The following is a 64,484-nucleotide window of genomic DNA, read 5'->3' on the forward strand; positions in this document are numbered from 1 at the left end:
AAATCAACCCTTGAAAATGTAATTGGTAAATCTCCTCAAGTGCTTCTGAAAAATTAATCAAGACAGGTTTGGTGAACCTTTGCTGTGAGAGTCTCTTTAGGAGAAATGACTTGGTTCCCAATGTGTTGTCATAATGTAAAACTCCAGCTGCAAATCCCAAGGTGACCCATTTATCGCGCTTGGGTGGAGAATAATAACTTCTTAAGCACTGCAAATAATTCTGCTGGTTTAAAATCAATTTGGTTAATATAATTAAATGAAACTATTTGATCTTTCAGGTTCAAAAACCATCAGTTTGACTCATATATTAACAGTTTAATGTGGAAACAACCACCATAATCTTCCAATGCCTTCTAACAATGGGCATGTGTTGTAGGAAGCAGACACAACTAGTTAGTGTTTTTTAAATCTCTCCAGAATTAGTCAACAGAATTGACATTGAAATGTTTCTACCTTAAACACTTATATTTCACCTCAAAGCCAACGCCTTTATAAGGTCTTTTGCATGTACTCACCAGACAAGGTACAGGAGTTACAAAGTATGCAACAAATTCCACTGGATATCCAATCTCCCCACCTCACCACCCTTCTAAGTTATAAGACCTACTTGGAGCACACAGTCATGGTCAATATCAAAGACCTAGGTTCAGTTCCCATATTAATGAATCACTCAGTGGGATTTAACACTGGAGACCACCCCTTCTCTTCTTGAAATTCTTTTCTGTTTTTCTTAAAGGATATCACTCCTTCTTTTGACCTCTTTGACCACGTTTTCTCAATCTTTCCCTTCTCCAACAAAGCTTAAATGCTTTTATTTCTCAGTTTTTAATCCTTGGCCTTCTTTCCTTCCACTCTGTTTATTCTCCCTTCATTCTTATGGCTTCGACTACAACCCATACGGTGATAACTCCTTCTATAACTCCAAGCCTGGCCCTCTTCCAAACTCTAGACTCACATGGTCCAATAGGGTTGCTACTAGCCATGTGTGGATATTTAAATTTCATTTAAAATCCCATTCCCCAGTCACACTATCCACATTCGATACTTAATAGCCACATGTTGGGCAATTCAGATAAGGAACTTTTCTCTCATCACAGGATTAGAGGCAGTTATATTAATGAGGCAGGACTCAATCTACAGGATTAGGTTATAGCTTGAATAAACCTCTTCTGAGGTATAAAAAGACAGAATCAAGCAGAGAGGAGAGGGACCTCATACCACCAGGAAGGAAGAGCCAGGAGCAGAGCATGTCCTTTGGAGCCAGGGTCTGTATGCTGAGAAGCTCCTAGACCAGATGAAGATTGATGACAAGGACATTCCCCCAGAAATAACAGAGAGAAAAAGCCTTCCCCTAGAGCTGGCACCCTGAATTTTGGCTTCTAGCCTCCTAGACTGTGAGAGAATAAATTTCTCTTTGTTAAAGCCATTCACTTGTGGTATTTCTGTTATAGCAGCTTTAGATAACAAAGACACAAATCCTTCTTAAATACTTTCAAAATATAGAATAGGAGGGAATGCTTCCTAACTCATTTTGTGAAGCTAGCATTACCCTGATCCCCAAAACCAAAAAACCAAACCCATTGCCATCAAGTCAATTCCAACTCATAGCAACCCTATAGGCAGAGTATAACTGCCCCATAGGGTTTCCAAGGAGCTGCTGGTTAGCAGCTGACCTTTTGGAAAGCAGCTGAGCTCTTAACCACTGTACCACCAGGTCTCCCTGATACCAAAGCCACGCAACGACAGCACAGCAAAAGAAAACTACAGACCAACATCCATATGAATATAAATGCAAAAATCTCCAACAAAATATTAACAAACTGAATCCAACAGAAAATTAAGAAGGATTATATACCATAATCAAGAAGGATTTATCCCAAGAATACAATGGTAGTTCAACATTAGAAAGTCAACCAATGTAATATACCACATTAATAGAACAAACGAAAAGAACCATATGGTCATCTCAGGCAACACAGAAAAGGTATTTGGCAAAATTCAACACCTTTTCTTTAGAAAAACACTCAACAAACTAACGATAGAAGGGAAATTCATCAATCTGATAAAGGGCATTTATGAATAATAATATCATACTCCATGGGGAAAAATTGAGAGCTTTTCCCTTAAGATCAGGAACAAGACAAGGATACCCACTTTTACCGCTGCTATTCCATATTGTACTAGTACTAGAAGTCCTAGCCAGACCAATCAGCCAAGAAAAAAGAAATAAAAGATATCCAAATTGGGAAGGAAGAAGTAAAACTATCCCTTTTCACAAATGACATGTTCACATGTATAGTCTCAAAGAATTCACAAGAAAACTACTAGAGCTAATAAGTGAGTTCAACAAAGTGGCCTGGTACAAGATCAACACACAAAAATTAGCTGGATTTCTATATACCAGCAATGAGCAATTTGAAACAGAATTAGGGAAAACAATACCATTTACAATAGCATCTAAAAGAATACAATACTTAATAAATTTAACTAGGGAAGTAAAAGATTTATACACTGAAAACTATAAAACATTGCTGAAAGAAATTAAAGAACACTTAAAGAAATAGGACATTCCATGTTCATGGATTGGAAGATTTAATATTGTTAAGATGTTAATACTATCCAAAGCAATCTATAGCTTCAACACAGTCCCTATCAAAATTCTAACAGCCTTCTTTGCATAAATGGAAAATTCAATCCTCAAATGTACATGAAATTACAAGAGATTCTAAATAGCCAAAGCAATATTGAAAAAAAAGAACAAACTGGGAGGACTTACACTTTCCAATTTCAAAATGTGCTTTAAATCTACAGTAATCAAAACAGTTTGGTATTGGTATAATGATAGACATATAAACCAATGGAATAGAATTGAAAGTCCAGAAATGAACCCATACATTTACTGTAAATTGATTTTTTACAAGAGTTCTAAATTCATTCAATGTGGACTAAGTCTCTTTAATAAATGGTGGTGGGATAACTGGAACTACAGAGGGCAGACATTAATAAAATAGAAAACAAACAATAGAAAAAATTTAAGTTTGTTCTTTGAAAAGATTAATTGGTAAACTCCTAGCAAAACTGATCAAGAAAAAGAAAACACATAAATATATATCCTAAAGACACTAAAAGGATAATAACAGAATATTGCCAATACTCTTATCCTAATAAATAGAACAACTTAGATGATATAGACAAATTCCTTGAAAAACACAACTTACCAAAACTGACAGAGGATAATATAGAAAATCCCAATATCCCTAACCGAGCAAAGAATTTAAATTTGTTATAAAAATTCTCCCTGGAAAGAAATATCCAGACTCAAATGGTTTTATTGGTGAGTTCTATCAAATGTGGGAGGAAGAAATAATACCAATCTTACACACACCATTTTAGAAACAGAGAAGGAAGGAACACTTTTAAACTAATTTTATAAGGCAAGCAATGTCTCAATATCAAAAACTGACAATGGCATTATGTTGTTGTTGTTAGGTGCAAAGGAGTCAGTTCCCACTCATAGCGACCCTATGCACAACAGAACAAAATACTGCCCAGTCCTGCACCATCCTCACACTTGTTGCCATGCTTGAGCCCACTGTTGGCAGTCACTGTGTTAATACATCTCATTGAGGGTCTTCCTCTTTTTCGCTGACCCTTTACCAAGCATGGTGTCATTCTCCAGGGACTGATCCATCCTGATAACATGTCCAAAGTATGTGAGACTTACTCTCACCATCCTTGCTTTTAAGAAGCATTCTGGTTGTACTCCTTCCGAGACAGATTTGTTCATTCTTCTGACAGTACATGGTATATTCAATATTCTTCATAAGCACCACAGTTCAAAGGTGTCAATTCTTCTTCAGTCGTCCTTATTCATTGTCCAGCTTTCACATGCATATGAGGCGATTGAAAACACCATGAATTGGATCAGGCACATGTTAGTCCTCAAGGTGATACCTTTGCTTTTCAACACTTTAAAGAAGTCTTTTGCAGCCAATTTCCCTAATGCAATGCATCTTTTTGATTTCTTGGCTGCTGCTTCCATGGGTGTTGATTGTGGATCCAAGTAAAATGAAATCCACGATACCCTCAATCTTTTCTTCATTTATCATGATGTTGTTTATTGGTCCAGTTGTGAGAATTTTTGTTTTCTTTAGTTAAGGTGTAATCCATACTGAAGGCTACGGTCTTAGATCCTCATCAATAAGTTCTTCAAATCCTCTTCACTTTCAACAAGCAAGGTTGTGTCATCTGCATAACACAAATTGTTAATGAGTCTTCCTCCAATTCTGATACCCCATTCTTCTTCATACAGTCCAGCTTCTCAGATTATTTGTTCAGCATACAGATTGAATAAGTATGGTGAAAGGATACAACCCTGACAAACACCTTTCCTGACTTTAAAACATTCAGTATCCCATTGTTCTGTTTGAAAAACTGCCTCTTGATTCATGTACAGTTTCCTCATGAGCACAATTAAGTGTTCCGGAATTCCCATTCTCCACAATGTTATCCATAATTTGTTATGATCCACACAGTCAAATGCCTTAGCATAGTCAATAACATCCAGGTAAACATGTTTCTGATATTCTCTGCCTTCAGTGAGGATTCATCTGACATCAGCAATGATATCCCTGGTGCCACATCCTCTTCTAAATCCGGCTTGAATTTCTGGCAGTTCCTGTCGATATACTGCTGCCGCCATTTTTGAATGACCTTCAGCAAAATTTTACTTGCACATGATATTAATGACTTTGTTTAATAATTTCCCCATTCAGTTGGATCACCTTTCTTGGGAATAGGCATAAACATGGATCTCTTCCAGTGGGTTGGCCAGGTAGCTGTCTTCCAAATTTCTTGGCATAGATGAGTGAGCACTTCCAGCCCTCCTTCCATTTGTTGAAACATCTCAATTGGTATTCCATCAATTCCAGGAGCCTTGTATTTTGCCAATGCCTTCAGTGCAGTTTGGACTTTTTCCTTCAGTACCATCTGTTCCTGATCATACGTTACATCCTGAAATGGCTTAATGTCGACCAATTCTTTTTGGTATACTGACTCTGTGTATTCCTTCCATCTTCTTTTGATGGTTCCTGCTTCATTTAATATTTTCCCTGTAGAAGCCTTCAGTATTGCAACTCAAGGCTTGAATTTTTTCTTTAGTTCTTTTAGCTTGAGAAATGCTGAGCATATTCTTCCCTTTTGATTTTCTATCTCTGGGTCTTTGCGCATGTCATCGTAATACTTTACTTTGTCTTCTTGAACCGCACTTTGAAATCTTCTGTTCAGCTCTTTTACTTCATCATTTTTTCCTTTTGCTTTAGCTACTCGGAGTTCAACAGCAAGTTTTAGAGTCTCTTCTGACATTCATTTAGGTCTTTTCTTTCTCTCCTGTTTTTTAATGACCTCTTGCTTTCTTCATGTATCATGGCCTTCGTGTCATTTCACAACGTGTCTGGTCTTCAGTCATTAGTGTTCAACATATCAAATCTATTCTTGAGATGGCCTCTAAATTCAGGTAGGATATATTCAAGGTTGTACTTTGGCTCCTGTGGACTTGTTCTAATTTTCTTCAGTTTCAACTTGAACTTGCATATGAGCAATTGATGGTCTGATCCACAGTCGGCCCCTGGCATTGTTTTGGTTGATGATATTGTGCTTTTCCGTAGTCTCTTTCCACAGAGGTAGTTGATTTGCTTCCTGTATATTCCATCTGGTGAGGTCCATGTGTATAGTTGCCGTTTATGTTGGTGAAAAAAGGTATTTGCAATGAAGAAATTGTTGGCCTTGCAAAATTCTATCATGTGATCTCCAGCATCATTTCTATCACTAAGGCCATATTTTTCAACTACTGACTCTTCTTCATTTCCAACTTTTGCATTCCAATCCCCAGTAATTCTTAGTGCTTCCTGATTGCATGTTTGATCAATTTCAGACTGCAAAAGTTGGTCAAAATCTTCAGTTTCTTCATCTTTGGCCTTAGTGGTTAGTGCATAAATTTGAATAATAGTCATATTAGCTAATCTTCCTTGTAGGCATATGGATATTATCCTATCACTGACAGCATTGTACTTCCGGGATAGATCTTGAAATGTTCTTTTTGATGATGAATGCAATGCCATTCCTCTTCAAGTTGTCATTCCCTGCATAGGAGACCGTATGATTGTCCGATTCAAAATGACCTATATCAGTCCATTTCAGCTCACTAATGCCTAGGATATCAATCTTTATGCATTCCATTTCATTTCTGACAATTTCCAGTTTTCCTAGTTTATACTTTGTACATTCTCAGTTCTGATTATTCATGGATATTTGCAACTGTTTCTTCTTATTTTGAGTTATGCCGCATCAGCAAATGAAGGCCCGAAAAGCTTGACTCCATCCACATCATTAAGGTTGACTCTACTTTAAGGAGGAAGCTCTTCCTCAGTGGTATTTTGTGTGCTTCCAACCCAAGGGACTCATCTTCCGGCACTATATCAATGTTCTGCTGCTATTCATAAGGTTTTCACTGGCTAATTCTTTTCAAAGGTAGACCACTGGGTCCTTTTTCCTAGTCTATCTTAGTCTGGAAGCTCAGCTGAAACCTGTCCACCATGGGTGACCCTGCTGGTATCTGAATACTGGTGGTATAGCTTCCAGCATCACAGCAAGACACAAGCCCCCACAGTACGACAAACTGACAGAAACATCGGGGAAAGACATTTTAAGGAAAGTAAATTGTAGACCAATATTCCTCATGAACCTATATGCAAAAACTCTTAACAAAAAATAAGCAATCCAAATTTAGCCAATTACAAAAAGGGTAATGTGTTATGAAAAAGTACAAATTTATCCCAGAAATGCAAGGTTGGTTTAACATTTGAAAATCAATCAGCATAATTCATTGATTTTATATATATACATACATATATATATATGGTGCCATCAACATATATATATATATATATGTTGTTAGGTGCTGTCAAGTTGGTTCCAACTCATAGAGACCCTGTGTACAACAAAACAAAATACCGCCCAGTCCTGCTCCATCCTCGCAATCATTGTTATGTTTGAATCCATTGTTGCAGCCATAGTGTCGGTACATCTCCTTGAGGATCCCCTTTTTCGATGACCATCTACTTTACCAAGCATGATATCCTTCTCCAGGGACTGGGCCTTCCTGATAGCACGTCCAAAGTATGTGAGACAAACTCTCACCGTCCTTCCTTCTAAGGAGCATTCTAGCTGTACTTCTTCCAAGAAAGACGTGTTCATTCTTCTGGCAGTCCATGGTGTATTCAATATTCTTGGCCAACACCATAATCCAAAGACCTCAATTCTTCTTCCTTATTCATTGTCCAGCTTTCCCATGCATATGAGACTGAAAACACCATGGCTTGGATCAGGTGTACCTTAGTTCTTAAAGTGACATCTTTACTTTTTAACACTTTAAAGGGGTCTTTTGCAGCAGAGGAAACCCTGGTGGCGTAGTGGTTAAGTGCTATGGCTGCTAACCAAAAGGTCTGCAGTTCGAATCCACCAGGTGCTCCTTGGAAACTCTACAGGGCAGTTCTACTCTGTCCTATAGGGTCACTATGAGTCGGAATCAACTCAATGGCAGTGGGTTTGGTTTTTTTGGTTTTGCAGCAGATTTGCCCAGGGCAATGCGTCTTTTATTTCTTGACTGCTGCTTCCAGGGCTGTTGATTATGGATCAAATAAAATGAAATCCTTGACAACTTCAGTCTTTTCTCTGTTTATAATGATGTTGCTTATTGGTCCAGTTGTAAGGATTTTTGTTTTTTTCATGTTGAGGTATAATTCACACTGAAGGCTGTAATCTTTCATCTTCATCAGTAAGTGTTTCAAGTCCTCTCACTTTCAGCAAGCAAGATTGTGTCAGCTGCATATCGCAGGTTGTTAATGAGGTTTCCTCCAATCTTGATGCCCCACTTTTCTTCATACAGTCCAGCTTCTCAAATTATTTGCTCAGCATACGGATTGAATAAGTATGGTGAAAGGAAACAACCCTGAAGCACATCTTTTCTGATTCTAAACTGCACAATATCCCCTGTTCTGTTCGAATGACTGGTCTTGGTCTATGTACAGGTTCCTCATGAGCACAATTAAGTGTTCTGGAATTCCATTCTACCAATGTTATCCATAATTTTTCATAATTCATACTGTCGAATGTCTTTGCATAGTCAATAAACACAGGTAAACATCTTTCTGGTATTCTCTGTTTTCAACCAAGATCCATCTGACATCACCAACGATATCCCTTCCTCCACATCCTCTTCTGAATCCCCCTTGAATTTATGGCAGTTCCCTTTGAATGTACCGCTGCAAGCACTTTTGGATGATCTTCAGCAAAATTTTACTTATGCGTAATATTAATAATATTGCTGGACTATGTCCATATTCTGTTGGATCACCATTCCTTGAAATGGGCACAAATATGGATGTCTTCCAGTTGGTAGCCAGGTAGCTCTCTTCCAAATTTCTTGGCATAGATGAGTGAGCATCTCCAGTGCTGCATTCATTTGTTTTTTTGTTTTTTGGCCAATGCCTTCAATGCAGTTTGAACCTCTTCCTTCAATACCATGGTTTCTTGATCATATGCTACCCCCTGAAATGGTTGAACATTGACCAATTCTTTTTGGTACAGTGACTCCATGTGTTCTTACATCTTCTTTTGATGTTTCCTGAGTCATTTAATATTTTCCCCATAGAATCTTTCAATATCGCAACTCAAGGTTTGAATTTTTTCTTCTTTTCTTTCAATTTGAGAAATGCCATGTATGCTCTTCCGTTTCAGTTTTCTGTCTTCAGATCTTTGCACATTTCATCGTAATACTTTATCTTCTCAGGCCGCCCTTTGAAATCTTATGTTCAGCTTATGTTCAGCTTCATTTCTTCCATTCACTTTAGCTGTTCTATGTTCAAGAGCAACTTTCAGAGTCTCTTCTGACATCCATTTTGGTCTTTTTTTTCTTCCCTGTCTTTTTAATGACCTTGGGCTTTCTTCATGTATGATGTCCTTTATGTCATCCCACAACTCATCTGGTCTTCAGTCATTAGTGTTCAATGTGTCAAATCTATTCTTGAGAGGGTCTCTAAATTCAGGTGGGATATACTCAAGGTTGTGGACTTATTCTAATTTTCTTCAGCTTCAACTTGTACTTGCATATGAGCAATTAATTGATGGCCTGTTCCACAGTCGGTCCCTGGCCTTGTTCTGACTGATGATGTTGAGCTTTTATATATATATTATATATATAGTAATTATTATAATTATATTAATAGAATGAATACATAAATTATATAATATCTCAATAGACACAGAAAAAACATTTGACACCCATTCATGATAAAATTTCCCAGCAAATAGTAGTGAGAAAGAAGCTTCTTGACTGAGATAAAAAGCACCTATGAAAAGCATCATTCTCCATTGTGAAAGACTGAATTCTTTCCCCCTAAGATTTGTAATAAAAACAATCACTCTCTCCACTTCTATTCAATATTGTATTGGAGTTCCTAGCTAATGCAATTAAGTAAGAAAATAAATATATCTAAAGGTTGGAAAAAAGAAGTGAACTGTTTCTACTTCCAAATGCTGTAATTTTTTATACAGAAAATTCTAAGGTATCAACAACAACAAAAATATTAGAATGAGTGAATGTAACAAGGCCTGAAAATATAAGGTCAATATAAATAATCAAGTGTGTTTCTACATACTAGCAGCAAACAAAAGAGGCCTGGTGACACAACAGTTAAACGCTTGACTGCTAACTGAAAGGTTGGCAGCCCAACTGAACCAGAGGCTCTACAGGAGAAAGACCTGGTGATCTGTTCCTATAAAGCCTAGAAAACCCTATAGGGCAGTTCTACTCTGTCACGTGGGATCGCTATGAGTCAAAATTGACTAAATGGCACCTAACAACAAGAACAACACAGCAGCAAACAATTTTTAAACCAATTTCATTAAATAGCATCCAAAAATCTTGTGAATAAATTTAACCAAAAAAAGTAAGATATATACATTGAAAAATACAAAGCATTTCTGAGAAAGAAACCCTGGTGGCATAGTGGTTAAGAGCTACATCTGCTAACCAAAAGGATGGCAATTCGAACCCACCAGGTGCTCCTTGGAAACTCCATGTGGCGGTACTACTCTGTCCTATAGGGTCACTATGAGTCAGAATCAACTTGACGGCAATGGGTATGGGTATTTCTAAGAAAAATTAATGGAGACAAATGAATGGTGAGATATTCCATGTTTGTGAATTGGAAGCCTCGATATTATTAGGATAGAAATTCTCCCCAAATTGATCTATAGATTCAATGGAATTTCAATCATAACACCAGCAGGCTTTTTTATAGAAATTGATAAGATGATTCTAAAATATATATGGAAATGCAAAAGACCTAGAAGGTCATAACAACCTTGTAAAAGAACAAAGCTGAATGGCTTACACTACCTGACTTTAACACTTGTTATAAAGCTACAGTAACCATGACGATACGCTATTGGCTTAAGAATAGACAAATAGATCAATGAAACCAAATATAAAGTCTAGAAATAGGCTCACACATATATGGTCCATTGATTTTCAACAGACACCAAAGCAATTCAATGGCAGAAGGAAAATTTTTTCAAAAAATAGTACTGGAACATCTGGATAGCCACAGGAAAAAAGTGAATCTCAACTCTTACCCTATACCACACACAAAAACTAATTTGATATACACCATAAACTTAAACATAATGGCTAAGACTATGAAGATCTTGCAAGAAAATGTAAGAGGACGTTTCCACAACTAGGAGTTAGGCAGAAATTCATTAGACAGGACACAGAACAGAAAGTAATAATCATAAAATATTTTTAACTGAAAAATTAGATTTCATCGACATTAAAGACTTCTGTTCATCAAAAAAAATTAAGAAAATTAATAGGCAAGCCAGCCTTAGAGAAAATACTCACACAATATTTATCTGACAAAAACTTCTACAACTCAATAATAAAAAGACAAATAACCCAATAAAAAATGGGCAAAACACTTGAACAATTTACGAAGAAAGTATTAACTAACAAACACATAAAAAATGTTCACCATCATTAGTCTTCAAGGAAATAAAATTAAAACCACTACTTAGCCACTAGAATGGCTAAAATTAAAAAGGCCAGTTACAATATTGGTTAGGATCTAAAGCAAACAGAACTCTCATACACTACTAGTCAATATGTAAAATGGTACAACCACTTTGGAGGAAGCTTTGGCAGTTTCCTAGAAAGGTAAACATATACCAACCCTTTAACTTTGCTATTCCATTCCCAAGTATTATACTTAAGATAAATGAAAACATGTCCACAAAAATACTTGTACGAGAATGTTCATTAACAGCTTTATTTAAAATAGCTAAAAACTAGAAACAAGAAAATGTCCATCAACAGGAGAATGAATAAATAAATTGCAATATATTCATACCATGGAACACTTCTCAGCAATAAAAAAGAGTGAATTACAGATACATGCAACAAGATAAATGAAGTTCACAGACATTATACTGAGTAAAAAAAAGCCTAACACAAAGGATTGCACACCTGATGATTCCACGTACAAAAAATTCTAGAACTGGCAAAACTAATCTGTGGTGAAAAAAATCAGAACTGTAGTTGCCTGGAGGGTGGGGAGTGGAAGAAGACTTGGCTGGGAAGAAAGGGGAAGAAACTTTGTGAGGTGTTGGACATGGTCTATATCCTCAGTATGACATGGGTTACAAGGGTGTACCGATTTTCAAAACTGAACAGTTAATATTTGGGCATTTAAATATATGCAACTTTAATCTTAAAAAAAATAATAGAGTAGGAGATGAAGAGTAGGTGGAGGGATAGATTAAATAAAATGGCAGAATGTTGATTATTATCAAACCCGAGTGATGCGTGGAAGGATATTCATTACACTATTCTGTTTACTTTGTAAATGTCTGAAATTTTCCACAATAAAAAGTTTTTTTGTTTTTTTGTTGTTGTTGAGAATATACACAGCAAAACATACACTAATTCAACCGTTTCTACATGAACAATTCAGTGACATTGCTTACATTCTTTGGGTTGTGTGACCATTCTCACCCTCCTTTTCGGAGTTGTTGCTCTTCCATTAACATAACCTCACTGCTCCCTAAGGTTCCTATCTAGTTTTTCAAGTTGCTGTTGTCACGTTGATCCATATAAATTGTTCTTAAAAGAGCATAATGCTCAAGGCAGACATTTTTTACTAGTTAAGCTACACTATTTTTTTTTTTTTTATTAGTTGGTTTTAAGGAGACCTCAGGGGATATTTCTGGTTTAAATTTTAAAGATTATCTCAGGGCAATAGTTTCAGGGGCTCATCCAGCCCCCATGGCTCCAGAAAATCTATAGTATGTGAAAATTTGAAATTCTGTTCTGCATTTTCCCCCTTTTGATCAAGATTCTTCTATCGAATCTTTGATCAAAATGTTCAGTAATGGGGAGGCACAGCCAAGAATGCAGAATAGTCAGATGCTTCATGTTATCCCTCTTACAACAAAGACCTGAAAAAACAAGTGAATCAGATATATATGGCAATCTAGGAACCCTAAGCATCAAAGACAAAGCTGAAGAATCTGACTGAGCAACAGATGAAAGGAGAGACAATTCAAAAACAGCAAAAACAGAGGATTATGGATCATGGGATTGCCAGTATCCTGCTGGGTGAACTCGCACAGCACAAACATATCAAGGCAAACAGCAGCATTTCCAGCTGAAACCCATCCCATCTGGTGAAGCTAAGCAGCACTGACTCTGCACACACCTCCAGAACCAAACAGGAGTGACATCAAACCTGTGAAATTTAAGTGCAAGCTTCAAACCCACCACATGCACCATACCCCTTCCCATATCAGAGTCCATGGCCAAGGAGCATTGCCTTCTTCTCATCCATTCCCCACCTCACTCTGACAGCAATCCTGTGACATTCAATGCCACAACACCCCCTAAGCTGGGAACTCACTGCCCAGTCCAGAAGCACCCGTCCCTTTGCCCAGTCACTGGTGTAGGGGGTCCATGGCTTGCAGTGCCCCTCCCCAACTCTGATCATCTGCACCAGTGCCTTACTTGCTGACTGGCATAGTACGCCCTTCTTAGGACAAAGTGGGAAGGGCTTCCAGCTGAAGCCCATTTTTACCTGCAGCAGCCAACTGGCAGCTGCAGATATGTGGCATTCCACACTGCTAAACCTAAAAAGGGGCCTCACCTACCCACGCTGGGGGCCTGAGGGCCAGTGGTACCACCCATTCCATCTAGCCACCTACAACGGGGCCAGAGATCCAGTGGCACCACTCAATCCCTTCAACAAACGGCACCAGGCACCCAATGACCAGCTGCACTACCCTCCCCTCTACACGTGTAGTAGACAGTGGCACACCCTTCATCCAAGCACCCAGGGGCAAACTATGGCCCCCTGCTTTGCCCCCCACATCGCCCCCACTACATCCAGATGGGTGTGCCTGCTCCAAACACTCCCACACAGCCCTGCCCACCCAGAGCTATAGGTGAGTGGTAGGTAAGAGACTCCACACCACATACTCAGTGATGGACGATCAGGGCACCTGTGCCCAACCAACCAGTAAGCAGCAGAGCATACACAAACACCCAACCCAACAGCTAAGGAGAACACCCCCTGCACCGACAGCCAGGTGACCAGCAGGGCAGTTTCATCACCTCACCAAAAATGCTGTCTACATCTTCAGCAGCCCCACAAGAACAGTGAGTAGACTCCTGGGCTCACACACCTAGTAGCTTCTTCCACCATCTGGAGACAGGAGGTGAGAGCTTCAATGAGGCCAGATTAACAACCAGAGTAGCACACCCACCCAGTCTACTGGGACATCTCAAAACAAAAATTCAGGATGCAGTAAACAAAAATACAATAAATAAATGTAGTAACTTACAGATGCCTTGGAGACAACTACCAATATCAAATCACATAAAGAAGCAGGACAAGATGGCTCCAGCAAGCAACCAAAATAAAGAACCAGAAAATCTTCTGGAGGAAGACAACACAGCAACTACCTGATAAATAATTCAAAAGACTAACATACAGAGCTCTCCAAGAGATCAAGAAGGAGATCAAGCAAAACACAGATCAAACCAAGGAACACACAGACAAAGCAATAGGATAATTCAGGAAAACAATACAAAAGCAAAATGGCAGAATAAACAGGCTGCTAGAAACCATATAAAAACAGCAACCAGAAATCCAAAAGTTTAACAATAAAATTTCAGAATTAGATAACTCAATAGAAGGTCGTAGGAGCAGAACTGAGATAATGGAAGTCAGAATTGGTGAGATTGAAGATAAATCCCTTAATACCAATTTGGTTGAGGAAAAATCAGAAAAATGAAGAAAGCCTAAGAGTTATGTGGGACACTATCAAAAGGAAAAACCTACGAGTGATTGGAGAACTAGAATGAGGGGGATAATGTAAAACACAGAATTGTCGAAGATTTTTGGGCAGAAAACTTCCCTAATATGAAAGACAAGACGATATCTGTACAAGAAAGAAGCTCAACAAACTCCACACAGGCTAGACCCCAAAAGAAAGTTACAAAGACATATTATAATCAAATTTGGCAAAAGCAAAGACAAAGAATCCTGAGAGTGGCTAGGAATAAATGAAAATTCACCTGCAAAGGAGAACCAGTAAGACTAAGCTCTGATTACTCAGCAGAAACCAGGTAGGCAAGAAGGTAATGGGATGACATATATAAAGCCTTGAAGGAAAAAACTTACCAGCCAAGAATTATATATCCAGCAAAATTGTCTCTCAAATGTGATGGCAAAACTAGGTCATTTTCAGATAAACAAATTAAGGGAATATGTGAAAAGCAGACCTAAATTACAAGAAGTATTAAAGGGAGTCCTCCAGTTAGAGAACAAACAATATAAGACAACAATCCAAGACTAGGACACAGGACAGGTCAACCAGACACTAACCCAGATAGGGAATTCACAAAAGCAAAACAAATCTAAAAGACTGAAAACGGGGAACCAGAGATGTCAATATGACAACATCAAAATAAAAAAGAGGGAGTAAATGGTGTAGCCACAAAACTTCCATATGGAGAGAAAGTCAAGGCAATATCAAGAAATAAAAAACTGGTTTAAATTTATAAAAGTAAAGGTAAATTTCAAGTAACCACAAAGCAAATGCACCAGTAAAGAGACAGAAAATGGCAGAATTATAAAAAAAAAAAAAAAGTGTATATATACATATATGATCCATCTGTATGCTGTCTACAAGAGATATGCTTTAGACAAAAAGACATAAACAAAAACTCAAAGGTTGGGAAAATATATATAAAGAGAACAATGGAAAAGAGCAGGAGTGGCAATATTAATCTCTGATAAAATAGACTCTAAAGCAAAATCTACCATAAGGATAAGGAAGGACACTGTATAACGATTAAAAGGTCAAAACGCCAGAAGAACATAACCATAATAAATAAATATATACACACCCAATGACAGGACTCCAAAATGCATAAAACAAACTCTAAGAGCATTGAAAAGAGAAATAGATAGCTCCACCGTCATAGTAGGAGACTTCAACACACCACTTTTGGTGAAGAACAGAACAGCTAGAAAGAAACTCAATAAAGATACAGAAGAGCTAAATGCCACGATCAACCAACTTGACCTCATAGACATATACAAACATTCCACCCAATAGCTGTAAAGTATATATTCTTTTCCAGTACACATGGAACATTCTAGAGAATAAACCACACTTTAACACAGAAAGCAAGCCTAAACAAAATCCAGAACACTGAAATAACACAAAGCATCTTCTCTGATCACAATGCCATTAAAAGTAGATAGAATAAAAAAATTCATGGACTCAAATTTCGATGAAAATACATCTTACCAAAACCTTTGAGACACAGCAAAAGCGATGCATAGAGGTCAATTTATAGCAATAAATGCACTCATCAAAAAAGAAGGAAGTGCCAAAATCAAAACATTAACCCTACAACTCAAAAAACAGAAAGAGAGCAGCAAAAGACAGAACAGACACATAGACCAGTGGAACAGAATTGAGAACCCAGACGTAAATCCATCCGTCTATGAGCAATTGATATTTGAGAAAGGTCCGAAGTCCATTAAGTGGGGAAAAGACAGTCTCTTTAACAAATGGTGCTGGCATAACTGGACGTCCGTCTGTAAAAAAAAATAAACAAGATCCATGCCTCACACCATACTCAAAATGGATCAGAGACCTAAATATAAAATTTAAAATGATAAAGATCATGGAAAAATAGGGACTATGCTAGGGTCCCTAATTCATGGCATAAATAGTATACAAACCATAACTGATAATGCACAAACACCAGAAAAGAAACTAGGTAACTGGGAGCTCCTAAAAATTAAACACTTATGCTCATCAAAAGACTTCAACAAAAGAGTAAAAAGAGAACCTACAGACAGGGAAAAAAAATTTGGCTATGACATCTCCAACAAGGGTCCTAGCTCTAAAATCTACAAATTACTTCGACACCTCAGTAACAAAAAGACAAATAATTCAATTAAAAAATGGGCAAAGGAATGGACACTTCACCAAAGACGACATTCAGGTAGCTAACAGACACATCCAGAAATGCTCGCGATCATTAGCCGTCAGAGAAATACAAATCAAAACTACAATGAAATACCATCTCACCCCGACAATACTAGCACTAATCAAAAAAAACACAAAATAACAAATGTTGGAGAGATTACGGGGAGATTGGAATTCTTATGCCCTGCTGGTGGGAATGTAAAATGGCACAATCACTTTGGAAAACAATATGGCACTGCCTTAAAAAGCTAGATATAGAAATGCCATATGATCCAGCAATCCCACTCTAGGAATATACCTGACAGAAATAAGAGCCATCACACAAATAGACATATGCACACCCATGTTCACTGGAGCACTATTCACAATAGCAAAGAGATGGAAACAACATAAATCTCCATCAACAGATGAATGGACAAACAAATTATGGTACATACACACAATGAAATACTATGCAAAGATGAAGAACCATGATGAATTCACAAAACATCTCACAACATGGATGAATCTGGAAGGCATTATGCTAAGTGAAATAAGACAGTCACAAAAGGACAAATATTGTATGAAACCACTATTGTAAGAATTCGAGAAAAGGTTTACACGCAGAAAAAAAAATCCTTTGATGGTTAACGAGGGTGGGGAAGGAGGGAAAAGGAAAATCAGTAACTAGATAGAAGGTAAGTGTCAACTTTGGTGAAGGGAAAGACAACACACAACCTAGGGAAGTCACCAAGTCAGCACAACTTGACCAAAGAAAAGGCATAGACGTTTTCTAGACACATCCAAACAGCTTGAGAGACCGAGTTGCTGGGTTGGGGAGCTAGGGACCATAGTCTCGGGTACATCTAGGTCAATTGGCATAACATATTCATAAAGAAAATGTTCTACATTCCACTTTGGTGAGTAGTGTCTAGGGTTTTAAAAGCTTGTAAGTGGCTGCCTAAGATACATTGCTCCCATCATATCCAGTGCAAAGGATAATGAAGAAAAGCAAAGACACAAGGAAAATATCAGCCCAAAGGACTAAAGGACCACACGAACCAGAGCCACTACCAGCCTGAGCCCAGAAGGACTAGATGGTGCCCAGCTATCACCACCAACTGCTCTGACAGGGATCACAACAGAGAGTCCCAGACAGAACAGGAGAAAAATGTAAAACAGAATTCAAATTCGTTAAGAAAGACCGTATTTACTGGTCTGACAGACTGGAGGAACCCCCAAGACTATGGCCCCCAGACACTCCGTTAACTCAAAATTGAAACAACTTCCAAAGCCCACCTTTCAAACAATGATTACCCCTGTGATCACGTCAATTCCAACTCATAGTGACAGCACAAGGTTTCTGAGGCAGTAGATCTCTACAGAAGCAAACTGCCACACCTTTCTCCTGAGGAGCCACTAGTGGTCGTGAATCGCCAACCTTTTGGTTAGCAGTCCATCGCTTTAAGCTCTGCACCACCAGGGCTCCTTAGACGGAGATTAGACAAGCTTATAAAACAAACAATAACATGCATGAGGACTGTGCTTCTTAGTTCAATCAAATACACGAGACCAAATGGGAAACTCCTGCCCAAAAGCAAGACAAGAAGGCAGGAAGGGACAGGAACTGGACGAATGGACACAGGGAACCTGGGGTAGAAAGGAGAAAGTGCTGTCACATTGTGGTGATTGCAACCAAAGTCACAAAAGAATATGTGTATAAATTTTTGAATGAGAAATTAACTTGAGCTATAAATTTTCACCTAAAGCACGATTTAAAAAAAAAATGTTTAGTAACGGTAGCTGAGCACCATCAAGCTCTTCTTGTCTCCTGGCAAAGGAGGCAATTGTTCACGAAGGCAATACCCACACATTCCGTATCCTCCTCCTATTCCTGACACTCCTTCCTCTATTGCTCCAGGCAAATAGAGACCAGTTGTCATAGTGCCTTGGATGGCCACCTGCAAGCTTTTAAGACCCTAGGCATTACTCAATGAACTAAGAGGTAGAACAGAAGCACTAAACACATTATTAAGCCAATTAACTGGATGTCCCATGAAGCCATGACCCTAAACCTCCCAACCAAAGAACCAAATCCCATGAGGCTTTTGGTTGTACCTAAGCAGCCTCAGCAACTACTTTTTTTTTTTAGTTGTTGTTGTAAATATATCTATCACACAACTTTAGCCAATTCAACTTTTTACAGGTGTACAACTTATTGACAGCAATTATAATAATCGGCTATGCAGCCCTGCCCTTAATCAATGAGACTTTTCCATCATCATTAAACACCCTCCCCCCCTTTCTCCTCCCTTCTGCCCCTGGTAACCACTAATAAACTTTGTTCTCTATACATTTGCTTTTTCTTGTCTTTTTATATAAGTGAGGTCATACAATATATGTCCTTCTGTGATTGACTTATTTTACTCAGCTTAATGTCTTCAAGCTCCATCCATATTGTAGCATATAAAGACTTCATTTCTTCTACTGGCTGAGTAGTATAAAAAGATTTTTTTTAACTGAAGGAAATGGTTAAGGATTAATATGCACTGAATTCTAAACACAACAATCTTTTTCTTTTTTTTTTTTACCAAAATCATATGAGAAACCAGACAGTCTTTGCTAGACAGAAAATTGTTAAGCAATTAGAAAACCATTGTTTTGTTCATTTCTGCCCTTGGGAGAGAGAAGGAAGGGCAGACTGAAGAATAAAACAGAATAAACTTAGTCTGTAGCAATCAAGCCATGCCACTTCACCTCCTCAACTTCACCTCAAGGTGATAGAGATATCCAGCCAAGATATTACCAAACCTAGTTATTTATCAACTGAACTTGATTCAGAGCAATACACCTAGCATATAATTTTAAAATGTTAATTTATGTTGAGGATAATGTTGAACTTGAATTTTTAGACTTTTTTCTAAATCTAAAATATTTGAGAAGCAAGAGCCAAGCATTTACTAAAAACCTGCATTTTTCTCTCATTGTTTTCTTCTTTTCCTTCCCTACTGATTTATATTTCTAACTTTTGCAATGTAGGTGTTATGGTCCCCAAGAGCAGAATTTGGTTCTATAGAAATTTCCTAATAGAATATCTGGGATTTTATAAGGACAAAATTATTCATTCAACAGGTACCAGCACTAAGTTAAAAGAAAAAGTAGTAATAATTACATGACACCCTAAGTGGTAAATGGCAGCTTCTCTGAATGCTGACTGCATTCATACCACCTCGCTTCCAAGGTGGTAAAATAAGAGGAGGAAGAAAGAGGGGGCCATGAAAACTTTCCTAACATAATGTTTCTTTTTCTGAAAATTATTAAGTCACAAGAGTCCTGAAGCAAAGGCCAAAGCTATATGTACTCTCTGAATCCGGATCTATACGGTCAAAGTCAGACACGTCTTCAGTGGCCAGGCAGGCCACTGGAGTGGCCACCAACTATTAGTAAGAGCCCTGACGAGCCTCATAGAGTCAAAATGCTGGACTCAGAACTCACTGAGTCCAGAGCTCGCTCTTAAGGGATCCATGGTTTCCCCTCATTCTCCCAACCACTGGATAAGGAAGAGAATCAATCCAAGGAGAAAAATAGACATTGCATTCATTCAATAAGTATTGATTAAGCACTCACTATACGTTATGCCAAAAACCCTGGTGGCATAGTGGTTATGTGCTACCGCTGCTAACCAAAAGGTTGGCAGTTCAAATCCCTCAGGTGCTCCTTGGAAACTCTATGAGGCAGTTCTACTCTGTCCTATAGGGTTGCTATGAGTTGGAATCAACTTGACAGCAACGGGTTTGGTTTTGGTATATATTATGCCGGGGGTATTTCTGGCACAACAGTTAAGTGCTCCGCTGCTTACTAAAAGGAGCAAACCCACCAGCAGCTCCAAAGGAGAGACCTGGTGATCTGCTCCCTTAAAGATTCAAAAAAAAAAAAAACCAAACCCATTGCAGTCAATTCCGACTCATAGTAACCCTGTAGGACAGAGTAGAACTGTCCCATAAGGTTTAAGGAGCAGCTGGTGGATTCGAACTTCGGACTTTTCTTGGTTAGCAGGCAAGTTCTAAACCACTGGGAAGATTACAGCCTAGGGAACCCTATAAGGCAGTTCTACTCTGTCACATGGAGTCTCTATGAGTCTAAAATAGACTCATCTGCACCTAAGGACAATAACATATATTATGTGAGGGGGCATTGGTGGTTCAGTGATAGAATTCTCACTTTCCATGCAGGATACCAAGGTTCCATTCCCAGCCAATGCACCTTAAGAGCAACCATCACTTGTCAGTGGGGGCTTGCGTGTTGCTATGATACTGAACAGGTTTCAGCAGTGCTTTCAGACTAAGATGGACTAGGAAAAAAGGCCTGGCAATCTACTTCCGAAAATCAGCCAGTGAAAGCCGTATGGATCACAATGGTCTGATCCATAACTGAGCATGGGAATGGCTCAGGACTGGGTAGCATTTCATTCTGTTGTGCATAGGGTTGCCATGAGTTGGGGGCGACTAGACAGCAGCTAACAACATATTCTATGCATTGATATAGGCACTAAGGATATGGAAGTGACCAACATGGATTGAGCCTTATCGTCATGGGAAACAACTGAACGAAGGAAAAAGAAGTGCAGGGTGGTTTGGGAATGTATAACACAGCACCCAACCTGGGTTAGGGGCTCAAGAAAGAATTTCCAGAGGAAGTGGCATTTAAACTGAGACCCGAAGTATGAGGTGGAGGTAGCAAGTCAAATCCTTTGAATGGGACTGGAGTAGTGGGGATGGGCTATGGAAAGGGGTTGTTTCAGACAAAGTACCTAATTCCCAAGGAAATTTTACCAATTCCTAGGGAGAATAGCTATATGACCTGAGTGTCAAATCAAAAAGGTAAATGTATCCGTGGGAAAAGGATGAAATATTCTGCAAATGGTGTGGAGAAAACTGGTAGACACCTGGAAAAAAAAATTAAATCCAAAACTCGATCCTACACCAAAATAAATATCCAGAGGTATCAGAAATTTTCATGAGAAGGGGAGAGGGGAGCCATAAAAATACCAGAACAAAATATGAGGAATATTTTTAGTAATTTTAGAATGGGGAAAACCTAAAGTAACAAAAAAAATCAAGGAACCATAAAAGAATATACTGATACACTTAACCACATTTTTTAAGTCTTCTAAAAGACAAACAGTATTTTCAACAACATGGCATGAAGGATTTGATTATTTTATTCATAATAAAATGATGATTATAGATTATTTTTTATCTATATTTAAAAAAACAAAAATGAGCAAATGACATGAAAAGAAAATACAAATGGTGACTCTCAAGCATAAGACTCCCGTAACCTCATTCAAAATAAGAGAAATATTAAACTATGCTGTACTGTTTTCACCTATCAGATTCACAAGGGTCAAAAACATGGTAACATATTCTTATACATTGTTAGGAGGGCATAGTTGATTATAATCCCTAAGGGAGGCAACTTGATAGATGTGATCATTTAAATACAAATGTACCTGATATGGAAAGGTCTCCATGATATATTGCTAAGTGAAATAGCAGGGCATTGAACAGGGAAAGGGAAGAGGAGAGGGAGAATACACACATGTTTGTAAGCATCTAGAATATACACAGAATAAACACAATAAACTGGAAACAGAAATACAAGGAGAAGGCAGAGTCTCATCAAGTTTCCTCCAGGGAACAGAATCAGGTATGGGAAAGGAAGAGTTACTTTTTACTGAGTACACTTTTGTACCTACTGAATTTTGTACATACGCATGTATTACCTAAAAAATTAAATTAAATTAATTAGATGCACATTCACTTTGACCCATCAATTCCACTTTTAGGAATTCATCTTAGGAATATATTCATACACAACAAAATGATATATTCACTGCAACATCGTTTGTTAATAGCAAAAGATTATAAACTAAATGCCCACCAATAGGAAGCAAGTTGAATAGATTTTGACACAGGTATACAATGGAATGTGTACTATGCAGCCCTTTAAAGAGGAGATATCTATATGTCCAGATATGGAACATTCTCCAATATGGCTAAGTTACTGAAACTCACTAAACCTCAGTTTCTTTATCTGTAAAATAAGTATTTTTTAGTTGACTACAATTTTTTTATTGTGGTAAATATATATGGAACGAAACTTTCACCATTTCAACATTTTTTACATGTACAATTCATTGACATCAATAACATTCATCATGTTGTGCAACCATCACCACTATCCATTTCCAGATCTTTCTCCCACCCTTAGCAGAAGCTCAGCTTTCCTAAACAATGAGTCTCCCTTTCCCCCTCTCTCCCACGCCTCATAACCACTAATACACTTTGGCCCCTATGCACTCACTATTCTAGATATTTCATATAATTGGGAACATACAATATATGTCCATTTCAGACTGGCTTATTTCACTTGGCATGTTTGCCATACATAAGTCCATGGGTTAAATAAAATAATGCACACAAAGCACTTGGCGTATAATAAACAGTTGCTATCCAGTTATCTGTTTCCCCAAGATGATCCACCTTTGGGAAAAATGCCTTCTCTACCTTTGACCCATTAAGTCAGCCCAGAACAACCATGAACTACCACCAACCTCCGTGTAAAACAGCCTTCGAACCCAAGACCAGTCAAGGCATTTCAGACTTTTTCATTTGTTTCTTTACCAACTCTTGCTCCAACTCTACCCAACTCTAAACTCTTTGATCCAAAATCTTGACTTCAACCTTCCTCTGACTTTTTTGCACTCAGGTGGCATTTGAATTTTGGCTTTCCCTAAAGAATGCAGCCTCTTCCTCTCTCGGCCCTATCCTCTGGGGAGCCCAAACTCAGTTCTCCTTGCTCATAAAGTTGGGAAAAATCAGAAAAACACCACTACAGATAAATAGTTGTACAAAGTAACTGCTCAGCAGGGGCGGGGGTCTGGGGAACATGGTTTGAGGGGACTTCTAAGTCAATTGGCAAAATAATTCTATTATGAAAACATTCTGCATCCCACTTTGAAATGTGGCGTCTGGGGTCTTAAATGCTAACAAGCGGCCATCTAAGATGCATCAATTGGTCTCAACCCACCTGGAGCAAAGGAAAATGAAGAACACCAAGGTCACACGACAACTAGGAGCCCAAGAGACAGAAAGGGCCACATGAACCAGAGACCTACATCATCCTGAGACCAGAAGAACTAGTTGGTGCCCGGCCACAATCGATGACTGCCCTGACAGGGAGCACAACAGAGAACTCCTGAGGGAGCAGGAGATCAGTGGGATGCAGACCCCAAATTCTCATAAGAAGACCATACTTAATGGTCTGACTGAGACTAGAGGAATCCCGGCGGCCATGCTCCCCAGACCTTCTGTCGGCACAGGACAGGAACCATCTCCAAAGACAACTCATCAGACATGAAAGGGACTGGTCAGCGGGGGGGAGAAAGATGCTGATGAAGAGTGAGCTAATTATATCAGGTGGACATTTGAGAGTGTGTTGGCAGCTCTTGTCTGGAGGGGGGATGGGAGGACAGAGAGAGAGGGAAGCTGGCAAAATTGTCACGAAAGGAGAGATTGAAAGGGGTGACTCAATAGGGGAAGAGCAGGTGGGAGTACGGAGTAAGATGTATGTAAACTTATATGTGACAGACTGATTGGATTTGTAAACGTTCACTTGAAGTTTAATAAAAGTTAATAAAAAAAAAAAAAGTAACTGCTCAGAAAAACCCGCTGCTGTTGAGTCGATTCCAACTCATACAGACCCTATAGGACAGGGTAGAACTGCCCCATAGGGCTTCCAAGAAGTGCCTCGTGGATTTCAACTGCCGCCCTTTTGGTTAGCAGCCATAGCTCTTAATCACTACCCCACCAGGGTTTCTAACTGCTCAGAAAGACCCTCCAAAACAGACCTCACCTCTCTCTGGGTGATAGAAAACAGAGCTCAGCAAGCTCTCCCTCAATTTTATCATATCTTTGCAAACCACCACCTCCAGCCAACTAAAAGAGGCAAGTGTTCATCGGCCAGGATTCCTTGGTTTTCAAGAGTCTGTATTGCTACGTCTTCCCAGATGCTCATATCATCTTTAATGAATATTTCATAGGGAACCTCTTCATTGCAAGCACTGTTCTGGATACTTATTTGATAAAGTGCTCACGGGGAAGAGGGTAAACAGTATGTTCTCATACAATGACAGGGTAGAATCTCATCAAACGAGAACGTATGGGCATGGACCAGAACCCAGAACTTCTGTCTTTCTGAAAATTCTCTCATTTTTCTTTAGGGAATAAATAACAATATATTACTTAAAAATTCCAAAACTTAAATGCTATTATTCCACAGGGAAATTATATCCCTGGTCTTCTTTCAGTTACATTTTAACTAGATTTCCAAACAGTTCTAACTAGGACTTGCTCCAATTCATAATACACTTACACCAAATTCTCTACTTCTGAGTCATCGTCACTGATCTTTATCCCTTAAGTATTTATCACCACGTGTTCCGTGTCAATTATGCATCCGGCACCATGCTAGACGTGAAAGGAACTGTAAGGCCGTTAATCACAAACCCTGAGAAGGGAAAAAAGTTTCTAATTCTGATTTGTGGATGTTTATTCATGTAATAAGTATCAATCATACACCAACTATCGACCAGGCACTACATTATAAATGTTAGGTTTACAAACAAACAAGACACAGTTCCTGCCATCAAGGCACTTACTGTCTAGTTGAAGAGAAAGAGAAGTTAACAGAACTACAGTGTAATTAAGGCCATAATAGGAGTGAACATCGAGGTGAAAGGGTATCTGCGTTAGAAGCCCTGCATTAAATGTTTCACTTGGTAAAATTAGGTTTACATTAAATTCATTGGTTAGTATTTAAAATGGTGGAAATGTCCAATATGAAGATCAGTTTCCCAATAAAATGCGATTAAACAGATGATTAGCTTGATTTAGTTCTTCCAAAACATTTGATATTGATAAACCTTTTGAGTTAACTAGAAATCAGCAATTTGGAAAGATCTTTTTGAGATGACCAGTCAAACCTGTTTTTATAAATAAGAAAATTGAGGCCTAGAGGAGTAAAGTACCAAACCCAAGTGGTTTAAAACTCAGTGAAAGTCAACAGAGGCCTATGCTTTTCATCCTGTACCACACTTCATGTAAAGGTTGATATCAAATTATTTTCTAAGCATGACTTCCAAGTATCAGTATTTGTACTAAAATGAGAGTTTGTAATTTGTACGTATCGGGTGGTATATTCTATACAGAGACTAAAGAGTATTTTATTGGCACGATAAATTGAAAGTGAATTGTATAACACCATACATGAATGCCGTTTTAAAAATGGCAAAGATGTTTGGATCAATGTGTCAAAATTGCCTATCTGTGAACGATCAAAGACCTGTACAAGCGAAGAAAAGAATTCAGGGTGATTGAAAAAAAATTTTTTTAATTCAAAAATAAGTTTAGGGAGGCCAGCACAACCTGTACAAGGCAAGCCCATGGTAGCTCCATAGACACATGGACCTGAGAGACCGAATTGCTGGGCTGAGGGCTGTGGGGACCATGGTCTCAGGGAACATCTAGCTCAATTGGCATAGAGTTTATAAAGAATATGTTCTACATTCTACTTTGGTGAGTAATGTCTGGGGTCTTTAAAGCCTGTTAGCAGCCATCTAGGATACTCCAGTGGTCCCACCCCTTCGGGAGCAAGGAATAAAGAAAACTAAACGACACAAAGGAAAGATTAGTCCAAAGGACTAATGGACCACATCTACCACGGTCTCCACCAGGTTCAGTCCAGTACAACTAGATGGTGCCTGGCTACCAACACTGGCTGCTCTGACAGAGATCACAATACAGGGTCCCAGACAGAGCTGGAGAAAAATGTAGAACAAAATTCCAACTCAAAAAGAAAGACCAGACTTGCTGGCCTGACAGAGACTGGAGAACCCTGAGAGTATGGCCCCGAGACACCCTTCCAGCTCAATAATGAGGCCACTCCTGAGGTTCACCCTTCAGCCAAATACTGAACAGTCTCATGAAACAAAACAAGACTAAAGGGGCGCACCAGCCCTGGGACAGGGACTGGAAGGTAGGAGGAAAACAGGACAGCTGGTAATAGGGAGCCCAGGGTTGAGAAGGGAGAGTGATGACATGTTGTGGGGTTGTTAACCAATGTCATACAATGTGTGTACTAACTGATGAGAAACTAGTTCATTCTGTCAACCTTCATCTAAAGTTCAATAAAAAAAAAATAATTTTAGGACTAATGGCCCACAACTACCACAGCCTCCGTCAGACTGACTCCAGTACAACTAGATGGTACCCAGCTACCACCACTGACTGCTCTGACAGGGATCACAACAGAGGGTCCCAGACAGAGCTGGAGAAAAATATAGAACAAAATTCTAACTCACAAAAAAAGACCAGACTTACTGGCCTGACAGAGACTGGAGAAACTTCGATACTATTGCCTCTGGACATCCTTTTAGCTCAGCAATGAAGTCACTCATGAGGTTCACCCTTCATCTAAAGATTAGACAGGCCCATAAAACAAAACAAGCCTACAGGGGCACATGAGTCCAGAGGCAAGTGTACTAGATGGCAGGAGGGAACAGGAAAGCCGGTAACAGGGAACCCAAGGTTGAGAAGGGAGTGTTGGCACGTTGTGGGGTTAACCAATGTCACAAAACAATATGCACACGAACTGTTTAATCAGAAGTTAGTTTGTTCTTTAAACCTTCATCTAAAGTATAAGAAAAAATTAAGAAGTTTAAAACATATTTTCCAAAAGAATTATGTTAATTAATATCAACAAATATTTTCTAGGAAAAAGCTGGAGAATTGTTAGTTTTTTTAACTTATCATATGTATAATAATACATTTTCTCTAATATGACTTGTTTTGAAGTTTACTAATTTCTTTTCTAATTTAAGTAGCATAATTGCATGATTTAAAAAAAACTAATTTCGGGGGAAAAAAACATCAACCCTAATCCAAAAATTATTTCATTTTGATGCATCCCATTTCAGCTTCTATACATATGCACAACCATTTTAGGATCACTGTATGCATATAGCTTGTACCCTATTTCTTTTACTCTATCAACATCCCATTTTGGGACCTCAGTAATTTTATTAGCCAAATAATATTCCATTGAGATAATGTTCTATCATTTACTCAACAAGTGAAGAGAAGTTTGACAATAATAATGTCTTCTTCAAAAAGTATCTCAAAGCTAATGATTTGAATAACAAAGGATTAAAGAGAACTTTGGGAAAATCAGTTTTCAAATATTTCTATAAAAATAACCCTTCTAAAGATGCAAATGCTACACTCAAACATAAGATGTAGGATAGCATATATTATACAATTTTTTCAAAACCGTTACACCAATATAACCAATGTACTATTTGTTCAAAGTATTAGCATGTAGTTGCAATGTTAGCCTAAATTTTGTTAAATATGATGTTTATTTTCATCATTTTAGTTTCATTTCTGAAGCTATAACCCACGGCCGCCGAGTCGATTCCAAGTCATAGCAACCCTGCAGACAGAGTAGAACTGCCCCATAGAGCTTCCAAGGAGCGCCTGGTAGATTTGAACCGCCAACCTCTTCATTAACAGCTGTAGCACTGAGCCGCAATACCACCAGGGTTTCCAATGAAGCTACAGCCTCAACCAAACCCTTTTTTCTTTTTACTGTCTACTATAAAATTTTGGCTCTCTTTTTAATTGGATTCTTTCAGTGGTCTTTTTGCTTGCACCAGTTATCTATGATAATGAGGAGCTTCAATGCACTCATTTTCAAAACTACACCGAATACTAGTTCACCACAATCTTAAAATACTGAGTACAAACCTTGTTTTCAATGTTTAATAATTTTTTAGACTTGAGGTACCACATAATTTATAGGTAATCAAATTTTAACACACAAGAACCCTGTTAGTTTCATTGTCTATAAACGTCTAATCCACATCACCATCTTTCCATCTGTAAACAAGCCAAGAATGTTTGTCAAGTTTAAGTGGAAGATGGAGCTACCAGCTAAGCTATCATTATAGATAAAATGACCATATTTTCTGAATCCAAACTTCAGACAGAGGCCCTGAAAAAAGATTTGAGACTATATTATACAAAAAAACTTATAAAGATATAAAATTAAATTAGATTGCATGAAAAATTTAATGTATTGCCTTTATTTCAAAAAAATCTAATCAAGACTTGCCCCAGAAAATTAAGCCACAGGTTCCCATACACATTTTGAGAGAACAGCAGAGAGTGGGGGCATTGATTATTGAACAAATAGCTCTCAACTTTTATTCTTTGAATGTTTAGATCACGACAATATCTTAACGAATGTCTTAGAGTAAGATCAGTACATTTAATCTCTAGAAGGCAAATGCCAATTCTGGTCACCTATTAACATCATACAAGGGCACACTTCACAGGTTTATAACTAAACTTTAAAATAATCACATAATAAAAAAAAAAACAATAAAAAGGTATACTGTAGAAAACACAAAAATGCAGTTTATTTGCCATATTTACCATATAATTAGTTATAAAGATAATAATTTTTGCCTTGGAGTTTAAGGCAGTTTCATTTTTTGCCACAGTTACTTTTTCTGATCATATGCTAGAATCAGCACCTTCTTTGTGTTATCTGCATTTAATTGATCATTTATATTTTATACGTTTGTCCATTTAAAAACCATAATTTCTTCATGATCACTGAAGTTCTATAATATAAAATATCATTGTCCTTCATATATTTGAATAGTATCGATCACGATTTTGAAAGTCTCTATGAGCATATCTTGCATAAGTCTTGTTATGCGGGATCCTTCCAAAGGGTTCAAGGTCATCGAAACAAGATTCAAAAACTTCATCAACAGCCTTTTGAGCTTCTTCTTTGTTGATATTCCTAATAGCCAAGATAGAAAGAATGGCTCGGTCTCGCACACAAACCTAAGGAGAAGGAAAAGTATGTGGCATGAATTTTACAGGAAAATTTAATTATTAAATAATAGCATTTTACATAACATCTGAACCAAAATTTAAATTAATTTCCTCTCATAGTATTTTATTAATTTCTGTCATTACAAATGAGAAAAACTAAATGAACAAAGAAATATAACTCTTATTTTATAAAGTTTAGCTCAATCGAAAATTATTTAGGTATAAATAAAACTTCATTTTCTCATCTTTTCCAATAACATAAGCGGATGTCATCCTCTGAAGTTCTAGACAGTGTCTGATAAACAGTAACTCCCACTTTGCAAAATCACAAAAAAATCTATAAACATGCTCCTGACTAATTTTTCATAAAATTTAATTAAACTTAAGATACACTTTAAATTACACTAATGACCAAAGATCAGATGAGCTGTGGAGTGACGTCAAGGACATCATCATACATGAAGAAAGCAAAAGGTCATTAAAAAGACAAGAAAGAAAAAAAGACCAAAATGGGCATCTGAAGAGACTCTGAAACTTGCTGTTGAACGGAGTAGCTAAAGCAAATGGAAAAAGTGATGAAGTAAAAGAGCTGAACAGAAGATTACAAAGGACGGCTCAAGAAGATAAAAATATTATAATGAAATGTACAAAGACCTGGAATTAGAAAACCAAAAGAGAAGAACACGCTCAGCATTTCTCAAGCTGAAATAACTGAAATAAAAATTCAAGCCTTGAGTTGGAAAATTGAAGGACTCTATGGGAAAAATACTGAATGACAGAAAGCATCAAGAGATGTAAGGAATACACAGAGTCACTGCACCAAAAAGAATTGGTCGACGTTCAACCACTTCAGGAGGTAGCATGTGATCAAGAACCAAGGATACTGAAGGAAGAAGTATAAGCTGCACTGAAGGCATCAGCAAAAAACAAGACTCCAGGAATTGATGGAATACCAACTGAGATGTTTCAACAAACAGATGCAATGCTGGAAGCACTCACTCATCTAAGCCAAGAAATTTGGAAGACGGCTACCTGGTCAACCAACTAGAAGAGACACATATTTGTGCCCATTCCAAAGAAAGGTGATCCAAAAGAATGCAGAAATTATCAAACAATATCGTTAATATCACTCTCAAGTAAAATTTTGCTGAAGATAATTCAAAAACGGTTGCAGCAGTACATCGACAGGGAACTGCCAGAAATTCAAGCCAGATTCAGAAAAGAACATGGAACACGGGATATTATTGCCAATGTCAGATGGGTCCTGGCTGAAAGCAGAGAATACCAGAAAGATGTTTACCTGTGATTTATTGACTATGCAAAGGGATTCAACTGTGTAGATCATAACAAATGATGGATAACACTGCCAAGAATGGGAATTCCAGAACACTTAATTGTGCTCATGCAGAACATGTACATAGACCAATAGGCAGTCGTTCAAACACAATAAGAGAATACCAAGTGGTTTAAAATCAGGAAAAGTGTTAATCAAGATTATATCCTTTCAGCATTCTAATTCAATCTGTATGCTGAGCAAATAATCCGAGACACTGGACTATATGAAGAAGAATGCAGCATCAGGATTGGAGGAAGACTCATTAACAACCTAAGATATGCAGATGACAAAACCTTTGCTTGCTGAAGTGGAAGAGGGCTTGAAGCACTTACTGATGAAGATCAAAGACTACAGCCTTCAATACAGATTACACCTCAACATATAGAAAACAAAAATCCTCACAACCGGACCAATAAGCAACATCATGATAAATGGGGAAAAGACTGAAGATGTCAAGGATTTCATTTTACTTGGAACCACAATCAATGCCCATGAAAGCAGTAGTCAAGAAATCAAAAGAGGTATTGCACTGAGCAAATCTGCTGCAAAAGACCTCTTTAAAGTATTAAAAAGCAAAGACGTCACTTGGAAGACTAAGGTGGGCCTGACTCAAGCCCTGGTGTTTTCAATTGCCTCATATGCATGTGAAAGCTGGACAATGAATAAGGAAGACCAAAGAAGAATTGATGCCTTTGAATTATAGTGTTGGCGAAGAATACTGAATATTCCATGGACTGCCAGAAGAACAGACAAATCTGTCTTGGAAGAAGTACAGACACAATGCTCCTTAGAAGCTAGGATGGCAAAGCTTCGTCTCATGTACTTTGGACATATTATCAGAAGGGAGCAGTCCCTGTAGAAGGACATCATGCTTGGTAAAGTGGAGGGTTGGCAAAAAGGAGGAAGACCCTCAATGAGATGAATTGACACAGTGGCTGCAACAATGGGCTCAAGCAGAGCAACGATTATGAGGATGACGCAGGACCTGGCAGTGTTTCATTCTCTTGTACATAGGGTTGCCATGAGGCAGTACTGACTCGATGGCACCTAACAACAACAAGGTATACTTTACTTCTGCCTTAAATTTTCAGTTGGCCAATGCTAGCTAACTTTTTCTTTGAGGCAGAGACTCTGTTCCCTGGAGGCAATAGGAAACTACAAACCCAAACATGGAAAGTGTCATTATTTTTTAGAAAAAGAAAATTTTTTTTAATCCAATTATTTTTTTCTCCTGAGTGTTCTTTGTATAGGAATTAAAGTTTGGTTCCTAAGAAAATAGTTTACCTAAATAGCAATTGTCAGGAAGAAAGAAAATTTCTCCCCTCCAAGGAAAAAAAAAGGGGCAAAAATGAGTCTCCTGGAGCCACAGGGTTTAGAGACAAAATGTGGATCACAATTCAGATCCACTTCTCTCCAAATGTAAAAAAAATTCTGTTAAAATAGAAGTATGACTGTGGGCTAAGAGCTGGGGACCATTGTCTTGGGGGGACATCTAGGTCAATTGGCATAACATAGTTCATAAAGAATATGTTCTACATATGACTTCGGTGAGTAGTGTCTGGGGTCTTAAAAGCTTGCAAGTGGTCACCTAAGATACATCTATCAGTCCCATCCTGTCCAGAGCAAAGGAGAATGAAAGCAAACAAAGACACAAGGAAAATATCAGTCCAAAAGACTAATGAACCACAGCCTCCACCAGCCTGAGTCTAGGAGAACTAGATAGTGCCTGGCTACCACCATCAACTGCTGTGACAGGGATCACAGCAGAGGGTTCTAGACAGAATGGGAGAAAAATGTAGACCAAAACTCAAATTCACAAAAAAAAAAAGACCAGACTTACTGGTCTGACAAGAGACTGGAAGAACCCCTGAGACCATGGCCTCTGGGCACCCTGCTAACTCAGAAGTAAAGCCAGTCCCAGAGTCCACCTTTCAGCCAAAGATTAGACAAGCCTATAAAACAAACAATAACACACGTAAGGAATGTGCTTCTTAGTTCAATCAAGTATACCAGACCAAATGGGCAACACCTGCCCTAAAGCAAAGATAAGAAGGCACAAAGGGACAGGAAAACTGGACAAATGGACACAGAGAACTCGGGGTAGAAAGGGGAAGAGTGCTGACACATTGCAGGGATTGCAACCAATATCACAAAACAATTCGTGTATAAATTTTTGAATGAGAAACTAATTAATGTTATAAACTTTCACCTAAAGCACAAAAAAATAAAATAAAAAGCACTTTTAAAAAGAAAAAAAAAAAATCAACCCGCCTGGAGCAAAGGAGAACACCAAAGACGCAAGGTAATTATGAGCCCAAGAGACAGAAAGGACCACATAAACCGGAGACTACATTAGCCTGAGACCAGAAGAACTACATGGCGCCAGGCTACAATCGATGACTGCCCTGACAGGGAACCAACAGAGAATCCCTAAGGGAGCAGGACAGCAGTGGGACGCAGACCTCAAATTCTCGTAAAAAGACCAGACATAATGGTCTGACTGAGACTAGAGGGACCCTGGAGGTCATGGTCCCCAGACCTTCTGTTAGCCCAAGACAGGAACCATTCCCAAAGCCAACTCTTCAGACAGGGATTGGACTGGACTATGGGATAGAAAATGATATTGGTAAGAGTGAGCTTCTTGGATCAAGTAGACACATGAGACTATGTGGGCAGCTCCTGTCTGGAGGGGAGATGAGAGGGCAGAGGGTGTCAGAAGCTGGCTGAATGGACACGAAGAGAGTGAAGGGAAGGAGTGTGCTGTGTCATTAGGGGGAGAGCAACTAGGAATATATAGCAAGATGTATATAAATTTTTGTATGAGAGACTGACTTGATTTGTAAACGTTCACTTAAAGTACAATAAAAAATTTTTTAAAAAGTAAGACTGCAGATTTACAACCAGGTACTGTACTTGCTGTTTATGTTTCTTAGGTACATGCTGTAAAAGAAAGTAGGGACCCTCCCTCAACCAGACTTCTACCTATCTGTTTATTTTCCATCCGATGGTAGCTCTATTCCTGTTCTGCTGCTGCTGCTCAAAAGTAGAAAGAGGACAGACTTCTCTTTCAAAGACTGTGGGCCCTGGATCACATACTTGAACCACATTATCCTCCCCTCTAGGAGTATATGGATGTGTACTCTACTTCCACCCTCTCCACTGAGTGCCAGAACACACAGCCCATTCAAATTCAGCCCAAGCTAAATTCACCAGAGAAGGAGGGATTGATTCAAGAGCACAGAAGACATGGAGCAAATCACTAAGCTGACTTGGACAAGCTGAAAGCATTACTGGTCCTACTGAAATAATCACCCTTTCTAGGTAGCAGGCCTGTCTTCCAGCCCCCCAAGACTAAGTACACATTTCGCCTTACTAGTTCCACCCTTCAGCCCAGAGTTGAGTTATTCCCTTCTCTGGAGAACCGAGGGCCTTCCTGTTGTTGTTCTATGCCTATCCTTTTTGTATCTAGTTGAAACTGCTATTCTGGTGTCCACATGCCTCACAGAATGGCCCAATGAGCTCCTCCCATAGAAAAATCTCTGACCAGCCTTTCCCCTGAGTGTGGACACAGAGCCCCTTGGTTGCTGTGGGCAGAACCGCTCATATTCATTATCAATCTATCAGCTCTACACTTCCTTTCCCCCACGTCCATCTATCATGAATCTTAAAGGCTTTCCAGCAGGATCATCTTGACTTACAGTTTTGGTTTTTTTTGTTTTTGTTTCATTTTGTTTACAAAATCCCTCTCAGTTCAGCTCATCAGAATCAAGTCTGTGACAATCCAAAGCTTTTTCTATCACATCATATACCCTTAAAGGTGCACTGGTACACAGCCATAAACTGTGCTGCAATGCAGCCTCAATCTGTTCTGAAAGGTTTTACTCTTTTTGTCCCTCTAGAATCCTGTGGTAGTTTAGAAATATAAGTCCAGGACTGTTCAGAGAGAAGACAGGCTGTGACTTCGCTTCCATTCCTTATCCACCCCCATTCAAAAGTATCCCAGGAGTGAGATCATAGCTCTTTTTACTATTAAAAACTCTCCGTCAGAGTTTGCCCATAATTACTATGAAAAATTAAATTCCACCTACTTGGCTTAAGAGGTACACATTTTTTGATTCTTTTCATAGAGGAAGTTCTTTCAGATTTCACACAGTAAATGTACTTCCCATTCTTCATTCATAATTTCCACTCACAACACTCTTGAGGGAGGTGGTTTCAAAGGTTAGTTTTTACCTGATGGTGTTGTTTTAATCCAAAATGTAACCTGAACATTTCATTTACAAGTGAGCAGTCTCCACTGAGGTTAGCAGCTCGAATCTATCACAAAGACATAACGCAAGCGAGAAGAAAATGAATGCTCATGATCTATATCCTTTATAATAACTGGTTTTTTTAAAAAAAATTGGAAAAGAATATAAAATTAGTGTTTTTCTAAGAAGACAGTACATGTAAGATTTTTTTTTAAAGAATTGTTAGCAGTCTGTTAACTCAGGAAGTCCTTAAATTAAGAAAAAGGAACACATATCCATGAGCTACACTAGACAATGCCAAACACACCAGAGGGTGGGGGAAAGTTTAATCATCTACCAAAGGGAATTTGCTAAAATTTTAAACTGTAGACTTACTGGCAGAACTAATTTCTTTTGATATCAAAAGTCAGAGAGCTGTAACTTAAAAGTTCATGCTCTTCAAAACACAAACACTGCCAGAAATTACCAAAAGGACTTCAAGAAAGCATCTTCCAAAGATCTGCCGACTGAGTTTCAATGTGATCTTAAAAACTGAATACATCAAAGTCTAAGACACTTTGAACATATGAACCCCACCCCCCAGCCCTAGCCCGAAACCCTGGTGGCGTAGTGGTTAAGTGCTACAGCTGCTAACCAAGAGGTCAGCAGTTCGAATCCACCAGGCACTCCTTGGAAACTCTATGGGGCAGTTCTACTCTGTCCTATAGGGTCCCTATGAGTCAGAATCAACTTGAAGGCAGTGGGGTTTTGTTGGCCCCAGCCCAGGTCTTTGAAACTCTCTTGGACCTTCCCTCAAACCTGCACAAGGTTCATGACCTTCCTCAGGGGCTGAATGTACTAAGAAAAATTAAGTGGTACAAAGCAGTTCTCCATCCAGCACAAAGAACAGAGAACATTCCACATGGTCATGTTAAGGGCATGACAGCCTGAAGTCAGGATGTATCTTCTAATTAGCTATATTTTTAAGAAAAAAATCAACTTTCATAAATAAAAAAGTCTTGGAACTAGCCACATAGATTCTACAGCCAGCCTGGCCACATTTTTGCTAGCTCACTGAAGAGAGAATGGCCCACTTCTTGTTACTTCTACAATAACATGGCCTCATTGCTCTGAGGAGCTCAAGGCACTTAACATACTTTAACTAGCTAACAGGCATTAATTTTCATAACACCCAAGAGACACACCTATTTAAAAATTCAGGTTTCAGTCTACTCTCCAAATAATATGAATTATAATTAGATGCAATGGGGCCACTTACTAATTTCAAGGGAAAGAGAAAATAATCTAAGTTATAAAGTATAATCCTGAGATTCATATTTTTTTTTAACTTCTCTTCAATTAATGAAATCCAAGTATGAAATACATGTCTCTCTAGGAGCGTGTGTGTGTGTGTGTGTGTGTGTGTGTGTGTGTGTGTGTCTGCGTGTGTGGTGTACTTCTGAAGCAATTCAAAGCACTTAATAATAAATATCTTTTTATGCTGTAGTTTTGAGACCCATTTAAGATTATTACACTAAATGTTTTATTCCAGGACAAGCAAGGACATTTACCTATGGAAGGCAGCAAGCAAACCAGTGCAGACCCCTGCTTGTAATCCTGCCTGACTTGAATACAAATCCTACCTCTGCCAGTTGCTAACTAGGATTTCAAGCATTGAACAACTGCCTCTTTCCAAATACATAAAACAGGGATAGTACTAGTAGCTCCCCTAACAGGCTGCCATGAAGATTAAATGAGAATCCACACAGTGTTTGGCATATAGCCCTCAATAAATGTTAACTATTATTATATTTATACCACATACCCATCACCACTGAGTCAATTCCAACTCATAACGATGCAGTAGGACAGAGTAGAACTGACCCACACGGTTTCCAAGGCTGTAAACTTTACGGAAGCAGACTGCCACATCTTTCTCCTGTGGAGCTGCTGGTTGGGTTCGAACTGCCAACCTTTCAATTAGCAGCCAAGAGCTTAATCACTGTGCCACCAGAGCTCCTTATACTACATTATATAGTTTATTCAATAGGAAAAATTAATAGTTTCTTATTACAATTAAAGTCAGTCATCACTAATACTAGGACTTAAAGGTTATTTAGGATAATCCTAAAAAGATACTTAAAATTTCTCTAGCTGTATCTCAAAAATTGTACCCAATAACAGTTAAAATCAGAAATTTAAGACTAAGGTGGGATTATGACAGTGAGAAAAGTTAAAAGCTTAAATAAATTATATTTGGGATAAAATGCTGAACACAAAGTCACTTGATAAAACCTGAAAGAAAAAAAAGTCTCTTCTACAATAAAACTTACCTCTGAGCAGGCCAAATGTCTAACATTGGTGAACCAGTCAACGTGAGCACGACAGTGATCAAAAGCATGAATGAGCTCGTGGGTGACCACTCTGCTCATATGGGCCTGATTACCGATATTATTTTGGCACAAAACGATCTAGGAGACACCAAAATAAGAGAAGCTGGGTTATTTCTAAAACCTACTCTCATTTCGTAGAGTCCATCTTCTCTCCCACACTAAGCGGGGTAGACAGCTCACCGGCTTGGAATGCCTCTGCCCACTCTTTTCTACCTACCCACACTGACCCATCCATCAAGACTTAGTCTTAACTGTAGATGCTCCACTGAGCCTTCCTCAACTACCAATATCTTCCTTCTCCTCTCTCTGGACTACAGTAGCACATAGACTAAGGATACTAATTAACATGCCATCCTCATTGGGCTGACCACACCCATCTGTCTGGGACTTCACAGCATTATGATTAAGAGATGGGCTTTGGGGTGAAGCAGACGTTCAATTTCCACCCCTTAGCAACTGATGACCTTGGGCAAGTTTCTTAACTTCTCTGTGCTCAGTTTCCTCAACTATAAAACCAAAGCAAACCCACTGCCGTCAGGTCGGTTCCGACTCATAAAAGGAGATAATTAAAGTACCCACCTCATAACCCTCCAAGAACTTGAAACTAATAACATTTACTGACTGCTTACTATGGCTTCTTTTTCTTTTTTTTTTACTATGGGCCAATTACCATGACAAGCACTTCATAAGAGAGACTTCATTTTAACCACTCTATAGCGTAGATACAATCATTACCCATATTTTACAAATGAGAAAATTCACTCCCCTAATCAAAAATTTTAAAAGGTACATCACTTCTCAAGATGTCAAGGTTACCCTCTAGGTTAGCATTCAAGACCTCCATCATACCTCTGTTTCCAATCCTATCTCCCATAATTCCCCACACGCTCCTGCCCTCCAGCTAAACTAGACAGCATCCCATTCCCCAAACATGGCTTGGGCTTTCCCAGTGCCCACTTTTGCTCACACTACCCTGCTTTGGGCAACAGTCTTTGTCTTCTTGGCCCCTGAGGAAGCTTTATACCCTCTAGCTGGATCTGTTGGCATCTCTCAGTCCATCACAGCACTGTTCCATTCTGACAACCACACCCACCTAAAATAGTTTAATCTGTCTCAAATTTTATAACTGTGTTCTTGTTTTATCTCCCCATGAGAGTGGAAATGCCTTATGACTAAGAACCAACTCACTTTTTGAATTCTCCACAAAGGCTATCAAACAGCTTGCCCAGCATATATAGTGCTCAGCAAATATCAGGAGAGAGGGTAAGAGGGAAGAAAATGACTTGGCAAAAATGCCTACCTGAGATGATGAAGCATCAAAGCCTCCACTGACATTTCCATTACAATCTTCACAAGAAAAGTGTCTTTCTTTCTTAACGGCACTAAAAGGCAAGAACGAATTAAAGAAACAATGACCAGAAGCAGTATGTACCAGGTGCAAAGGAAACAGCCCTGGGAAAGCAATTTAACACCTTCAGGACTCAGTTTTCTCATCTGTAAAATAAGGAGACTGTCTCTGCAAAATCTATCCTAGTTCAAATTCTACGACACAAGTCTGGCTGACTACTGGAAATATGCTGGAGTTCCTGCCATTAGGCCAGAATGTAAAGAAGTCACTTCCTCTAAACCTCCCAAAGTTAAACACATGAAAGGCTCCTACATAACAAGCTGAAATATCTTCTCCATTTACAACAATGCCTAGGCTGGTGTAGTGGAAAAGTTGGGCTGGGTAATACTTACAAGAAACATTTTGAGTACTGTCTTTACTAAATGCCCAAAGTGAAGGGGAGAGCCAGAAATTTGGAGTTAGGGCAGAAGATGTCCAGAGAGAAGGCCTGCCTGGAGAGAACAAAGCTGATCATGATCACCTACCTTATGGAATGGGCTTTGTGGCCTGAAGTAAGAAATCTTAAGTACTTCCAGGTTTTTGTTTTTTAGCAGCCAGAATATAGAGAAACATTTCAAAAAGATATACTTACCAACCAGAGTGCTTCATAGCATCAAGTAGAAGTTTGACATAAGGATCTAAAAAGATATTGGTTTGATTAAGTATGCTGATTGGAAAAAATAGCACTAATTAAATATCCAAATAGCTGTATAAGATTATAGATTATCAAACAGTAACTCACAAATCTCTCATTAAATAATGTTATGTCAGAATTGGTAAAAATTAATATGAGAAGACAAACTTAAAATTAACCTAAGTCTTTAACAAAATAAAATACTGACACAAACACCAAGCGGGATACCACAAAGCATCTCAGATTATATCAGTGATCAACTACACTGCATTACATACAGTATATACCAAAAAGACTAAGGGAATTTTGAACTACATCCATAGAAACGAACAGCAACACAATATCCATATTTGGGGAAGGCAGTAACTCCACTGTTCTCTGTCCTGACCAGACCACACTAGTAACACCATGTCCCAAATAAGACCTGCCAACTGAAGCTCTTCCACAGAGGATGGCGACTAGTATAGTAAGGGACAATGTTGGGTAAGAAACAAGAAAGGATTTGGGGATTTGGAAAGGAGAAGACTTAACTAGGACCACAGTAGCTTCATTCAGTGTTCATTCAAAGGGCAGAACAAAGACCCAAGAATGAAGTTACATGTGGCAGATTTCAACTTGCGTAAGAGAGGATTTTTCCAACAATTAGATGTTGAAGCCATAGGTGTGTAGCCTCAAAGAGCCTCAAAGAACAGCTAACCAAGCAGAGGTCTGCATACTATCTTGGTCAGAAATTGCACAGAAAGTTTTCCTCTATTGGGGGGTTGCATTAGATGACTCCTGGGGGTCTTCCACTTCTAAGAGTCTATGAGCTGTGACTATTACAGAAAAGAATAATGAACCTAAACGCCTCGAATATCAACTTTTACATAGGCATCTTGTCTGAGAGTACACATGCACAGCAAATTATGACATAGCCCAGAAAAAAGAAGTCAAAGTTAAAAAAAAAAAAAAAGTCACAAGTAATAGATGAGTAAAAGAAAACTAGTGTGGGGTGAGAAAGCTAGATACAAGTTTACTGTTTTTCTAATCTGCCCTCTCCTGAGTGTTATCATTAATAAGCACTGCTAACTGAGTGTGTGCCAGGCGTCAGGCACCATGGTTACGTGCATTATTATTACTCAAGCAACCAAGCGAGTTTTATGAAGTTGAATTGGGTTCAAAATTCTGAAGTCCTGTTAATGGGGGGAAAAAAGACAGGGGACACAGTGTCTGGTATCTGAAAAAGGACCTGCAGTATTATTTAGAATGGATTTGCTTTGAAGAAAAAGGGGGGTGAAAAAGGTCTCCCATGAGGTCTGGTTTTTCCCATCTCGCTGTCCCAGTGAGAGGATTTTAAAGTTATCTGTTGACACTGGAATAACACCAACGGGTCCTCCCAGCAGCCCTCCCCTTGGAAGGATGAGGCCAGGTGATTCTTGCTGGGGCTCACTTCAGCACCCACCATCCTCATACCTTAACTCTTCCTTCACTGTTTGGCTCTTCCACTGTAAGAACAGCTGTTGTTGTTGCTGCTGTTGTTAGGTGCCGTCAAGTTGCTTCCGACTCATAGAGACCCTATATACAACAGAAAGAAATACCACCCGGATCTGCACCATCTTCACAGTCATTGCTATGTTTGAGCCCACTGTTGCAGCCACTGCGTCAAATCCATCTCATTGACGGTCTTCCTCTTTTTCACTGACCCTCCACTTTACCGAGCATGATGTTTTTCTCCAGGGACTGGTACTTCCTAATAACATGTCCAAAGTATATGAGAGGAAGTCTCGCCATTCTAGCTTCTAAGGAGTATTCTGATTGTACTTCTTCCAAGACAGATTTGTTTGTTCTTCTGGCAGTCCATGGTATTGTCAATAGTCTTCGCCAACACCCCAACACCGTAATTCAAAAGTATCAAATCTTCTTCAGTCTTCCTTATTCATTGTCCAGCTTTCACATGCATATGAAAATATTATGGTTTGGGTCAGGTGCCCTGGTGGAGCAGTGATTAAGAACTACAGCTGCTAACCAAAAGGCTGGCAGTTGGAATCCGCAAGCCGCTCCTTGGAAACCCTATGGGGCAGTTCTGCTCTGTTCTATAGGGTCACTATGAGCAGGAATCAACTTGACGGCAAAGGGTTTAGTTTGGTTTTTTGGTTTGGGTCAGGTACACCTTATTCCTCAAAGTGATATCTTTGCTTTTTAACACTTTAAAGAGGTCTTTTGCAGCAGATTTGCCCAATGCAATGCATCATTAGATATCTTGGCTGCTGCTTCCGTGGGTATTGATTGTGGATCCAAGTAAAATGAAATCCTTGACAACTTCAATCTTTTCTCTGTTTATCGTGATGTTGCTTATTGGTACAGTTGTGGGGATTTCTGTTTTCTTTATGTTGAGGTGTAATCCATACTGAAGGTTGTAGTCTTCGATCTTTATCAGTAAGTCCTTCAAGTCCTCTTCACTTTCAACAAGCAAGGTTGTGTCATCTGCATATCGCGAGTTGTTAATCAATCCTGATGCTGTGTTCTTCTTCATTTAGTCCAGTTTCTCAGATTATTTGCTCAGCATACAGACTGAATAAGTATGATAAAAGCATACAACCCTGACACACACCTTTTCTGGTTTTAAACTACTCAGCATCCCCTAGTTCTATTCAAACAACTGCCTCTTGGTCTGTATACATGGGCACAATGAAGTGTTTTGGAATTCCCATTCTTCGCAATGTTATCCATACTTTGTTATGAACAAATTAGGAACAGCTAGCTATCCTTTACTCAGGTCCTGCTATACTGGCACTTTATATTCATAAAATCTATTCCTTGCAACAACCCTAAAAGACAGGTATTTTTATCCCCTTACCCCCATTTTGCATAGACAAGGATAGAAGAAATCAGAGAGGTTAGGTCAATCTTCTACAGCTAACAAGGACAGCAGAATTTGAACTCGCATTTTTAACTCGGTAACCAATGTTCTATTCACTGGTCTTCACTCTGAAACACCTGTCACTCATCTTTGTATTTCTGCCCACCAGAACCTAGCAGGCATCCAGTATATATTTAGAACAAATACAAATGTCATCATTCCCTTCCCCTTCACTCTCTGCTTCCCTTCCTCCACCAATCTTCCTGGATTCCCTATACACCGTTGTTGGTGTGTGCTGTTCAGTGGATTCCAAGTCACAGTGACCCAATGTAACAGAGCAGAACTGCCCTATAGTGTTTCTGAGGCTGTAATCTTTATGGGAGCAGGCTGCCACATCTTTCTCCCAGGGTGCAGCTGGTAGGTTCCAACCTCCGACCTTATGGGCACCTAACCACTGTGCCACCAGGGCTCCTTTCCTACTAGCAAGTAATCCCAAGAAGGTTGGAAAATCTATGGGTGATTGACTTTTGGGCTTTGGCCATTCATGAAAATTTGCTTTGGGACAAGTGCATTTAAGACCTTGATTTTCTAAGTTAAATCTTCTCTAGTGGAGTGTTCCTGGGACTGGGGAGAAATCGGTCAGAGGGCAGTTGTGGCCCTATTTAACCCACAGCAGTGATGATTAACCTCTTTTGGAGGGTCATGGGCCCCTTTTGAGAATATGATTAAGCTATGAACTCTCCATAAAAATCTACTTAGGCCCATACACATATGATTTTCCAGTCCATTTCAGGGCTTTCGACATTCTGAAGCCCATCCAAACAGGAAGGTTAAGAAACCCTTCCAAAGACGGGCAGGTTTGCAAAACTGTTGTTTTTGCATTGCTGGTAGTGGGTGCACCTGAATTAGCATGACTCTTTAAAAACTTACCCAGACCCTAAGATCCTCGTGTTGCTGTGTAATTTACATTAGAAGTCAGAGCATCGGTCACAAAATATGTGACCAAAAGGGCAGACAAGCTCCTAGCCGGACTCCTCGTTCATTCCACAAGCAACACCAGGGATGAAAAGGGCCTCAGAGCCTTCTCTGACGGGGAAACTGAGGCCCAATCCCCCAACTCCGCCCCCATAATGCCGAATCTGCGTAGACTGCGCTGAGGTGCCTGAGCCCGCCCCATCCCGGACCCGAGGCTGAACTTCGAGGCCTGATGCCGGCTAGGCCCAGCCCTTCCTCGCCGGCCAGGTCTCAGACACCACCCCCACCGACCCCAGCCTCCAGGTCGCGGCTCCTACTTGTCGCCAGTGTCGTCAGCAGCATGAGCTGGCACTTCTGGTTCTTGGTGAAGAAGCTGGAGAAGAACCCTTGCTGGGGCTTCCCCGTGGCCGACCGCTCGCGGAAGACCTGGCACGAGGCGTTTTGCTGCTGCAGCTGCTCCCCCGCCGCGGGGCCCGGCCCGCGCTCGCCTGGAACTCCCGCCATGCTGCCTCCGACCTCGCCGGTGCCTCCTCCCCGCTCCAGCGACGGAGAGACTGGGAAACGTTACCTCCCTCCAGCCTACCCGCCCGCCCAGGCCCCGGGGCAGGCGGGGCGCTGGGCGGGGCCGGGGCGCTGGGCGGGACTAAAAGCCCGGGGTCTGACAGGACTGGGGGCGCTGGGCCAGGCCGGCAGCCGAGGTGGGGCGGGGGTGCTGAGCCCAATGCGGGCAGGCGGACGGGCGGAGCTAGGGAGGGCAGTGCTGTCGTACCCCGCGCCCAGGCTGCTGCTGGCCTCGCCGCTTTCCCTTGGTTCCTATAAACGTCCCTCCGCAGCCTCTTGCTGAGCAGCTAAGGTGTCTGGCCTCATCGCAAGCACATCTTCCTCACCCCCTGTCCTACACTGGCCACTAAGTCTTCCTTCTCCCGCTGAAGGACTCTGCCATCTTTCCCCACTCCCTGCCTTTCCCACTGGCAGGCCAAGTGCCATCTCTGGACCAGCCACTTTCCCAACCTCAGCAAACTCTTACGATCCACCTATACTGAAAGTAGTGTTTTTCAGAAACGTTTGAAAGCCACGATTCTTAAAGAAATGACTGGTCACATCAAAATGTAGTACCCAGTCTGCTTTTTTCCTGCCTCATCTGGACCCATTCGCCTACCCTATGTTCTTGTAACCTCAAATAACTCTCTGCTAACAAAACACACCCTGTTCACTTCCACCTACAAGCCTTAATTCATACCATCACTTCCATCTCTAAACCTCTTTCCTCAGTCCCTGCGATCATGCCGCTCATCCAATCTACCTAGTGAACAGAGCATTCCCAGATAATCACTCCTGCTCGCCCAGTGTACAAACCATTTTGTACCTGTTACACTCTCATCCCAATCTGCCAGGTTTTAACTAACTCATGTTTCTCTTTTTCCCACTAAACTACTCAGTTCAGTTCAGACATATCGAAAAAAATCAGAACACAAAGAAAACGATTTATTTCAAGCATTTAATCTGTTAGCATGCAGGGATATCATTTTGTTTCAAAAGCAAGTGGTTCAAAGCATGCTAGTTACAATTGCTAAAAAATAAACCTTTGAATTAGCTCAAAACAATAACAATATTTGATTACTCTATGTTTAAATATATATATGTATTGGAAATTGGAGGAGCATGCATCTTCCTGCAAGAAGAAAAGCATTCCCAGAAACTGCAGATTTTACAGACTTTTTTTTTTTTTGCTTAATGAATACAAGTTTCCATGGTGACAAGATACTCGATGGTTAGAGTTAGCATAAAAAAAAAAAAAGTAACTCATGAAAATTTGACCTTTTCCCTGTTTGTAGGTAAAATCAAAATTAAGGAAGCACACAGTCTTTTTCATTAAATCACAAGATACTGGCTTTGTTATTGACTACCCTTCTTGAGAAGCCCTGGTGGTGCAGTGGTTAAGAGCTCAGCTGCTAACCAAAAAGTCCGCAGTCTGAATCCACCAGCTTCTGCTTGGGAACCTTATGGGGCAGCTCTGCCCTGTCCTATAAGGTCACTAAGAGTTGGAATCGACTTGATGGCAATGGGTTAGGGTGTTTTTGTTTGTTTTTTAGTTTTACCCTTTTTGAGCTAGAAAAAACAAATTGACAATGTTGCTGAGTTGTTAATATTTCCTGGTTAAAAAAATAAATAAAAGCAAGTCAATAGTTTTGCAGTTTGGATCAGGCTTTTGTTCTTAGTTTTGGGTTCAGGAGTAACACAAACCCTTTGAAATCAAAGTAAGAGGTCTTTGTAAATTTTTTTTTTTTTGACACACATTTATTCACCACCTACTATGATGGGCCAGTGTCTTAGTCATCTAGTGCTACTATAACAGAAATACCACAAAAAAATAAATTTATTTTCTCACGGTCTAGTAGGCTAAAAGTCCAAATTCAGGGCATCAGCTCCAGGGGAAGACAGCTGTATCTATCAGCTCTGGAGGAAGGTCCTTGTCCTCAATGTTCCCCCGGTCGAGGAGCTTCTGAGGCACAGGGACTCCAGGTCCAAAGGATGCGCTCTGCTCCCAGTGCTTCTTTCTTGGTGTTATGAGGACACCAATTCTCTGCTTGCTTCTCTTTCCTTTGATCTCTGAGATAAAAGGTGGTGAAGGCCACACTCCAGGGAAACTCCCTTTACTTTGGATCAGGGAGATGACCTGAGTAAGGGTGGTTTTACAATCCTACTCTAATCCTTTTAACATAAAATTACAATCACAAAATGGAGGACAACCACACAATACTGGGATCATGGACTAACCAAATTGATACACATATTTTTGGATGGACATAATTCAATTCATGACAGCCAGGCATGGTGGTAATGGCACAAAGATGAATAAGAGAATTGCTAATGTTGAAAGAAGATACAGTACATGAAGCTTATGTAAATACTATAGGTTCACCAGGCCTTGAGGGTTTTGAAAAGTGCCTTATGCATCATAGGCGCTTGATCAGTATCAAAATTTGGTGGGATGCTAGGATTAGTCATTTATTTGAAATATTATAAAAATATAAACACCTATGTACATAGACTGCTAAAGCCATAGGCCAAAGAAAAAAATATTGTTATTGAATTCACCTTTGATACATTATTTCTCATTCTCACTACAACCCTGAAAAACAAGTATTATTATCCTTATTTTACAGATAAGGAAAGTAAGGCTCAGAAACACTAAATAATTTATCCAGAACCATGCAACCAGCTTTCAATCTAGTTAGGGAAATAAAACATACACACACAAAAAAAACTAAACAATTACAAATTAATGTGCTTAGTCTGGAATACTCGGGGAAGGCTAGATAGAGTAGGTGTAGCCTAAACTGGACCACAGACAGTAAACATTTGAAATACTATTTGAAATACTGTTCAGCTACATAAGCAAGTAAGAAAATGCAAATTAAAAGCTACAATTTTTCCCTATCAAATTGGCAAAATGAGAAAAAAAAAGTCAAAATATTCAGTGGTGTCTAGGTACTGGAATATTTTTATTATAGCCTGCTAAATTTAATTCTGAATTAATATTCTAAAATAAGCTTGTACTACAGTTACAATAAAAAATAAACAACCTTTAAAAATTTAAGTAGGCTCAGGAGTGGCAATATTGATTTCTGATAAAATAGACTTTAAAGGAAAATACACTACAAAGGATAAGGAAGGACATTATATAATGATTAAAGGGTCAATACACCAGGAGGACACAACCATAACAAGTATTTATACACCCAATGACAGGGCTCCCAAATACATTAAAAAAAAAACTCCAACACCATTGAAAAGAAAAACAGACAGCTCCACAATAATAGTAGGAGACTTCAATACACCACTTTCACTGAAGGAGAGAATATCCAGAAAGAAGCTCAATAAAGACATGGAAGATCTAAATGCCACGATCAACCAATTTGACCTTATAGACATATACAGAAGACTCCACCCAACAGCAGCCAAGTATACTTTCTTTTCCAACACACATGGAATATTCTCCAGACTAAACCACATATTAGGCCACAAAGCAAGCCTTAACAGAATCCAAAGCATCAAAATATTACAAAGTATCTTTTCTGACCATCAAGCCATAAAAGCAGAAATCAATAACAGAAAAAGCAAGGGAAAAGAATCAAATACATGGAAACTGAACAACACCTTGCTCAAAAGCTACTGGGTTATAAAAGAAATTAAGGACAGAATAAAGAAATTCATAGAACCAAATAAGAATGAAAACACATCCTACCAGAGCCTTTGGGACACAGCTAAAGCAGTGCTCAGAGGTCAATTTATAGCAATAAAGACACACATCTAAAAAGAAGAAAAGGCCAAAATCAAAACATTAACCCTACAACTCGAAAACATAGAAAGAGAGCAGCAAAAGGAGCCCTTGGACCCCAGAGTAAAGCAAATAATAAAAATGAGAGCAGAACTAGATGAAATAGAGAATAGAAAAACAATTCAAAGAGTTAACGAGACCAAAAGCAGGTTCTTTGAAAAGATCAACAAAATCAATAAACCACTGGCCAAACTGAAAAGAGAAAAAAAACAAAAGTACAGACCAACATCCCTCATGAACATAACCCACTAACCCACTGCCGTCAAGTCGATTCCGACTCATAGCGACCCTATAGGGCACAGTAGAACTGCCCCATAGAGTTTCCAAGGAGCGCTGAGTGGATTCGAACTCCTGACCTTTTGGTTAGCAGCCGTAGCACTTAACCACTACACCACAGGTGTTTCCCTCATGAACATAGACGCAAAAATCCTCAACAAAATTCTAGCCAATAGAATTCAACAACATATCAAAAATAATTCACCACATCCTTATAAAAGTTTAATTTCATATTTAGGTCTTTATATGGGTTTTTTGTTTTTTTTTTAAATGAAGTGAGGTAGGGATTGTATGTGATGTTTTTCCTTAGGAAGTCAATTATCCCAGCACCATTTTTTGTGTGGTCTATTCTTTCCCCATTGGTTTATGACACCACTTAGGGTTCACATCCTCAGATCATGCTTCATCTTCTAGACCAGCACTGTCCAATAAAAATACAATGTGAGCTACAAATATAAGCTACATATATCATTTTGTATTTTCTAATAACCATGTTAAGAAAAAATTGTTGAAATTAATTTTAATGACATATTTTATTTAAGCCGATATATCTAATATAATATTTCACCAGACTCACTGGTCTGACACAGACTGGAGAAACCCCGAGAGTATGGCCCCTGGATACCCTTTTAACTCAGTACTGAAGTCTCTCCTGAGAATCACCCTTCAGCTAAAGATTAGACAGACCCATAAAACAAAACAAGACTAAGTGGGCACACCAGTCCAGGGGCAAGGACAAGGAGGCAGGAGGGGACAGGAAAGATGATAGCAGGAACCCAAGGTCGAGAAGTGGAGAGTGTTGACATGTTGTGGGGTGGGCAACCAATGTCATAAAACAATACGTGTACTAATTGTTTAATGAGAAACTAATTTGTTTAAAAAAAAAATTAAGACAGTGGCAAAAGCTTCCAGCCAACCACATTATTTGTAAAGCAGAGTGTTCACTTTAAGAAAAAAAAATGATCATTTCAACATGTAATTAATATTAAAATTATTTAACAAAAGACAAACTATCCAATTAAAAAATGGAAAAAGAAATTGAATAGATATTTCATCAAAGAAGATTTGCAGAGTGTCCACCTAAGATACAACTACTGGTCTCTACTCATCCGGAGCAAACGAGAAAGAAGGAAACTCAAGACTCTGAGAAGAAACCAGTCTATAGGACTGTCTACATGAACCCATGGGAAATGCAAACCTAAACCACGACGTGATACCACTTCACTCCTTCTAGGATGCCTATTATCAGAAAATGGAAAATAACAAGTACTGGTGAGGATTTGGATAACTTGGAGCCTTCATCCCTTGTTGGTGGGCCTGTAAAATAGTTAAGTCATTATGGAAAACAGTGTGGTGGTTCCTCCAAAAGTTAAACATGGAATTGTTATTATATGACCCAGCAATTTCACCCCTAAGCATACACCCAAAAGAACTGAAAGCAGGGACTCAGACAGACACTCATGCATCCATGTTTACTGCAGCTCTATCAGCCAAAAGGTAGAAACAACCCAACTGTCCATCAACAGATGAACAGGTAAATAAAATGTAGTCTATTCATACCAAAACCAAACAAAACCCATTGCCATTGAGCCATTCTGACTCATAATAACCCTGCAGGTCAGAGAAGAACCGCCCCAGAGGGTTTCCAAGGCTATAAATCTTTGCGGAAGCAGATTACCACATCTTTCTCCCGTGAGCACTTTAATCACTGCTCTGCCAGGGCTCCTTTTTCTCCACACAGTGGAATAGTGCTCATCCATAAACAGAAGCTCTGATACATGCTACAACATGGATGAACCTTGAAAACATTATACTGAGTGAATGAAGTCTGATACAAAAGAATAAGCATTGTATGATCTCACTTACATGAAATATCTGTTGTTTTTGTGTGCTGTGGAATCGATTCCGCCTCATATTGACCCCATATGACAGAGTAGAACTGCCCCATAGGATTTCATAGGTAATCTTTAGGGGAGCAGATCACCAGGTTTTTTCCCTCAGGGAGTGGCTGGTAGGTTCCAACCACCGAGCTTTTGATTAGCAGCAGCTGAACGCTTAGCTATCATGCCACCAGGGCACATTTCAAGAAATATCTAGAGTAGGCAAATGCATAAAGACAAAAGTTACTTAGTGGTTATTAGGGGTAGGTGGGGGGGGTAATGAGGAGACGTTGATTAAGGGGTACTGAGTTTCTGTTTGGGGGGATGAAAAATTGGAAATAGTGGTGATGGTTCCATAACATTCTATTACTAGGGAAGAGAATGTGTATTGAGTTGTCAACTTCCTACTTTTTTTTTTTTTTTTTTTTTTTGTAAAATATGGCCAATATCCAGGGTTGCTGTGTCACAAAACTCCAGGGCACTATGTAATTGATGGAGTTGTGTAATTCACAACCTGTACATGGCTGCCCTGGCAATAACAATCATCTGACCAATGGTCCATCCATATAGACCTATCATGTAAAAATCTGCTTCTTTTCAGCACTAATAAAATAGTTTTCCTGGTTGATGAAAAAAAATAATAATAATAATTCACCACAACCAAGTGGGATTCATACCAGCTATGCAGGGATGGTTCGACATTAGAAAAACAATAAATGTAATCCATCACATAAATAAAACAAAAGACAAGAACCACATGATCTTATCAACCGATGCAGAAGAGCCACTCGACAAAGTCCAACACCCATTCATGATAAACCCACTCAGCAAAATAGGAATAGAAGGGAAATTTCTCAGTATCGTAAAGGACATTTATACAAAGCCAGCAGCCAACATCATACTAAATGATGAAAGTCTGAAAGCATTCCCCTTGAGAATGGGAACAAGACAAGGATGCCCCTTATCACCACTCTTATTCAACATTGTGCTGGAGGTCCTAGCCAGAGCACTTAGGCTAGAAAAAGAAATAAAGCGCATCCAAATTGGTAAGGAAGAAGTAAAAGTATCTCTATTCGCAGATGATATGATCTTATACACAGAAAATCCTGAAGAATCCACAAGAAAACTACTAAAACTAATAGAAGATTTCAGTGAAGTATCAGGATACAAAATAAAGATACAAAAATCCGTTTAATTTCTCTACACCAACAAAGAGAACGTCAAAGAGGAAATCACCAAATCAATACCATTTACAATAGCCCCCAAGAAGATAAAATAGTTAAGAATAAATCTAACCAGAGGTGTAAAAGATCTATACAAAGAAAACTACAAGACACTACTGCAAGAAACCAAAAGAAACCTACATAAGTGGAAAAATATGCCTTGCTCATGGACAGGAAGACTCAACATTGTGAAAACGTCTATTCTACCCAAAACAATCTACACATATATGATGCAATCCCAATCCAAATTCCACTGGCATTTTTTAATGAGATGGAGAAACAAATCACCAAATTCATATGGAAAGGGAAGAGGCCCAGACAAGTAAAGCATTACTGAAAAATAAGAACAAAGTGGGAGGCCTCACACTACCTAATTTTAGAAACTTTACACCACCACAGTAGTCAAAACAGCCTGGTACTGGTACAACAACAAAATTGAGAATCCAGACACAAATTCATCCATCTATGGGCAGCCAATATTTGACAAAAGCCCAAAGTCTGTTAATTGGGGAAACTACGGTCTCTTTAATAAATGGTGCTGGCATAACTGGATATCCATCCGCAAAAAAATAAAACAAGAATGATACCTTGCACCATGCACAAAAACTAACTCAAAATGGATCAAAGACTTAAATATAAAATCTAAAACAATAAAGATCATGGAAGAAAAAATAGGGACAACTCTAGGAGCCCTACTATGTGGCATAAACAGAATGCAAAACATTACTAACAATGCACAAACACCAGAAGAGAAACTAGATAACTGGAGCCTCCTAAAAATCAAACACTATGCTCATCAAAAGACTTCACCAAAAGAATAAAAAGACAACCTACCCTGAGGAAAAAAAAACTGGGCTAAGACAAATCCAATCCGCATCTAATCTCTAACCAAACAAAAACCAAACCCAGTGCCATCGAGTGGATTCCGACTCATAGCGACCCTATAGGACAGAGTAGAACTGCCCCATAGAGTTTCCAAGGAGCACCTGGAGGGTTCGAACTGCCAGCCCTTTGGTTAGCAGCCGTAGCACTTAACCACTACACCACCAGGGTTTCCATTTAATCTCCAAATCTATAAATACTGCAAAACTTCAACAACGAAAAGATAATGCAATTAAAAACGCGCCAAGGATATGAATTAGAGAAATGCAAATCAAAACTACAATGAGATCCCATCCCATCCCAACAAGGCTATCATTAATCCAAAAAACCACAAAATAATTAATGTTGGAGAGGTTGTGGAGACTGAACACTAATACGCTGCTGGTGGCAATGTAAAATTGTACAACCACTTTGGAAATCAATTTGGTGCTTCCTTAAAAAGCTAGAAATAGAAGTATCACACAATCCAGCAATCCCACTCTTCGGAATATATCCTAGAGAAATAAGAGCCATCACACAAATAGTTATATGCACACCCATCTTCGTTGCAGCACTGTTCACAATAGCAAAAAGATAGAAACAACCTAGGCGCCCAACAACAGATGAATGGATAAACAAATTATGGTATATTCATACAATGGAATGCTCCTCAACCATAAAGAACAACGATGAATCCGTGAAACATCTCATGTAACATGGTGGAACCTGGAAAGCATTATGCTGAGTGAAATTAGTCAGTCGCAAAGGGACAAATATTGTACGAGACCACTATTGTAAGAACTCAAGAAAAGGTTTAAACACGGAAGATAACCTTCTTTGGTTACAAGGGTAAGGAGGGAGGGGGAGGGAAATTCACTAACTAGATAGTAGATAAGAATTATCTCAGATAAAGGGAAGGACAACACCCATACGGGGAAGTCAGCACAACTGGACTAATCCAAAAGCTAAGAAGTTTCCTGAATACAACAAAATACTTGGAGGGACAGAGTAGCAGGGGTGGGGGCCTAGGGACCATGGTTTCAGGGGACATCTAGGTCAATTGGCATAACAAAGTTTATTAAGAAAATGTTCTGCACCCCACTTTCGTGAGTGGCATCTGGGGTCTTAAAAGCTAGCAAGCGGCCATCTAAGATGCATCAATTAGTCCCAACCCACCTGGAGCAAAGGAGGATGAAGAACACCAAAGACACAAGGAAAATATGAGCCCAAGAGACAGAAAGGGCCACATAAACCAGAGGCTTCATCATCCTGAGTCCAGAAGAACTAGATGGTGTCTAGATACCACCAATGACCGCCCTGACAGGGAACACAACAGAGTCCCTGAGAGAACAGGAGAAAAGTAGGGTGCAGAACTCAAACTCTAGTAAAAAGACTAGACTTAGAGATCTGAGACTGGAGGAACTCCAGAAGACATGGCCCCCAGACACTCTGTTAGCCCAAAACTAAAACCATTCCTGAAGCCAACTCTTCAGACAAAGGTTAGACTGGACTATAAGACCTAAAATGATACTTGTGAAGGGTGTACTTCTTAGCTCAATAAAAAAAAAAAAATGGCCAGCTCCTGTCTGGAGGCGAGATGAGAAGGCAGAAAGGGACAAGAGCTGGTTGAAGCGATGAGGGAAACACAGGTTGAAAAGGAGGAATGTGCTGTTGCATTACAGGGAGAGCATCTAGGGTCACATAACAATGTGTGTACACATTTCTGCATGAGAAACTAAATTGAACTATAAACTTTCACTTAAAGCACAATTTAAAAAAAAATTTTGAGTAGGATTTGAATGCCATATATCTAATTTCCACATACAATATAAAGACATGAGAGTGGAGTGAGAAGGCATTGGGGGTAAAATAGAGAAATGCAAATACAAGTGACTAAAAAGAGAGGGAAAATTACACAAAGAAATGAGAGCATGGGCTTTAGGGAATTCCATTTCTCCCATTGCAGCACTAATTAAGAGCAAAAAGACAAATTGTTTAAACGTCCAACAAGAAATACAATAGAATACTATGCAACTACATTGTTGGAATGCCCTTTTTGACCTATGAAACAGCACATACCGTGTGATTCATTTTGAAATTGTATTTATTATTTGCACAGAAAAGAGTCTGGAAGGGTCTGCTCTTAAGTGTTCACAAACGGTTGCTTTGAGGGGGAGTGAGATTTGGGGTTTTGGTTTGTTTGGGTTTTTTGCTGGTGTTCGCTTTCTGTAATAAAAATAACTGATTCTGTATAGGAAACAGGTTATTTTAATTGTTTAAATACATCACAGTAACAAGTGAAGCGGCATATAAGGTGTTTACCACTTCTCAGCTTTTCAATAAGTAACATTTAATCGATTTACCAAGGGCCAACAAAAGTTCAGTGAGGTTATATCCTTTTCTTAGCTTTCCAGTCGTTTTGAATGCTGAAAAACAGCAATACAGTACCCACGACCCTCTCAGGAATATGCCGCAGGCTCTTTAGCAACCACACGCGACCAGAGTACTCCGGGCCCCAGGAAGACACCGAGCGACCGGCAGGCATCTACTTCCGGGGGTCCTAGGCCTTTCAACCCGGAAGCGAATGGGGAATGGCGCGTGGCGTTCTGGGAAGAGTTATGAAGGCGGGGCTGGCGTCTCTGTTACCAAGGTGACCGGAGGCGCTCGAAGGTTGCGGGTGGTTTGGAACCGTTAGGAGAAGCTAAGATGCTCAATTAGAGATCATTTGGGATGAGAGAAAGGGGCTTCAGAACCCTCCTGAAAGGAGATTGTCCTGTCGGGAGGTTATTCAGTGGTGCCCCGCGGCGGGAGCCCCGGCGCTGGGGATGGGGATTATCCCTTGCTCTGCCTTGAGTCCTGTGGCCAAGTAAAATGCGGCCCAGTAACGCTTTGTCGATTTCTTCATGCCCTTTTCCAGTTTTCTGCCTCCTCTTAGAAAATGTAAGTTAAGAATTTCTGCTTTTGATTGTAATGTGTTATGTGGCATGCCCCCCTCCCCCAAAAAAGAAAGAAAACAAGTCGCAAGAAGAAATCGATGAGTAAAAGAAAATTAGTGTGGGATGAGAAAGTTAGGTACAGGTTACTGCTTTTCTAACCTGCCGCCTCCTGATGTGTCCTGACATGAAAGTAAATTATTCTCGTTTTTTTTTTAATTGTGGATACTTTTTAAAAAAGAAAATAAAACCAGTCCTTCAGCTACCTAAGACCCAGTGCCTAGAGTAACTTAAAATGTTCATGTCCAAAAAACCAAACCAAACCCAGTGCCGTCGAGTCGATTCGGATTCATAGCGACCCTATAGAACAGAGTAGAACCGCCCCATAGAGTTTCCAAGGAGCGCCTGGAGGACTCGAACTGTTGTCCCTTTGGTTAGCAGCCGTAGCACTAAACCACTATGCCACCAGGGTTTCCAAATGTTCATGTATCATGTTAAAATTTTTCTGTATCAATCTTTTTTCTCTGCGTAATTTTTTTTACATAGTTGAGTTGATTTGGGGAAAACCATTTTGTATTTTGTTCTTTTATATATTGATATCATTCTGTTATTAAAATCTTTAGCAACAAAGAAGGCATTGGGAACTTTAATGAAACCCTGTTTGCAGTAAACTGAAGAGAAAGATGAAGTGGACACAGCATGTGAAGACAATTCTTTCAAGAAATTTGGCTATAAAGGAAAAGAGAGAAAGGTTAGTAGCCCTAGAAGAATGGCAAGTGAAAGAAAAAAATGGGTTTTTTTCTTTAAGGAGAGACTTAGTGGTGTTTATTAATACAAAAGAGAAAACTAGTAGTCAGGAAGAAGTTAAAGATATTGCTAAGAAAGAGTACAACTGATTGAAAGATGTCGCTAAAGAAATATGAGGAGGTGGGATCAGGTACATAAATTAGATTGGAGATAGGCTGGGGAAGGAGGATGTCAAGTTGGGTATGAATGTTAATATTTAAAAGCTCAAACAAATTAGCAGATGAACAGCAAAAAAATCAAAATGTATACATACAAATGGCCACTAAATAGGTATGTTCAACTTCATTGGCAATAAATAAAAATGTCATATCATATTGAATTGGTAAAGATTTAAAGGAAAACAATACATAGTTGGGCAAGGATTCAGTGAAAGAGGCATTGCAGGTAGCAATGGAAGTTGGTACATTTCTGGCAAGCATTTTTTAACTATGTATAAAAACCCTTAAAATGTGCACATACTTTGACTAAGCAATTATACTTCTAGAAAGTTCTCAAAAGGAAGTGATCAAAATTGCACATATATATTGAGCTAGATAGAGTTCATTTCAACATTGTCCACCAACAATAGCTTAAATATATTACACTCATTCTTCTTAGACATGGATAACATGGTTGCAAATAAGTTCATATTAATTTTAAGTAAATTTTATCTGGATGAGTACAAGGTTATCTCATAATCAGGAGCAGAAAGCAAGTCCTAGTTCATTAAGAGTCTGGAAATGAGAACCAGAAAGCATCTGAAAACAAGACAGCTACTCATCTCCAAGTCTCTGGAGCCACATGGTTTCCATCTCTGCTTTTGCTTGCTTGCTTGCTTGCTTCACGTTTCTCTCAGCAAATTGGATTTTTCAGATTGTCTGTACACAAAAATAGTAACATCAACTTCTCCTGGCTTATCAAACCAAGCACTCAAGAGAGACTAGTGTGTTTGAACCAAATTCCAAAATCCAATAGAATCTGATTTACTCAGCTTGATTGATGTACTTCTCTACAACTGGTCCTGTTCACTATGGCCCTGACCACTCAAAAGAAGCTCTTAGAACAAGCCCTGAGTAGAAGGGAATGTGGAGGTGGAATCTCATTGTCTCCACTGGTATGCAATCAGCGAGATACAATGACCTGTTTAAAATGAGGAAGTAGTGGATAACTTAATGATAAGGAAAGATGTAAAAAACATTGTTAAAAGAGTGGATTAGAAAAACAGGGTGTAGAGTGGTTCTTACCATATGGTGTGTTTTTGTTTTTTAGCTATTCTTTTTGCTTATCTGTATTCTACACAATAAATACATTTTGTAAGGACAAATAAAAGGCTGTTCTTTTAAAGATATGGACAAGCTTACTAGTGGGGTAGAAAGTTGGGGGAGTGCTCTCCTGATGGTGGTGAATTAGATGATGGCTCTCTATCAAGTAGGAGATCAAAGGAAATAAGGATTAACAAACTTTAAGGACTGTTTTAAAATGTGTTTTATAGCTGCCTATTATCAATGCCCTGCCTTTTCCACAAAGGATTGTGCTTAGGAAAACATACACACTATAATTGGAGAAAACGAGTGGATGAGAAAACCAAAGGGTAATTGGAAGACAAAATAAAGCCAGGGTATGTTAATATCAAAAAATAATAATAATAATACATCCCTAAATAAAGATCTTGTGTAATGAATAGAGGGGTGCCACAAATTGGGCTCAGAGGTTCCTAGCAACTAAAGCAAAGGGAAATATAGTTATACGTTTCACATGATCCATACCATTAAAAAAAAAGAGAAGAAGTTGCTTAAGAGAAGCCTGAGAGAAATTTCTCCCAAGGTCGTCATAAGGGAGTAAGATTCACCTGTTACCATTGTGCTTATTTTTATAGAATTTAGGAACATTTCAGAAAGTTTATACTCTTATATTCATTAACTCAGTAATTAAAAAATCTTATTAAAGTACTATGAGAAATAGAAACACATTTAAGACAAAGTCCCTGCCCTCAAAGACTATATCATCTATTATGAAAGAATAGCTACAATATATAATAGTGTATCTTTATATGAGATGAATAATTAGGATGATTAATATTAGAATAACTAGTATGAATAACCATAAATCAAGACAGTATTCAAGACAAAAAAAAAGTGAGATGGGATTTCACAACACTTTGAACCAATAGGATCATTCTCATAATGATGACCACCTTTTCTTACTTATTGTACACCTGTAAATAAATAACTAATGCAAGTTTGAAAGTAGCAAGTGGCATTAAAAACAAAAAAAATGGGAATCAGAAGAGAAAATTTTTTATTTTTTTCACAAGAAGGGGAAGTTGAGCTGCCCTTGATAATGGATAGTTAGGATTGAATAATGTGGCTGTTGGGAGAACTGATCAGAAGCAGTTAAACAGAAGGTGCATACTTATGAAAGTAGGGAAGTGTTTGAGACTGCCAAGAAAAAGAGTGAAGAGAGAAACAGTTTGAAGTCAGAACCTTGAGAATCACCAACATGTAAAGAAGGTTAAGGAAGAAGAACCAACAACATTAACAGGGAAAAAGTCATCAGGAAGTTGAGAGAAGCATCAGCAGAGTGCAGCTTCATAGAAACGAAAAGTCCAGCTTTCGAGGAAAGGCCAGTCAGCGTTACCAAATGCTGCGGAGTCAGCAGGCCATCAAAGGCAGGAAGAGGAAGAGGTAAAGGCTGTGGGGATTGGTGATTAAGAAAATCACTGAAAACATTGAACTAAACAATGTCTTTATAGTTGACCGATGAATTTAAGGAGTGGAGCTTGAAAAAGCAGAGAGGCTTGTTGATTATTTAGGAGGGTAGGAGCAGGGAAAAAAACTAGAAGGAGAGCATTAAGTTGCAAAAAAAAAGGGATAAATTTATGAATCAAGATTTTGAAGAATCTGAACAGTATGTAATGACAGGAGCCCTGGTGCACAGTGTTTAAGCTGCTAACCAGTTCAGACTCACCAGCTGCTCTGCAAGAGAAAGATGTGGCAGTCTGCTTCTGTAAAGATTTACGGCCTTGGAAACCCTATGAGGCAGTCCTACTCTGTCCTACAGGGTTGCTATGAGCATTTCCTGAGGGCAGCAGGTTTGGGTTTTTTGGCTTAAACAGTAATGAGTCCCTGGGCAGTACAAACGGTTTATGTGCTCAGCGACTAACTAAAAGGTTTGCAGTTCGAATCCATCCAGAGGCACCTTGGAAGAAAGTCTTGGTGATCTCTTTCCAAAAAATCAGCCATTAAAAACCCTATCAGGCACAGTTCTACTGTGACACACAGGAGGTCACCATGAGTTGGAGTCCACTTCATGACAACTGGTTAAACAGTAATGAGATCAAGAAATGCGGGAAGAGTCATTTGTCAAGAATCAGTATTATAATTCTAACAAATATTGTTCAGTAACAAAGATAATAATTTTTTTAATCTCTTGCAACGTGTTTTCCTACTTGGTAACCTGTTTCTGTTCATCTTTATGGCCCCAATATAACTTGTGATAATGCTGAAAAATAGTATTAGAACTTCAACTTGGTTATATTTCTTAACGCTGATTTTAAAAGCCCCTTTTTATATGTCAGTGGATATTATAGTACACAATTCCTATTTTTCTGGGCTGCGCCACACCCGGCCTCACCCCCACTCCTACACTTGACCCAGACCTGGCCAATGAAAACCATCGTTGGTACTTTTAGGAAAAAGCTAGCACTATAAGGAAAAAGGAAAAAGACTCTCTCCCTCTTGATGTTGCAGGTGTTAAAGACCTGTAAGCATGGAGCAGAACAAGGACCGCCTTTACTACCACATGGCGGCTTGTCAAAAGTTGAAGCTAATGAAGCCACTGGAAGACAGAGACCAAATCTTGACGACATTGTTTGAACCCAGGGATCCAGGCATGCCTAAAGGCTAGCTTTACCAATGGACTTTTCAGTTAAATGAGCCAGTAACTGTCTCTCTTATGCTTAAGCTTGAGTTTAACCTGAATTTTTGCCCTTTACTACTCAAAACAAGGAGCCCTGATGCACAGCGATTAAGAGCTCAGGTCAGTGGTTCAAACCCATAAGCCGCTCCTTGAGAGAAAAATGTGGTAGTTGGCTGCGTTAAAGATTACAGCCTTGGAAACCCTATGGGGCAGTTCTACTCTGTTCTGTAGGGTCGCCATGAGTTGGAATCAACTAGACGACAACAACACTACTGAAAACATCCTAATAAAGTTATACATTGTTAAATCAACATTATTTCTCTTTCTTCTTTACCATATTTTGAATTTGTTACTGTATATACTCTATAATTTATTCTAGTTTTCACTAAATTAATCCACAAATTTAGTATAATCCCAATAGCATTTTTAGATTTTTTATTTTTCTTTGCTTTCTTATTTTGTAACTAAGCAAAACTAGTCCAAAATTCACTGAGAGAAAAAGTACAAAAATACTAAGGTAAAGGGGAATCATATTATCAGCTATTAAAACACTACAAAACAAGAATAGTAAATATAGGGGGTAATTGGAGTAAGAATAAACAGTCATAGAATAGATTCAAAGCCTGAGTGTACATAGCAGTATTTACCATATTTAATATATGGTAAAAGAGCCCTGGTAGCATAGTAATTAAGCGCTCGGCTGCTTACCAAAAGGTCAGCAGTTCGAACCCACCAGCCACTCTACGGGAGAAAGATAATAGCAGTCTGCTTCTGTAAAGATTACAGCCTTGGAAACCCTATGGGGCAGTTCCACTTCGTCCTAATAGGATCGCAATAAGTTGGAATCGGCACAGCAGCATTGGGTTTAGTTATTTAATATATGATAAATTGGCATTTTAAATTAAAAAAATGCCAATTTTAAATCAAGACAAGATTAATTCAATAAAATATATAAGGACAATGAGCTGTATTTGAGGGGCAATGAGAAGTAATAAGATCTTTACCTTATTATACCAGAATAGATTCCAAATGAATTAGAATTATGGCAAGTGCCTTAAATGTAAAACTCAAAGCCAGATTCTCAATGTACGTTGGTTGGCATACAATTGGCACAATATTTAGCAATAGCTATTAAATTTTTTTTTTTTTTTTTTTTTTGGCTGAAGATCATTCAAAAAATGGCTGCAGCAGTATATCAACAGGGAACTGCCAGAAATTCAGGCCAGTTTTAAAAGAGGACATGGAACCAGGGATATCATTGCTGATGTCAGATGGATACTGGCTGAAAGCAGAGAATACCAGAAGGATGTTTACCCATGTTTTATTGACTATGCAAAGGCATTCGACTGTGTGGATCATAACAAATTATGGTCTACATTGCGAAGAATGGGAATTCCAGATCACTTAATTGTGCTCATGAGGAACCTTTACATAGATCAAGAGGCAGTTGCTCGGACAGAACAAGTGGATACTGATTGGTTTAAAGTCAGGAAAGGTGTGCGTCAGGGTTGTATTCTTTCACCATACATATTCAATCTGTATGCTGAGCAAATAATACGAGACGTTGGACTATATGAAGAAGAACGGGGCATCAGGATTGGAGGAAGACTCATTAACAACCTGCGTTATGCAGATGACACAACCTTGCTTGCTGAAAGTGAAGAGGATTTGAAGCACTTACTAATGAAGATCAAAGACCACAGCCTTCAGTTTGGATTGCACCTCAGTATAAAGAAAACAAAAATCCTCACAACTGGACCAATGAGCAACATCATGATAAACGGAGAAAAGATTGAAGTTGTCAAGGATTTCATTTTACTTGGATCCACAATCAACAGCCATGGAAGCAGCAGTCAAGAAATCAAAAGACGCATTGCATTGGGTAAATCTGCTGCAAAGGACCTCTTTAAAGTTTTGAAAAGCAAAGATGTCACCTTGAAGACTAAGGTACACCTGACCCAAGCCACGGTATTTTCAATCGCATCATATGCATGTGAAAGCCGGACAATGAATAAGGAAGACCGAAGAAGAATTGATGACTTTGAACTGTGGTGTTGGCGAAGAATATTGAATATACCACAGACTGCCAAAAGAACGAACAAATCTGTCTTAGAAGAAATACAACCAGAGTGCCCCTTAGAAGCAAGGATGGCGAGACTGTGTTTTACATACTTTGGACATGTCAGGAGGGATCAGTCCCTGGAGAAGGGTGTCATGCTTGGCAGAGTACAGGGTCAGCGGAAAAGGGAAGACCCTCAACAACGTAGATCGACACAGTGGCTGCAACAATGAGCTCAAGCATAGCAACGATGGTAAGGATGGCTCAGGACTAGGCAGTGTTTCGTTCTGTTGTGCATAGGGTCGCTATGCGTCGGAACCAACTCGACGGCACCTAACAACAACATTAAATTTTTAAATATTCAGATCTTTGATCCAGCTTTTGTAATTCTAGAAATTATCCCATAGAAATAATATATATATATATAAACATGGATAGTACATCATTGGAATATTAAAAATAGTACACATGTGGAAAAATTAAGGTACGATATAACCCACATTCTCAAAGAGGCAATATCACCCCCTGAAAGCAGGTATGAGGTTGTGTAGGCTGGAAGTTGAGTTCCTAATTAATTGTGTTGGTATCCTTGTTTAAAATCAATTGACTATACATGCAATGGTTTATTTCTGGACTTTCAACTTTATTTCATTGATGTATATGTCTATCCTTATGCCAGTACCACACTGTTTTGATTAACGTAACTTTGTAGTTAGTTTTAAACTTAGGAAGTGTGAATCTTCCAACTTCGTTCTTCTTTTTCAAGATTGTTGTGCTATTCTTGATCCCTTGCATTTCTATATGAGTTTTAGGATTAGCTTGTCAATCATTATAAAAAATCCAGCTGGGGTATTGATAGAGATTGCATTGAATCTGTAGATCAACTTGGAGACTAGTGCCATCTTAGCAATCTTAAGCCTTCCTGTCCATGAATATTGGATGTTTTTCCATTTATTTAGGTCTTCTTTAATTTCTCTCAATATTTTGTAGTTTTCAGAGTACAAGTTTTGCCCTTCTTTTGTCAAATTTATTCCTAAGTATCCTTTTTTATTCTATTGTAAATGGAATTGTCTTTATTAATTTTATTTTCAGATTTATCCTTGCACTTTTAACTTAACATTAGACCTAAGGATCACTCCATTTTAGTAAATATACTCCTCATTCTTCTTTACAATTACAATTCTTTTCTTAGTTCATAGTTTACATTTTTCATGAGGATTATATATTTCTATAATTTAACAAGAAGATAGGTTTTATTTTTAAACAAAATAACGTGCCCATCATATAATTACTTCATCACTAGTTATGTGATGTGGCAAATACTAACATGCTGTTAGTTGCCATCGAGTCAGTTCCAGCTCATAGCAACCGTATGTACAACAGAACAAAACACTCTCCAGTCCTGTGCCAGCCTCACAATCATTGCTATGTTTGAGACCATTGTTACAGCCACTGTGTCAATCCAGCTCATTGGTTCTTCCTCTTTTTCACTGATTCTCCACTTTACCAAGCATGATGTTCTTCTCCAGGGACTAGTCCCGCCTGGTAACGTGTCCAAAGTACATGAGATGAAGTCTCACCATCCTCGCTTCTAAGGAGCATTCTGGCTGTACTTCTTCAAAGATAGATTTGTTTGTTCTTCTGGCAGTCCATGGTATATTCAGTATTCTTCGCCACACTATAATTCAAAGGTATCAATTCTTAGGTCTTCCTTATTCATCGTCCAGCTTTTGCATGTATATGACGTGATTGAAAATACCATGGCTTGGGTCAGGCACGTCTTAGCCCTCAAAGTGACATCTTTGCTTTTTAACACTTTAGAGAGGTCTTTTGCAGCAGGTTTGCACGATGCATACATCATTCGATTTCTTGACTGCTGCTTCCATGACTTGATTTTGGATCCAAGTAAAATGAAATCCTTCATAACTTCAGCATTTTCTCTATTTATCATGGTGTTGCTTGTTGGTCCAGTTGTGAAGGTTTTTGTTTTCTTTATGTTGAGGTGTAATCCATACTGAAGGCTGTACTCTTTGATCTTCATCAGTAAGTGCTTCAAATCCTCTTCACTTTCAGCAGGGAAGGTTGTGTCATCTGCATAACATAGATCGTTAATGACTCTTCCTCCAACCCTGATGCAGCGTTTTTCTTCTGTTGTCCAGCGTCTGAGATTATTTGCTCAGCAAACAGACTGAATAAGTATGGTGAAAGGATACAACCCTGACACACACATTTTCTGATTTTAAACCACACAGATTCCCCTTGTGTTCAAATGACTTCCTTTCAGTCTATGTACATTCTGAAAGAACACAAGTGTTCAGGTGCCGGGGGCCAGCCTCAGCAATGAACAGGGTTACCAGAGGAGGGGTAGAGTTCGGCGAAAAAAGAACGAGCTGTAGTGTGTCTTATATTTTCATTCTGCAGAAAAAGAAGGCTCTGCTCTTTATTTTTTACATGGTCTTTTATATCATAAGCTTACAAAAGCATAACATCGCATGATCAATAAAGGGGCAGTACAAGATATAATCATAAACATCATTTCCCAGAGACATAATTTTCCAAGTGACACATAGTACAGTTCCGCATACATACACAAGTACAATGAGTTTTTTGTTTAATTGAAGAGAATATTTTGTTGATATATTTTTACACAAAATAATAATTGACTTCATATTGCTTTACACTTATGCTTAATCTTGCAATACCTTCCACAGTTTTTATAACAATTAATCTTTTTGCAAAATCATTGTTACATAGGCTTTGTCCATCTTGTCCAGGGTGGTCAAGTTCTTGAAGCCCAGCCACTTTGGGTTACGTCATATTGTCCACGATTATGCCAAGGACAATTA

At 39.0% G+C, this 64,484-nt stretch overlaps 1 protein-coding gene and 1 long non-coding RNA gene across 3 annotated transcripts; one reads left to right on the forward strand and one right to left on the reverse strand.

The window, feature by feature from the left end:
- Nucleotides 1-29,113: 29,113 nt before the first annotated feature.
- Nucleotides 29,114-43,956, reverse strand: ATP23 (ATP23 metallopeptidase and ATP synthase assembly factor homolog). Its single transcript, XM_003405170.4, has 6 exons — nucleotides 43,678-43,956; nucleotides 39,505-39,550; nucleotides 38,826-38,907; nucleotides 37,466-37,603; nucleotides 35,137-35,220; nucleotides 29,114-29,576 (listed from the first exon to the last, which is right to left on the reverse strand). The coding sequence occupies exons 1-6, from the start codon at nucleotides 43,862-43,864 to the stop codon at nucleotides 29,373-29,375; spliced, it is 741 nt and encodes a 246-aa protein (XP_003405218.2). The 5' UTR covers nucleotides 43,865-43,956; the 3' UTR covers nucleotides 29,114-29,372.
- Nucleotides 43,957-53,991: 10,035 nt separating this feature from the next.
- LOC104846740 (uncharacterized) lies at nucleotides 53,992-59,965 on the forward strand. 2 transcript variants are annotated; one of them, XR_775982.3, is made up of 3 exons: nucleotides 53,992-54,882; nucleotides 55,499-55,626; nucleotides 59,411-59,965. It is a non-coding gene; the product is annotated as an uncharacterized LOC104846740 (long non-coding RNA). The 2 variants fall into 2 exon arrangements; XR_010321824.1 differs by having other exon boundaries at nucleotides 53,992-54,592.
- The last annotated feature ends 4,519 nt before the right edge of the window (nucleotides 59,966-64,484 follow it).

This window comes from Loxodonta africana, chromosome 4 (genome assembly GCF_030014295.1).
Source record: "Loxodonta africana isolate mLoxAfr1 chromosome 4, mLoxAfr1.hap2, whole genome shotgun sequence".
Taxonomy (NCBI): Eukaryota; Metazoa; Chordata; class Mammalia; order Proboscidea; family Elephantidae; genus Loxodonta; species Loxodonta africana.

Excerpts from the sequence above, each read along its gene's own strand:
- ATP23 (XM_003405170.4), bottom strand. The coding sequence starts at position 43,864 with ATGGCGGGAGTTCCAGGCGAGCGCGGGCCGGGCCCCGCGGCGGGGGAG. Across the intron at positions 39,551-43,677 it reads GCTGACGACACTGGCGACAA|ATCCTTATGTCAAACTTCTA; the intron begins GTAGGAGCCGCG and ends ATATCTTTTTAG. Across the intron at positions 38,908-39,504 it reads GCTATGAAGCACTCTGGTTG|TGCCGTTAAGAAAGAAAGAC; the intron begins GTAAGTATATCT and ends CTTGCCTTTTAG.